The sequence below is a fragment of the Pelecanus crispus genome, chromosome 1 (assembly GCF_030463565.1).
Source record: "Pelecanus crispus isolate bPelCri1 chromosome 1, bPelCri1.pri, whole genome shotgun sequence".
In the NCBI taxonomy this organism is placed as follows: domain Eukaryota; kingdom Metazoa; phylum Chordata; class Aves; order Pelecaniformes; family Pelecanidae; genus Pelecanus; species Pelecanus crispus.
The window spans coordinates 226777824-226843863 of NC_134643.1; the positions used below are offsets into that span (position 1 = coordinate 226777824).

General features: G+C 62.9%; 5 protein-coding genes across 5 annotated transcripts; 3 read left to right on the top strand and 2 right to left on the bottom strand.

Moving 5' to 3' along the window:
* Positions 1-212: 212 nt before the first annotated feature.
* Positions 213-20628, top strand: NUMA1 (nuclear mitotic apparatus protein 1). The gene is given in 27 exon segments (XM_075721845.1): positions 213-343; positions 942-1030; positions 3144-3223; positions 4494-4576; positions 4656-4736; positions 5026-5110; positions 6325-6460; positions 7090-7247; positions 7933-8050; positions 9627-9744; positions 10111-10251; positions 10632-10754; positions 11196-12437; positions 12522-13189; positions 13191-14430; positions 14630-14671; positions 16012-16080; positions 16227-16337; positions 16439-16657; positions 17099-17256; positions 17391-17634; positions 18557-18836; positions 18960-19096; positions 19261-19476; positions 19897-20019; positions 20129-20296; positions 20589-20628. Coding segments are annotated over 27 exon segments (6207 nt in total). The 5' UTR covers positions 213-301; the 3' UTR covers positions 20625-20628.
* A 1135-nt stretch (positions 20629-21763) lies between these two features.
* Positions 21764-26628, bottom strand: XNDC1N (XRCC1 N-terminal domain containing 1, N-terminal like). The gene is made up of 7 exons (XM_075721957.1): positions 26543-26628; positions 25585-25723; positions 25341-25496; positions 24028-24296; positions 23505-23808; positions 22954-23038; positions 21764-22106 (listed from the first exon to the last, which is right to left on the bottom strand). The coding sequence occupies exons 1-7, from the start codon at positions 26585-26587 to the stop codon at positions 21764-21766; spliced, it is 1341 nt and encodes a 446-aa protein (XP_075578072.1). The 5' UTR covers positions 26588-26628.
* Positions 26629-28327: 1699 nt separating this feature from the next.
* On the top strand, positions 28328-47240 carry RNF121 (ring finger protein 121). Its single transcript, XM_075720518.1, has 9 exons — positions 28328-28384; positions 37398-37435; positions 38450-38591; positions 39620-39774; positions 40825-40932; positions 41712-41832; positions 43940-44073; positions 46018-46119; positions 47086-47240. The coding sequence occupies exons 1-9, from the start codon at positions 28328-28330 to the stop codon at positions 47204-47206; spliced, it is 978 nt and encodes a 325-aa protein (XP_075576633.1). The 3' UTR covers positions 47207-47240.
* Positions 47241-52566: 5326 nt separating this feature from the next.
* Positions 52567-53722, top strand: IL18BP (interleukin 18 binding protein). The gene is made up of 4 exons (XM_075722074.1): positions 52567-52669; positions 52880-52945; positions 53257-53386; positions 53545-53722. Exons 1-4 carry the CDS (start codon positions 52567-52569, stop codon positions 53720-53722), a joined length of 477 nt encoding a protein of 158 aa, XP_075578189.1.
* Positions 53723-55081: 1359 nt separating this feature from the next.
* ART1 (ADP-ribosyltransferase 1) lies at positions 55082-57033 on the bottom strand. The gene is made up of 3 exons (XM_075721255.1): positions 56244-57033; positions 55267-55305; positions 55082-55164 (listed from the first exon to the last, which is right to left on the bottom strand). The coding sequence occupies exons 1-3, from the start codon at positions 57031-57033 to the stop codon at positions 55082-55084; spliced, it is 912 nt and encodes a 303-aa protein (XP_075577370.1).
* Positions 57034-66040: the final 9007 nt, after the last annotated feature.

A 66040-nucleotide genomic window follows, 5' to 3' on the forward strand; every position in this document is an offset into this window, starting at 1 on the left:
TCTCCGGGGGTAGATCCCCCGGGATAGGACCCGGCTGCTGCTCCTCGGCAGTGCCGCTCCCCGCTTGGTGCCTGCTGAAAAAGCAGGAGGATGCCGGCTGCTCGCCTCTGCACAGCCTGCAGCTGGCCAGGCGCGGAGCGCAGATCCTCCCTTGACAGACGCGAATGCCTGGCGCTGCGTGTAAGCCGTATATATTCATGTAATTACTACGTTTGGCCTTAATTGCTTTTTTCCTTCCCCCCCCACCCCGCTCTTTGTTGGCATTCCTAGGTCCGGGCAGTGACCTGGCAGCCTCGCGAAGATGCCTCTTCACGGCGCGAGAGCCGCGGCTCTCCTCGCTTGGGTAAAGCCTCCCTTTCCTCCGCCGTAGCTTGCTCCGTGGGTGGGACGTGCTGCCCCGGCTGGGTCCCGGCTGCTGCCGGCACCGCCGGCTCCTCGGCTGCGCGATGCCAGGGCCGGTGAAGGCGAGGGTTGCGGCTGGGGCAGGTCCCGGGGCAGCTGAATCCCTGCTGTTCCCGGCGGGTGGGTGTTGCAGGAGAAGCCTTGCTCACCGTTCCTCTTGAGTAACCAGAAATGCTGGAACAGCTTGGTCCGGCTACAGAAATTACCCAGGAGCCGGAGCCGAGCCTGGAGCAGGCAGCAGGTTTGGGAAGCGAGCAGCAGCCGCACCGTAAAGGGGCTGTTGGATCTGCCTCGCAAAGCGGTGCCGTGTCCGAGCGAAGCATGGCAGCGTGATAAACCAGACCCGTGCCGGCCTGCCTGGCTGCGGAGCTGTGGGGGAAGGCGTTCAGCTTTTGCCTGGGCAGGGCAGGGGTGGTCGGAAGGGCTGGCTTTGCTCTCGCACCCAGACCGGTCCTCGCTGTCCCTGCCCGGACTGGGAGGTGGCGGCTGGCAGAGCACGGCCTGATGTTGCTTTCTGACCTTCTCGCCTCAATTTCTAGGTGAACAGCACAAAAGTCTGTACCGATCCCCTCGATGATCTGTCACAGCTCCAGGACTGTAGCGTCTTCATCAGGATCATCGACAAAATGTGAGTACGGGGAGCCGGGGTGCGCTCTCCAAACTTCCTGGCTGGCTGAAAGGGGCAGCGAGCGGGCGCTGGGCTGCTTCCCGGAGCCACGGCCTCAGCCCTGAGAGTTTTCTCCGGCTGCGAGCATGGTCCCTCTCCAGGCAGGGTGGGAGGGGGGTTCCTGGGCGGCAGAGCTGGTGCTGGATCTCCGGCTCCTCCGTGCGATAGCTCCAGCGAAGCACACAATGAAACGCGGGGCTCATGCCTTCGCGCTGTGGCTCCTTCGCACGTAAACCCGCCGGGCGCGGGACGACGAGCCTTTTGGGCTGCCCCGCTTGGAAGCCTCCATACGTAGATGATGTACCAGGGCTGTGCCGGCGGCTCGGGCTCAAGATAAACCTGCTCGAGGTAGCTGGGAGAGGGTCTGCTGCCCTGCCTGCCCCACGGCCCTGCAGGCAGGGGCTTTGCGTGGCCGGGGTCTGCCTGCGGAGCCGCGGGCAGAGCTGTCGGGCCCCGCGGAGCCACCCAGGTAGGATTTTAGCCAGAGTTTCTGTCGTCTGAGGCTTGCTATCGCATCTGGCAACCGACGTCTGGGCTCGCTCCTGGCGTTGAAGCAAAGAGCCGAGCGCTGATGCCAGCGGCGCGGGGGCTCCCGGAGCTGCATGGGAGATGCTTTGTATCCCTAAATGCTCCCCGGGTGAGGAAGCGGCCCAGCAAATTTCCTGAGCCGCAGCCTCGGGATCCTGAGGAAGCTTTGGATCTGTAAAGCAGCTTAAAGAATGACAGCTCCCGCCCCACGCAGCGCTCCTGTTCTGTGGCTGCTTCCGAGTACGATACGGGCAGGACTGAGCTTGTCTGCTCTGTCCCGGGACCCGAGGTGGCCGGGCAGGGCTGGGAGGAATTCCTCTGTCAGGAGCCGCGTTCGTTGCCTGCGAGCAAGGGCGATTAAGACCTGCAAGCCGTAATGGGCATCGGAGCTAGGACCGAGCACGCTCCGCTCTGGCTGCTCGGCCTTAACCGAGCAAAATCGGGAGGGTGCGAGGCTGCCGCTCAGCGCCAAGCGCGGCGTTGCTTTCAAACCTTTCCGGCGGGAGGCTCTGTGGGAGCTTGTGCGCTCGGAGCCGGGATCTGCCTGCTGTGGGTGGGGAGGAAGGAGCCGCCTGCGCTGGGGATATATTTAGTCAGACCTGGTTAATCTCCTGGCTCTGTGCTCCGGCTCAGATTAACCGGGATCGCTGCCGGCGTGCGCTTGCTAAACAGGCCCGACCGTAGCTTGATAAGTGGGGCGGCAGCGGGGCGCACGCTGCAGCAGCCGGCGGAGCTGCAGGGGAGCTCCCGGGAGCACCGGGGGACGGGCTGGGAAATCCGTGAGGATGAGAAAATCCTTGTGCCGGCCCCTTCCCCGGGCAGAGTCCCTGCTTTCGGTGCCTTGGGAGTAATCGAAGGTAGCGAAGCAGTGCCAGTCAAGCGTGGCTTGCATGGGTTTTAGGCGTGTGGTCTCTGTTTGAACGATGGCTGCTGAGGAAGAGCGTGGTCTTGAATAAGAGCCGCAAGAAGCAGCTTCAGCCCCCCCAAAATCCAGTGTGGGCTGCAGGGCAGCGGGATCCGCACGCCTCCAGAACGCTTTTTTCCCCCCCAAACAGCGACGCTTTGCAATAGCAAGAAAAACACCCAGTTCCACGCGTGACCCCTGGCCCCTGCGGTGCCTCCCCGGCTGGCGGCGACGCTGCCAGCTCCTCTGCCGCGCCGGATGCCGGAGCTGACAGGCAGAGGAGGAAGCGGCGCAGGCCGGCAGCACTCCGGCACACGCATCGAACGAGGAGGAGGGGGCCGGCTGCCCGGCTCCGGCTGCTCGGTGGCTCCAGCTGCTCACCGAACGCAGCCATGGTTGTCGGGGCTGCTGGGAGCGTGGGCGCTTGCTCCTTGGGCACGGCGCGGTTGCTTTTGCTTCGCCACCCGCCTTGGCACGGGTGCGCGGGGGCGGACCGGTGCCGTATTGCCCAAGAGCCGGCCCCTCGCTCAAGCAAGCTCTGTTGCGAAAAAAACCAAACCAAACCAAAACAAAACAAAAAACCAAACCACAATTCGTTTAATCCCTCGGCGAAGCGTTAACGCAACCCGTGTGCTCTTCTAGCCACAGGAACGAGGAGGGCGAGTCTGTGCTGGAGCGGCCGCTGCCGGAGAGGATCTCCTTCGTCTGCGGCTTCCTGCAGAGTAAGAACCTCCGCTGGCTGCCCCTGCTCGGTGCCCCCCACCCCTGCGGGCTCTGGTTTTGTGTCTGCAGGCTCCCCCCTCCCCTAAGCAACCATCCGCTGCATCAGCAGCTTCGCGAGGCACAGGCAGAGCTGCCCGGAGCCCGCGGCAGCGCGCGGGAAGGAAAGCTTCCCGATGGAAATCCTTGCCAGAGCCCGGGCTTGGTGCGAAGGGGGTCCAGGGGGTGAAGGGGAGGGTGCCGGGGTGGGTGTTCCTCGCCCGGTGCCTGGCCTCCAGCTCCTCAAATCCCACTGGAAAACCTTTACCCAAGCAGGAATCTTGGGAGGGGAAATGGGAATTCTCTTGCCCTTTTGCTCAGCCTCTCCAGGAAGGGGAGACACTGTATCCCACCCTCCGTAGACGGGACTCAGTTTACGCGGGTGGCGGAGGAGCAAAAGGTGCAGAGAGATGCTGAGGGCGAGGTGGGGAGGCTGGCACCGAGGGGGAAGTTGCCAGGGGGAAAAAGGGAATAAAAAGGAGGAAAAAGGGGAAAAAGGGGGGGGAAAAGCGGGAGAAAAAGGGGAAAAAAAGGAGGGGAAAAAAGGGGGGAAAAAAGGAGGAGGGGAAAAAAGGGGGGAAAAAAGGAGGAGGGGAAAAAAGGGGGGAAAAAAGGAGGAGGGGAAAAAAAGGGGGGAAAAAGGAGGAGGGGGAAAAAAGGAGGAGGGGGAAAAAAGGAGGAGGGGAAAAAAGGGGGGAAAAAGGAGGAGGGGAAAAAAAGGGGGAAAAAAGGAGGAGGGGAAAAAAAGGGGGAAAAAAGGAGGAGGGGAAAAAAAGGGGGAAAAAAGGAGGAGGGGAAAAGGGGGAAAAAGGAGGAGGGGAAAAGGGGGAAAAAGGAGGAGGGGAAAAGGAAAAAAGGAGGAGGGGAAAAGGGGGAAAAAAGGAGGAGGGGAAAAGGGGGAAAAAAGGAGGAGGGGAAAAGGGGGAAAAAGGAGGAGGGGAAAAGGGGGAAAAAAGGAGGAGGGGAAAAGGGGGAAAAAAGGAGGAGGGGAAAAGGGGGAAAAAAGGAGGGGAAAAAGGGGGAAAAAAGGAGGAAAAAAAAGCCCGTCGGAGCTGAGCTGCGGAGCCCAGCCCGCCCTGTGCCTCCCTGCCTGTGCCCCTTCTCCCGGCGGATGCGTCACGGTGCGCCCCGGCCCCTCGCCTCGGGGGACGGACACGTGCCGCGGGCTGGCAGGCAGCGTGCCCAGCAGCCGGGGGCTCCTGCGGGACTGGGAATTCCCGTTTCACCTTGCAGAGCACTGCAAGCACAAATCGGCCGCGGAAAACCTGGTTTCGGCACAGAAACTCCTGGAGGGCGAGGAGCTGGCGTTGGCCAAGGTAACCGCGGGGCACGCTTTGTTCCTAGCCGGTGCCGATGACCGAGCTGGGTCGGTGATGCTCGCCTTCCTCATTTCAGGTGGCCACGCTGCTCCTCTATCACACTTCCATGAGCTGCAAGAGCCCCGGCGACTGGAATGAGTTTGACTACAAGACCCAGGTAATCCCTTCTGCGTTCCCCCTCCGGGCCGGGGGTGCAGGGGGACGCGGAGATGCCTTTTGGGGAGTGACTTGTTCTGGGTGCCCTCAAAAGGTGGTTTGGGGTGGGTGCTGCGGTGCTCGTCAGTGCACCTGGGCGATCGGAGGCTCGTGGCTGCGAGCGTGGGCGCCTGCCGGTGCAGGCACGGGCAGGCAGGGAGCTGCCCGCTCCCCCGAGCCCGCTGCGGTCTCTGCCTGCACGGCACCGCTCTGCCTGCGAACCTGACCCCGCGCTTCCTCCGACCACACAGGTTGAGCTGGCGTCGATCCTCAAATTTGTGCTGGACAACGAGGAGAGCCTGAATGAGAACCTGGAGATGTTTCTGCAGAGGAAAGGTGAGCGCTGGGCCCTGGCTGCCTCTGCTGCGGCACCAGCCCGCAGTAACGGGCCAAGCCTTTTGCAGGCAGAGCAGGCGTTGGGCGCATTTTTCTCCTGGCTGGCACCAATGCAGCACCCTGGTTAGACCGAGAGGTTAGCAGGTTTGCTGTAGTGACGTCCAAGTTCATTTGTTGGCTGTAGTGACGTCCAAGTTAATTTGCTGGCCGTAGTGACGTCCAAATTAACGTGTTTGCTGTAGTGACGTCCAAGTGCCAGCTCGAAGCGGGACAGAAACAGCCCAAAACCTTGTGGAGAGCAGCAGCGTGGGATATCGCGAGCACTGAGCACTGCTGCCACCTTCCTTCACAGCTCCCATGCCCCCAGCACCTTACCGGCATGGATGACCCTTTTCCAGAGCATAAAAACATTGGGTTTTTTTTCCCCTGTTTCACAGAATCATAGAATCATAGGATTGTTTAGGTTGGAAGAGACCTTTAAGATCATCCAGTCCAACCATTAACCTACACTGCCAAGGCCACCACTAAACCAATTAAGGGGAGAATAGACTAAACCATGTCCCAAAGTGCCACCTCTGCCCGTTTTTTGAACCCCTCCAGGGATGGGGACTCCCCCACCTCTCTGGGCAGCCTGGTCCAACGCTTGACCACTCTTTCCGTGAAGAAATTTTTCCTAATATCCAATCTAAACCTCCCCTGATGCAGTTTGAGCCCATCTCCTCTCATCCTATCGCTGGTTCCTTGGGAGAAGAACCCAACAACCCCCTCCCTGCCCCCTCCTGTTGGGCAGCTGCAGAGAGCGATAAGGTTTGTGCTGCTGTAGCTGCCAAGCCATAAAAGCAGCAACACCACCCAGATCCGCTCGCCCCAGGGCTGAGCCCTACAAAATGCTCCCCTGTAAGCTCTTCGTTAAGAGTAGGGCTGCCTTATACCCGCCGGGCTCTCCCCGCACTTGGCAGCGTCCCAGCTTTTGCTGTGCACGCGGCTGAAATGCGTTTTCCCCGGAGGAGCGAGGCGGGCGGGATGCTCCCAGCTTCGCGGTGGGAGCAGAGTGCCGGGGCGGGATGGGGATCCAAGGCGGGTTTATGGCTTTCTCAGCTGATCCGTCCCCGCTGGAATTTGCGGTTCCTGCACGTCAGGAATTTCAGCTGCTAAACCCTCCCTCTTGGTATTAACGCGAGGATCACAGCCTGCTTCTCCCTCGCGATTTCCAGCGCCGCTGTCCTCATCCAGCGCCTCCAGCAGCAGCTCTGAGGAGCTCTCCCCGCTGCTTTCCCTCCCGCACAAGCGAGAGGTGCGGTTCCTGGAGCTGCAGAAGATTGCCTCCTCTTCCTCCTCCGGCGCCAACAAGTAGGTCCCCAGCCTCTTGGCTGCCGCGGGGGAGCGAGGGGAGAGGGCGAACGGACAGGGCGGCTTCTGGGACCCGGAGACGCAGCCGGGGTGCACGCTGAGTCGGCAGAAATTCTGCTGCGGTTGCTGCCCTGTTGCAAACTCCTCGGGCTTGCCACGGGGCTGTGCGGTGGAAGAGCGAGGGCGGGCTGTAATTAGCAACTTTTAGTGCAGCTCGTTTCAGCCTAATGAACACAGACGCTTCGCAGAGCAGCTTGTGGTCCTCTCCTGCACCCTCCTGGGTGGGTTTCGGGGGAGCCAGGCTCGTGTCGCTGCGGGTGCCGAAGGAGTCTCTCTCTAGCAAGCCGCGTGCTCCGCGGTGGGGCTCCGGCTGCGGTGTGAAGGGCGATGGCTGCTTCGCCCTGGCACCGGAGGTGGTTTTGCATGCGCGTGCCAGAGCCTTGGAGACTGGTGTTAGCGCGATCAGGATGAGGAGGGCAGCCTTGCTGCTCGGGTGACGAGGCGTCAAAATTACTGCTCCGCACCTGCCTCTGAGGTGGGGGAACCGGAGCGGCTCTGGCTGCGCGAGGAGGGACTGCGCCCCGCCGTCGGCTCCGGATAACCGAGTTACGCGGCGTGCCTCTCCGCAGCGTGCTCTCCGGCCCTCCGTCCTCGCCCATGGGGGACGTCATGCAGACCCCCCAGTTTCAGCTGCGACGGCTGAAGAAGCAGCTGGCTGTCGAGAGAGAGAACCGGGATGAGCTGGAGGTGGAGCTGGCGGAGAATCGCAAGCTCATCACAGAGAAGGGTCAGTCGCTAGCGGGACGTCCTGGGGCACGGGGAGGGCTCTCCGGGGCTGAGACCTTGTCTGGTTTCTCTGACTTTGTTATGGCTTTGAGCCCACCACGACCGTGGTCGTGCACAGTCCATCCTGCCAGACCCCCCGTGAGCACGGCTCGCGGCTTTGGGGCTTTTCTGCTTTCCAGAGCAGACGGGGCAGCTTGGGGTTTGCTGTTCCCCGCTCCGTGGTGGGCCCAGGGGACCCTTGCCCGTTAATCTGGACCAAAGCGTGAAGCAGATGGGAGCCAAGAGAGCTCCGACGCTGTTGTCGCAACTCTGAGCAGCTCTTGGAGGTGGCTCTTGGTCCCTCTGCCAAATGGTTTGGAGCAGGCTGGCAGGCGTAGGAGCCTCACCATCCGCATCTAAAACAGTGCCTGCACTGGGGGATTCCCCAGGCGCGTGCGGAGACTGCAGGTTCCTTCTTCCCTCTCCGATTCCCTTATATATCCTTGGCACCAAAAGCCATGAGTGAAGCAACACCCGGTGCCGAGCAGCAGTGCTGGCGGCCCGGCTCTTCCGTGTCCTGCTTCAGACGTGGTTTCCGTGCAGCGGCTCCTCACCAGCTTGGGAGAAGGACAGGACATCCTCCACCGTGCTCTTGGGGGGTTCAGGTGACATAAAAAGATGGTAACGAGCCCTTTCTTGCCGCCCAGAGGCGCAGATCACCATGATGCAGCAGCGGATTGACCGCTTGGCTCTGCTCAACGAGAAGCAAGCCGCAGACCAGCTGGAGCCCAAGGAAATGGAGGAGCTGAGGGAGAAGAACGAGAGGTAATCCTCCAGGGACGTCCGCTCCCTCCTGCTAGGCTGGTCCTTGTCACTCCCGCGTCCCCGGGCTCCGTGTTGTCCGTCTCTTCCCCAGCAATGCACAAAAAAGGGGCGAGGGAAACCCTTCCCGTTTTTCTCTGCCGCCTCCTCTGCAGCTGCACCCCAGGGGGGAGATGGCTTCGGCATTCACAGAATCATGGAAGGGTTTGGGTGGGAAGGGAGCTTTCAAGGCCATCTGGTCCGACCCCCTGCCATGGGCAGGGACATCTTCCACCGGATCCCATTGCTCAGAGCCCCGTCCAACCTGGCCTGGGATGTTTCCAGGGATGGGGCATCGACCACCTCTCTGGGCAACCTGTGCCAGTGCCTCACCACCCTCAGTGTAAAGGATTTCTTCCTTAGATCCAGTCTGGATCTCCCCTCTTTTCATTTAAAGCCATTACCCCTTGTCCTATCGCAACAATTCCTACTAAAATGTCTGTCCCCATCCTTCCTATGGTCCCGCTTTCAGCACTGCAGGGCCGCACCAAGGTCTCCCCGCAGCCTTCTCCTCTCCAGGCTGAACAACCCCAACTCCCCCAGCCTGGCCTCGGAGCAGAGGGGCTCCAGCCCTCGGATCATTTTGGTGGCCTCCTCTGGACCCGCTCCAACAGCTCCGTGTCCTCCTTGTGCCGAGGGCCCCAGAGCTGGGCGCAGGGCTGCAGGTGGGGTCTGCCCAGAGCGGAGCAGAGGGGCAGAATCCCCTCCCTCGCCCCGCTGCCCACGCTGCTGGGGATGCAGCCCAGGGTACGGTTGTGCCAGCCAGCACATTGCGCCTCACGCTTGGGGCAATTACGGCCCGTAGCCCCCATTTTTTTTTTTTTTTTTTTAATTTAATCGCAGCAGGCAGGGAGCCAGTTCCAAACCCCACAGCGCGTTCTGACAGCCCACTCCTTACCCTGAGCCCGGCACGGGATCAGCCGTCCCTGCTGCGGGAGAAGGGCGTGCTCCCCGCCTGGGTCTTGCCTGCCTCTGGAAGAGCCCGTTTGGCCTTCCCAGCTCTGGGACAGGCTCCGTGTCACTGAAAGCTTTCAGCTTTATTGGATCTCCCGGCCCCAGCCCCTTCCCCAGCTGCTAGTTTGATCCGATTTGATCGGTTCCAGACTGGGCCGCGTCATGCGCTTGAATTCTGTCGCCTGCCGCGCCGAGTCCCAGTCTTTGCCCTGTCCCTGTGCAGCAACGTGTTCACTCGGGAAGGACGCCCAGCCTCCGCTGGCAGGTGCCGTGCCTTTTTTTTTGTCCTTTCCTCACTTATTTCAGTTTGCAGAGGCATGGCTGGCGCCCTGCAGCTGCCTCTGCCCTCGGTTTGGAGCGGTCAGGCTCAGGCAAAGCGCAAACATCGTTTTGCTCTGCTTTGCGACTTGTTGGGACCCGCTTTAGAGCTAATTTATGGTCTTTTCTCACCACGGCACAGCACCATGGCACAGAGATGCCTTGGTACCTTAGTTTCCTCAGCAATATCCGGCAGCGTCGGTCCCCGGTGATGCCCTCACCTGCCTGGGGCTTGGCCCCCCTGCTTTAACCACCTCCTCTCCCACAGCCTGATGGTGCGCTTGCACGAGGCCCTCAAGCAGTGCCAGGACCTGAAGACCGAAAAAGGCCAGATGGACCGAAAAATCAACCAGCTCTCCGAGGAGAACGGGGATCTTTCCTTCAAGGTACGGGGTGCTGGGTCCTCTCCGTGTCCCCGCAGCCCGGTCGTTTGTGATGGGACGCAGCGGGGAGGATTTGCTGGCAGCGCCGGATGCTGGGCTGCTTACGGCTCTGCTGCTGGTGTCGCGTGGCCTTGACCCAGGGACCGAGCCCGCTTTGGGCTCCAGATCCTGATCCAAAGGGGAACCGTGGTGGGGGAAATAGGGGCTGGGTGGAGTTGCCTGCGTGTGGTGCTGCGCGCAGCACCCGGGATGCCCGTGGACGCTGCAGCGCTCGGGAGCGGGGAGCTGAGCAGAGCAGCATGGACACTCCCTGACCCTCCTTTGGGACGGCGGGGGGGGGATATTTTTTTTTTTTTTTCCCTTTCGCAGCTGCGGGAGATCGCCAGCCACATGGTCCAGCTGCAGGAAGCCCTGAACGACCTCTCGGAGGAGCACAACGCGGCCCTGGCGCAGTCGCAGGAAAAGCAGGGGCAGCTGGAGAGCGAGCTGCGCACCGCTCTGCAGGAGAAGGTGAGGCGTCCTCGGGGGCCCGCCTGGGCGGTTGGGTGCCCCCCTGCTCTTGCTGCGCCCACAGCCGGCATGCCGCAGTCTCCTGGGGCTGGCTCGTGCCGTGCCGGCTCTGCGGGCAGGGCGGAGTGGGCAGGAGGCTCCTGCCCATCCGCGCCGGCACATGGGGAGAGGCTGTGCAAGAGCCACCTCCTGCGGAGAGCCTCTCGCTGCTCCCGGGGAGGGTTTCCCGTGGCGGGACAGGCTGCTGTCCTTGGAAACCCTGAGCTTGCCGAGGCAACGCTGCTGGAAAGCTCGGTGTTGGTTAAAGCTGGGCGACTGCACCTCTCCTTGTTCGGTTTCCTCGCCTCGCACCGTGCTCAGTCCCATGTCTCTGTCCCCAGAAATGCTCGGAAGAGAAGATCGAGATTCTCCAGGGGAAGATTTCTCTGCTGGAGGACCAGCTGGCCAAGCTGGGGGACGGCAGCGCCCAGGAGAAGGGAGAGGTCATGGGGGACGTTCTGAAGGTACGGCTGCGTCTCGAGAGAGCCCCTAGCTCCCGCGGCAAGGGCAGGCAGCGCTCGGGTGGAAAACTCTCGCTGGGGAAAGCAGCGGGTGCTGGGGTGTGCACGGCAAAGCTGCTCTCTGCTGTTGGATGGGGGTTGTGGGGCTGAGCGCTCTGTGCCGGATTTGGGAATACCCCTCCCGGGTAGCTGCTGGCTCCCCCAGCCTCCCGTAGCACGGGTCGGCTGTGGAGGGAGCGGCTCCTGCACGGTGAGAAAAGGCGTTTGGTCCGAGCGAGCGGAGCGGCAGAAGGCTGAGGGGAAAGCGGGGTGCGCTGGGGGTGCCGGGAGGGAAGGCAGGCACCGGGCTGCAGCACGTGGCTCTCCGGTGCAGGTGTTGTGTGCAGCTGGAGTAACGCCTTGCGGGGTGTGTTTTGTTTCCCCCTCTTCTCTTCTCTCTGGCAGCTGGAAGAGCTGAAGCAGGAGGCGTCCAGCCTCGCTGCTAAAGGGGCCGAGCTCCAGGCCACCGTCCTGCGGCTGGAGGAGGAGAAACAGCTGCGGGAGGCAGCCCTGCAGTCCGAACGCGGCCGCTTCGAGGAGGAGAAACAGCAGCTGGGCAACCTTGTTGCCAGCCTCCAGAGCTCCCTCTCCGAGAGCCACCGGGCCAGGGAGAGGCTGGAGCAGGACCTGCGTGCGCGGGAGGCCAGCGAGCCCCAGGGCACCCCGCTGCGGGGCCGGGAGGCCGAGGCGGAGGCGAGGTGCGAGGGGGAGGCCGGGCGGCTGGCTGCCCTCGACGCCCAGCACGAGAAGACCCTGCGGGAGCGAGACTCTGCCCTGCAGCAGCTCCAGCACCTGCGGGAGGCCAATGCATCCCTGAGCAGCCAGCTGCAGGCCATGGCGCAGGCCCAGGATGCCAGCCAGGCCGCCTCGGCGGAGGAGAAAGCTGAGCTGAGCCGCAAGGTCAGCGAGCTGGAAGCCCGGATCCTCGAGCTCGGCGCCCAGCGGCAGCAGGGAGCGGCGGAGGGGCTGAAAGCTCAGCTGCGGGAGCTGGAGGGCAGGCTGAAGGAGAGCCAGCAGAAGCTGGCCGAGAGGGAGAGGCTGGCCCGGGAGAACACCCGCCTGCAGGAGCGGCTGCTCTTCCTGGAGGAATCCCTGCGGAACACTGAGGGCATCCTGGAGGACGAGAAGAGGCGGGCGGCTGAGAGCCTGGAGGGCAGCCTGGCCAGGATCGCCGAGCTGGAGGCGGAGAAGCAGCAGCTGGCACTGGGGGAGAGCCGGGAGAAGCCAATGGGAGCCTCCCCCTCTGCCCGAGGAGAGGAAGAAGAGCGCGGGCGGCTGGAGGAAGAGGTGCGGGCGCTGAGCCGGGAGCACAGCCGGGCTTGCCAGCGGCTGCAGGCTGAGCAGGAGAAGGCGGCCGCACTGGAGGCCCGGGCAGAGCGCCTCGCCGCCGAGCACCAGGAGAGGCTGGCCACCCTCCAGGCCGACCTGTCCAGCGCCCAGGCGTGGGCGAAGGAGAAGGAGGGCGAGGAGCAGAAGCTGAGGGCCGAGGTCTCCTCCCTGCGGGAGAAGATGGCTGGCGTGGAGCAAGCTGCGGCCCAACGCGTAGCCGGGCTGGAGGCGGATGCCCGGAGAGCCGCCGAAGCGCTGGAGGGGGTCTCCCAGCAGCTTTCCCAGGAGAAGCTCAAATCCAAGGAGCTGGAAGCCGCCGTGGAGCGGCTGCGAAGCACAGAGGCCGAGCTCTCCCGGGCAGCCGCCGCCAGCAGGCAGCGGGAGCTGGAAGTGGAGGTGGAGGTGAAGAAGCTGTCCGGGGAGGTGACCCTGCTGGGTGCCAGGCTGGAGGAGACGCTGCAGGAGCACCGGCGGGACCTGGCGCACCGGGAGGAGGAAGCCGAACGCTTGCGGCAGGAGGTGGAACGGGCCAAGGCGGACTGCACCGCCGAGCGAGCCCGCAAGGCAGAGCTGGAGGTGCAGCTGCAAAACTCCCTCAACGAGCAGAGGGTGGAGCGGTCGGTGCACCGGGAGGAGCTGGCCCGCTCCCGGGAGCTGATGGAGGAGAAGGAGGGGGAGCTGGAGGAGCTCCGCCGGAAAAACGTCTCGCGGGCTGAGGAACTGAGGGACCTGCAGAAGACGGTCAGCAAGCTGAAAGAAGAGCTCGCCTCGGCGGAGGCGGCCAAGGAGCGGGCACCCAAGGTGGACAACGAGCTGCAGGGCTTCTCGGAGGCCGCCCGGAGCAGGGGCACGGAGGGAGACGGCGTCAAGGCCAGCTGCTCAAAGGAGATGTCCCTCAAAAGCTTGGAGGAAAAGACCCGTCAGAGGGAGCAGGAATCCGGCTCGAGCCAAGACCTTTACCAGGAGAAGCTGAAGGAGAGCCAGGCGCTGCGTTTGCAAGTGGAGGAGCTGGAGCAGAAGTGCAGGGAGCAGCAGGAGGCTATGGCCGCCCTTGAGCGAGCGGCCGCCGAGGCGGCGGGTAGCGGAGCTGGAGGCCTCAAGGAGGGAAGCGGCCCAGCAGAAGGAGAAGGCATCGGAGCTGCAGAAGCTGCTGGAGGCCTCGAGGTCGGCACAGGCTCTGCACGACGGCACCGTGGAGACCCTGCGGAAGGAGCTGCAGGAGAAGGGCAGGGAGCTGATCCAGAGCAAAACCGCCGTCGCCGCTGCCGAGAAGGAGCTGGCGTCCCTCCGCTCCGCGGTGCAGGAGAAAGGCCGGTCGGAGGAGAGCTGGAAGGAGCAAGTGTCCCAGTGCGTCCAGGAGATGGAGAGGAAGAACAGCCTGATCGGCAGCCTGGAGCACGAGGTCTCCATCCTCCATCGGCAGGTGACGGAGAAGGAGGGGGAGAGCAAGGAGCTGAAGCGCCTGATCGTCGCCGAGTCGGAGAAGAGCAAGAAGCTGGAGGAGAGGCTGCGGGTGCTGCAGACGGAGATGGCCACCGCCGCCTCCCGGGCAGCCGAGAGGTGCTCGCTGATGAAGGTGGAGGTGCAGCGGTGCCAGGAGGAGATGGAGAAGCAGCGCTTGACCATCGAGGCCCTGAAGAGAGACCGTCACTGCCAGAGCGAGCGGGAGGACGAGCTGCGTCAGGAGGTGAAGGTCTGCCAGGACAAGTGCCTCCAGAAAGAACAGCTCCTTGCCGCCCTGCAGCAGGAGCTCGGCAGCGCCCAGGCGCTCGCCGGCGAGCTGCCGGCGCTGAAGCACCTTTGCCAGCAGCTGCAGGCCGAGCGTGCTTCCCTGGAGAGCCAGCACCGCCAGGACGTGGAGCAGAGGGCGAAAGCCCTGGCCGCTCTGCAAGCGGAGCTGGCGCGGGCCAAGCTGGAAGCGGCCGAGGTGCCCTCCCTGCGGGAGCGGGCGGCGGAGCAGGACCGGGCCGTCCAGCGACTGCAAGCGGAGGCGGCGGAGCAGGTGGCGCGGCTGGCGGGGCTGCAGCAGGCCAACGTTCGGCTGGCCGAGGAGAACCGGGGGCTCGGCGAGAGCCGGAGCCGCGGGCAGCAGCGGCTCGAGGCGGAGCTGGGCCAGGCCAGGGAGCGGCATGCGCGGGAGCTGGAGCGGCTGCGGTCGGCGTCGGAGGAGCTCGTGGCCGGCAGCCGGCAGGAGGCCGAGGAGGCGGCGCGGAAGCTGGAAGCGATGAATAAAGAGTACGAGAGCAGCAAGGCGGCGGCGCTGGAGGAGAGGAGGAAGCTGCTGGAGGAGAGGCAGAGGCTGACGGCTCAGGTAGGGGCTCCTCCGGGAAAAGGGGCGCGTTTGGTCTCCGGCGCACCCCTGAATCCCCGTCCTCCTGCTCGTCCCAGGAGCTGGGGGTCTGGGACGCGCTCCCCGAGCCGTGCTCGGGCGTGAAGGGGACAGGCGCTCCCGGGAAAGGCAGCCCGGTCTGCGTTGGCCGTGTATTCACTTCTGCCTTTTGTGTTCGCAGGTGGAGCAGCTAGAGGTATTTCGGAAAGAACAAGCTAAGCAGGTAACGCGTGCGAAGTGCTGGCTGCTTAAACGGTGACGGTGCACGGCCCTAGCTGCTGCCGCTTCCCACCGGAGCCGCCCTCTCCTCTCGTTGAACTGTTTGCAGTGGGGACCCAGCCGTGGGGCGCTTGGCTCCAGGTCTCTGGGCTCGCGCCTTCACCCCCGGGGAGTAGGAACTGGGGCCCCAAACCTGCCGCCTGCCCGCGGCTCGGCCACGGCTTCTCGCTTTTGCCTTCCCGGTGCGGCCGTGGGGCAGCAACTGGCTGCCGAGAGCATCCAGGGCTCCTCGACACAGGACCGTTGGCTCCTGTGATAGCTCGTCCTCAGAGAGAGGGGATTTGGGGGCAGCTGGGATACCCCATTCCTTCTGTCCATCCCTTTTTCCCACCCTTTTTAACTGAGGTCCAGCTCCTTGCCCTTGCCCAGCTGGCGAGAGGGGGCTGCGCTCCTGGAAAGCGTGGTCCAGATGTGGCCAGAGGTGGGATGCTCTACAGCAGCATCAATTTCGGACGTGGTGGGGGTTAGCACTTGGGAAACGACACTGGAAAAGCCCCGTTTCCCTGCCCAGCTTAGTTTGCCCCCCACGCTCCCAGCCTGAGCTGCCCAGGGACCCCGCAGAGGCCTCGTGGCTCCTGTCTCCCCTTTTGGGTGCCCGGGTGGGGAGCGCGCTCGCTGCCGAAGGATTTCCGAGCTGCCCGCCCGCGCCTGGGGCTGCCGCTGCGGCCGGGGGCCTCGTGGGGTTCCTCAGCCTTCGGCCCTTCTGCGGTGTCGCGTCCCGCGCGTGCGTTGGGCGAGCTGCAAGCGGCCGCCCTCCGCTCTCGAACCACAGAAGCACCTCTTCGGGGTGGGATGCCTCCCCCTCCGAGCACGCACGGGTCCCCCTCGAGCTGCTTGGCTTAGAGATTTGGCACGGCGGACACCCGTGGCGGGCTGGGCCGCCCGCTCGTACCCCGACAGCAAACAGTTGGCAGTGGAGACGCCTGCTCCGGCGACGGGGCACTGCGTAACCGCACTGGCTTCCCTCGCCCTCCCGCCTAAAGGCGTTGCGGCTTCGCTTCTGGTGCGCGGCTGCTCCTTACGCTCGCGTAGCGCAAACCTCGTCCCGGCGAAGAGTAACGCGGGGTTGCTGTGATTGCCTGCCTCGAGTAACCGAAGTGCCGGCTGCGCCGGGAGCTTTCTCGGTGGTGGGCACTGCTGAGCAGCCCCCGCGGGGCAGGAAACCTCCTCATCCTCGTCCTGTCCCCGGAGCTGGCTGGAGGGGAGGGATGCGCTTCTCCGCGGGCGGGTTGTAGACGGGAGCGTTATGCCCGGAGCTGGTCTAACCAAGCCGTATTCTTCCAGGTGGAGGAGCTGAATAAAAAGCTGACCCAGCATGAGAAGGCCACCCGAACCCAGCAGCAGAGGGTTAAGGTAAAACAGGGACCAAAAACCTGGGACCTGAGCTCCTTGGTCAGCGCTGGAGCTGTTGGCGGCCGTCCCCGAGGGGCGCGGGGGGGTTCAGCTGAGCGAGGCGGGGGTGCAGGGTGCCTCTGAGCTGCTCTCTTCCCTGCCTGCAGGCGCTGGAAGGGGAGCTGCAGGCAGAAGCCACGCGCCGGCAGGAGAAGGTGGCAGAGCTGCAGGCGCAGCTCGCTCAGAAGGAGCAGGCGGCCGAGCACTACAAAGGCCAGGTACGCCGGGGGCTGGCATGGCCCCGCCATCCTCGTCCCCATCCCCTTGCGCAGCGCGCCGCGGGGGAGCTTGATGCGTTTTCTTCCCCTTGACGTGCTAGATGGAGAAGGCAAAAACTTACTACGACGCAAAGAAGCAGCAGAACCAGGATCTGGCGGAGAAGCTGAAGGCCATGGAGCAGCTGCAGAAGGAGAATGCGGAGCTCCGGACTGAGTCGGAGAGGTTGGCCAAGGAGCTGCAGCAGAGCGTCCTGCAGGCCAAGGAGTCGGAGCTGAGCTGCAGGAACCTCACCAGCCAGGTCCGCAGCCTGGAAGCTCAGGTGGGCACGGTGCAGTGGGGCTTCACCCTCCTTCTCCTTTTCTTCTTCCTTCTCCTTTTCTTCTTCCTTCCTCCCTCTTCTCTCTTCTCTTTCTTCCTCCCTCTTCTCTCTTCTCTTTCTTCCTCTCTCTTCTCTTTCTTCCTCTCTCTTCTCTTTCTTCCTCCCTCTTCTCTTTCTTCCTCCCTCTTCTCTCTTCTCTTTCTTCCTCTCTCTTCTCCCTTCGTCTCCCTTCGTCTCCCTTCTTCTCCCTTCTTCTCCCTTCGTCTCCCTTCTTCTCCCTTCGTCTCCCTTCTCTCTTCCTCCTTCTTCTCCCTTCTCTCTCCCTCCTTCTCTCTCCCTCCTTCTCTCTCCCTCCTTCTCTCTCCCTCCTTCTCTCTCCCTCCTCCTCACCTCTGCTGCTAGCTCGCTCAGAGCATCCATCCCTCCCTGCTTCCCATCCAGGTGGAGTTTGCCGATCGGCAGCTACGGGAGCTCGGCAAGTTCCAGGTGGCGACGGACACGCTGAAGGGCCGGGAGACTTTCCGCCAGAACCCTGCCGATCTCAGCAGCGACAGCCTCGACCTCAGCCTCGACGAAGCGCAGCCGCTCAACTCCACCAGGTACCGGCACGCCACGGCTCGGCGCGGCCTGTCCTGCCGCCAGCGTGGCAAAAACCTGCTGGCCCCGGTCCTCTCTGTTCCCTGACGGCGCGGTAAGCCCGTCGGCGCTGCCCTCGTGCCCCCCGTCTCTGCAGGAAGGCTGGCCGCTCGCAGTCGGAGGCTTCGGCGGTGCCGCCAAGCAGCGAGGAGTCGCTGGCGTCCCGGCGGCTGCCCCGCAAGGTGGAATCGCTGGAGAGCCTCTACTTCACCCCCATCCCCAGCCGCACGCGGTCCCAGCTGGAGAGCAGCGCCGGCTCCTTGGGTGACCTCTCGCTCGACTCCGGCTGCAAGACCCGCTCGGCCCGGCGCCGCACCACCATCAACATCACCATGATGAAAGTGAGCGGCCGCCGGCTGTGGGGCAGGGAGGGATCCGTGGGGCAGGGAGGGGATCCGTGGGGCAGGATCTCCGTGCTGAGGATGGGGATGTGTGGTTTGCTTAGCCCCGCAGCCCAGGGGCTCCCTGGGGACAGGAGGCAAGGACAGGGATGGTTTGGGGGGGCTCGCTTCCGTTGCTCCCATGGTTGGCTGGGGCTGCAGCCGTCACGCAGCCATCCTGAGGAAGCCCGAGCTGCTGCGGGGCTGTCTGTGCTCCCAAACTCGACATCGAGCTCCCCCACGACACCTTGTCCCGAGGACCCTCTGCCCTTCAGGAATGGTGTGGGCAGCAAGAGCAGGGAGGTGATTGTTCCCCTGTGCTCAGCAATGGGGAGGCTGCACCTGGAATGCTGTGTCCAGTTTTGGGCCCCTCACTCCAGGAAGGACATCGGGGTGCTGGAGCGTGTCCAGAGAAGGGCAGCGGAGCTGGGGAAGGGTCTGGAGCACAAGGCTGGTGGGGAGCGGCTGAGGGAGCTGGGGGTGTTCAGCCTGGAGAAGAGGAGGCTGAGGGGAGACCTTAGTGCAGCCTTGCAGTGCTGAAAGGGAGCCCATAGGAAGGATGGGGAGAATCTTTTTATCAAGGCCTGTTGTGACAGGACAAGGAGTAATGGATTTAAACTAAAGAAGAACAGATTTAGACTGGTTATAAGGAAGAAATGTTTTACACTGAGGGTGGTGAGGCACTGGCACAGGTTGCCCAGAGAGGTGGTCGATGCCCCATCCCTGGAAACATCCCAGGCCAGGTTGGACGGGGCTCTGAGCAATGGGATCCGGTGGAAGATGTCCCTGCCCATGGCAGGGGGTTGGACCAGATGGCCTTGAAAGCTCCCTTCCCACCCAAACCCTTCCGTGATTCTGTGATCTCTGCATTTCCCCCTCCCAGAAACAGGCCAAGACTGAGGAACCGGACAGCGCCGACGTCTCCTTCCGCAGCATCCCAGCGGCTCAGCCCCCCAACGCCGCTCCCGGCAAGGGCCGGCTACGCTCGGCCGCCTCCGCCAGCTCCCTCACCAGCTTCCCCTCCCAGGAGTCCCTCATCAAGCTGGAAACCTCTTCCCCGCAAGAGCCCTCCGGCAATTCGGCGCTGCTGGGCCTCCCCGGCTACCGGCCGGTCACTCGCAGCTCCCTGAGGCGCTTGCAGGGGAGCAGCAGCTCCAGCCTCGGTGCGTGTGGGCAGGGTGGGCGGCCGGGGGGGCTCTGCCCTGGCTTGGGGTGGGGGGAGCCCCACATCTTGCCTGGGTGTCCCCCCCACCATCGCCTTCAACCCCTCCCTGCTTTGGGTTTAGGCCGGAGCAGCATCTACCTGGGCACGTGCCAGGACGAGCCGGAGCAGCTGGACGACTGGAACCGCATCGCCGAGCTGCAGCAGCGTAACCGAGCCTGCCCGCCCCACCTGAAGACCTGCTACCCCCTGGAGAGCAGGGTAAGTGGGGGGAGCAGGGGGGGCAGGCGAGCGGGGCTGCCCCTTCCCAGCGCTGGGACGGGGCGTGGGGGGAGCCCGGCGAGCGGCTCTGGGGGTACACGCGGCGCCGGGGAAGCGTTTGGGTGGCCGCCCCTTCGGCAACGCCTCCCGCCCCGTCTCCCCAGCCTTCCAACTCCCTGGGGACCATCACGGATGAGGAGATGAAGACGGGCGACCCCAAGGAGACGCTGCGGCGTGCCAGCATGCAGCCCTCGCAGATCGCCGCCGGCACGGCCGCTCGGCGCAGCACCCTGGGCGCGGCCTGGGCCGGCGGCATCACCACCCGGCAGCAAAGGAAGCGTCTCTCGGACGAATCCCACCAGGGCCCCGACACCCCCGAGGTGAGCCGAGCCGGTCTTGCCTGCCGCAAGCACCGCGGCTGCTCCCCGGCTTCCCCAGGGGCCAGGCTGGGGACGAGGGGCTACGAGAGCCGCTGCACAGCTGCAGATGTTCTCCAGATGTTGAGGGGGCAGCTGGGGCCCTGGGAATGGCTCCTCCTGGGGCCGCGCCAGCAGCGGGGCCCTTGGGGTCGGTGCCTCCCAGGGGCAGAGCTGGCAGGAGGCAGCTCGAGCGGCAAAAGTCTCGGCCTTCAGCCTCCCCTGTGCAATACCCCTGCCCCGCAGCCCCTCCGTCGCCCCTGCCCCGCAGCCCCTCGCTCCCCGTCCCTGCCCGCAGCCCCTTGGTTCCCCTCCTTTGCAGCCAGCTCCCGGGGTGTGTGCCCCGCCAGGGCTCTGTTCCCCAGCTTGCCCCCTCTCTTCCAGTCCAAGAAGCCGACCAGCTGCTTCCCACGTCCCCAGACCCCCCGGGAGCGCAGCGAGCGGCGCAGCTCCCAGGTCAGCCGGAGGAGCGAGCAGCAGCAGCAGCAGCAGGCCCCCGGCAAGCAGGTGAGCAGCAGGGCCTTGGTGCAGCAAGCTCCGGAGAGCAAAAGAGCGGGGATCCCCCTGCCCTGCCCTGCCCTGCCCCAAGGTCACGGTCCCACGTCCTCTTCCGCAGGCCGAGAGGCGTCAGTCGATGGCGTTCAGCATCCTCAACACCCCGAAAAAGCTGGGGAACAGCCTGCTGCGCCGGGCGGCCGGCCGGAAAACCACCCCCAAGAATTCTCCCCGTGGCAGTGCCCGCCGCTCACCCCGCATCGCCACTGCCAAGTCCCCCAAGGGCAAGGTAGGAACCCCGAGCCCCCCGCGGCACCCACGGCAGGCCCCTGAGCCCCCCACAGCACCCACAGCAGGCCCCCAAGCCCCCCACGGCATGGGAGGGACACGTGAGAGGAAGCACATGCTCACCCCAGCGCCCCAAATCTCGACCCTGGGCTCACAGGGGGCAACGGGGGGGCCCAGGCCCTGCTGTGCCATGGGGGCAGCGGGTGCCAGCGTGGGCGCAGCTGCCTCCAGGGCCGCGGTTGTGGGTCGTTCGCAGTCACGAAACGTCTCCCCCTCTGCTCTGTCCCTTTCAGGCCAGTCGCCGATCGCTCAAGGACACGAAATTCTGAGGTTTCCCCCGCCCGCGCTGCACCCTGCCCGGGGTCGGGGGAGCGTCCCCCTGCGCTGCCGGCTCTCCCCTGGTCCCAGCCTGCACCCCCTCGCCTCTCCCTGCCCCCCTGGTGCCGTGGGGTGGCAGCAGCACCGAGGGGGGGGATCGATGGGGCCCCCTTCCCCGTGTGCTGCTGCCCCACACGTCCCACGGCTCGCGGGGGTCCCCCGAGCGTGGCAGGGCCTCGGCCCCCTCCCTGCCGCAGCCAGCGTCACCCGTGGGAGGGGGTTGTTTCCCCAGGGCTGGAAACACCCGTGGGTGCAGGGACCCAGGACGGTGGTGGCCCCAGGGCCATTGGCCTCCTCCCTGGGTTTAGGAGTCCCTGGGGCCGGGTGAAGGGGGCAGCCAGGGCCATGCCTGCGCCCCCTGAGCTGCGGGCGCAGCCCCCCAGCTCCCTCCCGGGGCGAAGCGGCATTTTTAAAGTGTTTCTACTTGTAAATAAATTGTATTTTTCTCCTGCTCTCGGGGGGGGGGGGGGGGTGTCTTGCTTCTCCCTACACACGCTTTCTGTGCCCACGGGGACCCCATGCCGGCACCGGGGAGCCCGCGTGGGTGCTGAGGTGAGGAAAAGCGCACCCACCTCCTCCTCGCTGTCCTCTCCATGCTGTGCGGGGTGCGCTGGGGCAGGACACTCGCCCCTGCTGCGGCACTGGGTAGCCACAGGGGAGTTTTTCGCTCTCTTTCCTCTTTCTCTCCTTTATTTTATTCTTCTCCAGCAGCAACTCCCCATCGTTACAGCCCTTCCCCACCCGTGGGGTGTCTCCCCCCCCCCCCCCCCCAAGCCCTGTGCTGCTCCCTAGGCCTGGCCGTGGGGATGGAAGCGGCCTCTCCATCCCTGCTCCAGCCTCGCCGTAAAATTTACCGGGGCCGCTGCGCCTCTGCCAGCGCAGCCGGCGCTCCCGCGCAGGCTCATTCCCTGCCCAACTCCTGCCCGAGTGCATTTGCCGCGCCACGACTGGCTCCAGCGGTGCAGGCAGCAGCTCACCCGACGGGACGGGCAGGGCTCTGGTCCAGCGTCGCCAACGGCCGCAGCGATGCGGCTTCAGTCCCCCCGCCGCGACGCGGGGTTCGTCCCCCGGCTCCGCTGCCCTCGCAGCCTTACCCCAGGCGGTGGGACGGGGACGGGGCGCCTGGCGTCGCTGCCTGCTCCCCGCAAGCGCTGGCGTGCCGTTCCACCTCTGCCGCGCTGAAAAGCAGCTCGCAGATGGGGCAGGAGACCCAGGCGTTGGGGGACGCCTCCGCCAGTGGGGAGGAAGGCCAGGCTGCGTCGTCGGGGTCTTCCTCCCCGCAGCTGGAGGCGTGCGCAGGGAGGAGATCCAGGCGGAAGCGGCCTGCGGAAAGGGGAGGCGACGCGGTCGTCCTGGGCTCTCCGGCGTCGGGGTGAGCGCTGCTGGGTTTGGGCTCGCGCCCTCCCCGAAGGTCCCCATGGCAGCCTGGCACCCTGCGACGCGCCGGGACGTCACCCCCCTCTGCCCGCACCCTGCACGAGCGAACGTCCCGGCTACAGAGCCGCTGCTCCCTGAAGAGCCGGGGTTCGACGCGCAAGCAGGGACGGTGGAGCCAGCGGCAGCCGCCACTGTCCCCACCTGCCGGCGTCCCCTCACCCCTCGCAGCCTTTCAAACCCAACTGCCCCTGGTCTGAGCCCCCCTCGACGCCGTGGCAGCTCTGCCACGGCTCGGCCTGGCTCCATGGCTCCGCCGCAGCGCAGGTCAGCCGCGCACCGCACCGGGGACGGGGCCCTGGGCTGACCCCCCACACCTCTCCCACCACCGCTTCACCTCCCAGCTTGCGCGGGGAGCGCCGCCGAGCTGAGGGGACTCGGCCGACGGACAGACAGACGGACAGAGTGCGTCCCAGCCGGCCGTGCGGCCTCTCCGCGTTTACGGGGAGGTCGTTTCAGGGCAGAGGACGCCGCTGCCAAGCCCCCACCTGAGCAGATGGGGCAGATGCCCGTCTCCCTGTGGCCGCCGTCCCCTCCAGCGTCTCCCCTCCGGGCCCGTCGCTCTCGGTGGCCGTGGGCTCTGGCTCTTCCTCCTGACCTGGGCTGCCTCGGGGCGGCTGGCAGAGACCTGCGGAGGCGTTGCAAGAGGAGTTGGAAGCTTAGGGCTCGCTCCGCTGCGTCCTGCCCACCCAAAGGAGCAGCCCCAGCCGGGGACCGGATCCGGCACCGCGCCAAAAAAGAAGGGAGCCGCGCAGTGGGCGCAGGCAAGGAGCTGGCTGGGAAAGACTCGGAGCAGAGCAATCGCCGGGGTGAGGGCAGGAGAAACGTGGTGAGCCAAGGGATTACCTGCCCGCAGGGCTGGAAGCTCTCTGCCCGCTGGCTGGCTGCCTGCGGCCTCTCATGGGGGCTGCGGGGATGTCCTGTGCAGAGCCTGCGGAACAGCGGATGAGGGGTCATCTCCTGCCCTCCACCCAGCAGCGCCACATCTCCCGGCGGAAGGGGCCGTGTGAGAACCGAACCAACGGCGTTCATGGGGTAGGGAAAAACACCCCCGCGACGCAAAACGACGATTGCCACCTCCAGCCGCCCCGCGGCGGACAGCGAACGGATCACGGGAGGCTTCTAGGTGAGCCGTGGGATTTACCGTCGCGCTTCTCTCACGCCTGCAAGGAGGGCGACTTGTCCCCGCCAGCGGGGCAGGGGAAAGGGGGTCTCTCGGGGCACGGGGAGCGCCCCGGCAGCTGCGGATTCGCCCCGGGTGGGATTCTACCAGCCACGGGCAGAGCCCTCAGCAGGACAAGACCCCTTTGGATGGTTTTGGGGGGTGCGTACCAGCTATGCAAAGGCTCTCCACACTGCGACGTGCCCTACGGCGGCCGCAGGCAGCTCTGGCTCACCTGGCACCCCAGAGCCTCCCGGGTCCTCGGTGGGCAGCTCTGGGTCACCCCTCGGGGCGCCTGTGCCGGCTCTGGGCCTCAGTGCCCGGCTCCGTGCCGCCGACAGCACCATCCGGGCCGGGCGGCTGAGGCGCTCTGGGCTCCAGGAGCCTGGTTCCAGCTGCTGTAGACGGCTCTTCAGCCGCTCCTCCTCCCTCGAGCTCCTGGAGGCAGAAATTGGCGGCCCCCCGGGGAGGTGAGCGCCGGGGGGGGTCCAGGTGCCCGCGGGCTCGGAGGCAACGCCTCGGGGTGGCTCCGGACCTGGCTACGCAGGGAGAGGATGGAGACAGATCAAGATCAGGCTACTTACGAGCGCGGTTCTGCAAAGAAAGTCCGGCAAAAAGCAGGGCTGGAGCGCCAAGGGCCGTCCGCAGGCTCGGCATCCTCCTGCGGGACAAGGGAATGCCTCGGGGAATGGGGACCAGCGCTCCGTGCCCCCCACCCTGGGCGCACACCCCCGGTTTGGCCAGGCGAGCACCCTCACCGACTCTCCGTGGGGCACGAGCAGCGGCAGCGGAGGAAAAAGCGCCGTCGCCGCTACCTCCCGGCGGGTTCCCCCGGTGAGGAGCACGCGGAGGCGGCGAGAGGCACCTACCAGGCCTTGCTGGGAGGGCGGCGGGGGGTGCTCGGGCTCCTGCGGCGTGCGCACGCGGATGAAGGACAGCCCGAACTGGCTGCGCTTGCTGAAGGGCTGGCTGCAGGTGAGCCGCAGGCGGTCCCACTTCTGCCCCACCGCCAGCGCCGGGAAGTCTGCTGCAACGGGGGGGGAAGCAGTTGGGGTTGGAGGGGGCAAGCCCGCACCGCTCCCGCCTCCGCTCGTCAGCCTGTGCCGCTGTTCCCCCCACCCAGGACCAGGACGCGGCGACAACCGGGGGATTACGGGCACGGGAGAAGCCAGGGCAGGGGAGCGGAGCCGGTACGACCCTCCCGGCGCTGCAGAGCAAACAGGATGGCCATGAGCCCTGGTGTCCAGCACTACTTAGAATCATGGGATCGTTGAGGTGGGAAAAGCCCTTTAAGATCACCCAGTCCAACCAGTAACCCAACACTGCCAAGGCCACCACTGAACCAGTTCAGGGCAGAGTCATCATTTCATGTTGCCTGCCTTGGGGGCTGGATTATTTTTAATGACATTAAAAACTAGGAATCACTAAGGTTGGAAAGGATCTCTATGATCATCAGTCCAACCATCAACCCAACACCACCATGCCCACTAAACCATGTCCCAAAGTGCCACCTCTGCCTGTTTTTTGAACCCCTCCAGGGATGGGGACTCTGCCACCTCTCTGGGCAGCCTGGTCCAATGCTTGACCACTCTTTCCGTGAAGAAATTTCTCCTAATATCCAATCTAAACCTCCCCTGATGCAGCTTGAGCCCATTTCTTCTCATCCTATCACTTGGTACCTGGGAGAAGAGCCCAACACCCCCTCCCTGCCCCCTCCTGTCAGGAGCTGCAGAGCGATCAGGTCTCCCCTCAGCCTCCTCTTCTCCAGGCTGAACACCCCCAGCTCCCTCAGCTGCTCCCCACCAGCCCTGTGCTCCAGACCCTGCCCCAGCTCCGTTGCCCTTCTCTGGACACGCTCCAGCACCCCAATGTCCTTCCTGTACTGAGGGGCCCAAAACTGGACACAGCATTCCAGGTGCGGCCTCCCCAGTGCCGAGTACAGGGGGACGATCCCTGCCCTGCTCCCTGCCATTCCCCGCTCTCCCTGTCCCCCTCCACCCACCCCAGCCAGCCCCCCCAGCCTCTCCGCTCTGCCCTGGGCCTCCTTCCCTCCGGATCAGGCAATCTTTACCTTCCTTAAACATCCGGACCCCGCAGCGGTTCTGGTCCAGCTTCGAGTCAGCCGGCGTCATCAGCGCAACGCTGGGCAGCAGGGTGAGGTAGGGCCGGTCGAGCGGCCACGAGGAACGTCCCACCTCGATCTGGAGAAAGGCGCAGCCGCAGTTGCCTGCGTTCAGGCAGGAGGGAGGTGAGGCTCAGCGCTGCCGATCCCGTCCAGGGCACAGCCCTGCCCGAGCCGGCGGCGGGGGACGTACCGACGTCCACGTAGCTGATGGGACTGGCTCTCTCCAGCTGCAGCTCTACTCTCAGCTGCCTGCTGCGGTCCTGGGGGCAGCCGAGCCAGGGCCGAAGGCCGTCCTCAAGCAGCAAATTCTCCACCGGGTACTTGGGGTCCTGCAGACGACGGCAGAGACGTCACGTCACGCGCCAGCTCCCTCCCCGGCCACCTTCCCCTTCACCTCCGTCTCACTCCAGGCACTTGGGAGAAGCGGAGGAGTTTCTGGCAACCCAGAGAAATAGGACTCCGCTTTTTGAGAGCGGGAGAAACACGTGTAATTCGTGCCCTTCAGCCGGTGCCTAACAAGGAGCGCTGTGCCCCGTCATGTCTCACGCCGAGACCCCCGCTCTTCAGAGCCCTCAGCAGATCAGAGGGAAACCCGGGCTTTGCAAACCTCATCGACTCATGGAATTGTTCAGGTTGGAAAAGCCCTTTAAGATCACCCAGTCCAACCAGTAACCCAACACTAGCAAGGCCACCACTCAACCAATTCAGGGCAGAGTCATCATTTCATCTTTCCTGCCTTGGCGGCTGGATTATTTTTGAATGACAGTAAAACCAGGAATCACTAAGATTGGAAAGGCCCTCTAAGATCATCAGTCCAACCATCAACCCAACACCACCATGCCCACTAAACCATGTCCCCAAGTGCCACTTCTACATGGTTTTTGAACCCCTCCAGGGATGGGGACTCCCCCACCTCTCTGGGCAGCCTGGTCCAATGCTTGACCACTCTTTCCATGAAGAAATTTCTCCCAATATCCAATCTAAACCTCCCCTGGCGCAGCTTGAGCCCATTTCCTCTCGTCCTATCTCTTGTTCCTTGGGAGAAGAGACCAACCCCACCTCAGATCACCAGTCCAACCACCAACCCAACACCACCGTGCCCACTAAACCACGTCCCGCAGCCCCTCTGGAGGAAACCCCCCGGCGACCTGTGAGGAGAAGGACACGACGTAGCTGATTTTAACCGGAGCCATGCGGGATCCCCTGGAGACAGCGCTCTGCCGGGACCGAGCTTCCTTTTGGATCCCTCCAGTGCCTGGCGGGGAGCGAGGGCAGCTCCGCGACTGCACCGAGCATTTCCCGGCGGGGCAGAGCCGGCGTTCTGGCTCCGGCCAAACCTCTGCCCCCGCTGCCTGCCACGGCACAGCTCACCCCGATTCTGAACAGAGTGAAGCGGGGGGCACCGGGGCAGCCGCTCCGTTAGTCCCCGTTGACTCCAACCTCACCCCCCCGGCCCACCACCCCCGTGCCCCCCAGCCCTGCCCCGCCGCCCCTCAGCCCTGTTTTGCCACAGCAGGGCCCCCCACAACTGACTCAGCCCCCCCAGTTCTGCCCCCCCATATCCCCAGCCCCACGCACAGACCCCCCAGATCCATTCTGCTGTCCCAGTACAGCCCAGGCCCGCCCCACAACCTCCCCCCCCCCAGCCCCACTCACCCCCTAGCCCTGCCCCCCAGCCCCCCCCCAGACTCCCTATTCACCCCATGGTACCCCCCAACCCTGCCCCACAGCCCCCCCAGTCCTCCCATTCACCCCACAGTGTCCCCCAGTCCTGCCCCCCAGCCCCTCCATTCACCCCCCCAGTGTCCTTATAGCCCCCCCAGCCCCCCCCCACCCCATTCACCCCCCAACCCTGCTGCACAGCCACCCCCATTCACCCCACAGCCCCCCCTCAGTATCCCCCACCCCATTCAGGCCCCAGTGCCCCCCAGCCCAGCCCCACAGCCCCCCTGGTGCCCCCCGGCCCAGCCCCACAGCCCCCCATTCACCCCCAGTGCCCCCCAACCCTGCTCCACAGCCCTCCAGTGCCCCCCGGCCCGGCCCCACAGCCCCCCCAGTCACCCCCAGGGCCCTCCCAGTACCCCCCACACTATTCACCACCAGTGCCCCCCAACCCTGCCCCACAGCCGCCCCAGTGCCCCCCGGCCCGGCCCCACAGCCCCCCCACTCACCCCATCCCTGCCCCAAATCCCCCCCCAGTGTCCCCATAGCCCCCACAGCCCCCCACCCCATTCACCCCCCCAGCCCCCCCCCCATCCTTACCCCACAGCCCCCCCCGGCCCCCCTACCCCCGCCGCACCGATCCCGAAACCGCCGCCTGAATCTCCCGCCCAACCCGCCTGACCCCTGACCCTTGACCCCTGACCCCGCTCACCGCTCCCCGCCGCTCCCTCCTCGCTTCAGGCCCCGCTCCCGGCCCAGACCCGGTTCAGGCCCCGCTCCCGGCCCGGCTCAGCCCCGGCCCGGCCCGGTTCAGGCCCCGCTCCCGGTTCGGGCCCGGGCCGGGCCCCGCCGCGGTGCCTGACGGGACACGCAGTCCCCCGGCTAAGGCACCGTCTGCCATGTGCGCTCCCTCCGAAACAGCGTGCGGGGACATCGGGAAGGGGCGGAGCGGAGCGGGCCGGCGGCAGCCCGGTAGCGTTGACAGCGGCGGCCACGCCGTGCGAGGCGGCTGGTGACACCGGGCCCGCCGGTAAGGGACCGTGCGTCCCGCTCCGGCACCGCACATGGCAGATGATCCCTGGCCGTGACAGCTCGCCCCTTCCTCCTGCCCGACGCGGCGCCGCTGACGGCTGTCCCACCCCTCCTCTCTTCTGATTGGTCGTCGCAGCACGGCCGCGCCCAACCATTGGCCGGAGGTGCGGTGGCGTGGCCGGTGATTGGTGGACGATGGCGGAAGGAGCTGGCCGCTGGGGCTGGGGGGGGGGGGCAAGATGGCGGCGGTGCTGGAGGTGGAGGTTGGCGGCCCCGTCGAGCGCGATGTGGAGGAGGTAGCGGGGGCCGGCGGCCCCGGGGAGGGAAGGGGCGGGGGGCTGTGGGGGGCTCGCAGCGGGGCGGGGGCTCGGGGGGCGCTGGGGGGGCGGAGGAGGGGTGTGCGCTGAGGGGCTCTGAGGCTGCGGGGGGGCCCTGGGGCGGGGAGGGGGGGGCTGGGAGCTTGCGGGGCTTTGGGGCAAGTGGGTGTGGGGAGCGTTAGGGCTGGGGGGCCCTGGGGCAGGGGGATATTGGGGGGCCCTGGGGCAGGAGGGTGCTGGGAGCTTCTGAAGGTCCCTGGGGCAGGGGGACATTGGGGGGGGCCCTGGGGCAAGGGAACATTGGGGGGTCCTGGGGTAGGAGGGTGCTGGGAGCTTCTGAAGGTCTCTGGGGCAGGGGGACACTGGGGGGGGCCCTGGGGCAGGGGGACATTGCGGGGGGCCCTGGGGCAAGGGGACATTGGGGGGGTCCTGGGGTAGGAGGGTGCTGGGAGCTTCTGAAGGTCCCTGGGGCAGGGGGACGCTGGGGGGGGGCCCTGGGGCAGGGGGACATTGGGGGACCCTGGGGTAAGGGGACACTGGGGGGGTTCCCTGGGGCAGGGGGACATTGGGGGGGGGCCCTGGGGCAGGGGGACATTGGGGGGCCCTGGGGCAGGGGGACATTGGGGGGCCCTGGCGTAGGAGGTGCTGGGAGCTTCTGAAGGTCCCTGGGGTAGGGGGACATTGGGGGGGGGCCCTGGGGTAGGGGGACATTGGGGGGGGCCCTGGGGTAGGGGGACATTGGGGGTCTCTGAGCTGGGGGGACACTGGGAGCTTCTGAAGGTCCCTGGGGCCAGGGGACGTTGGGGAGGCTCTGGGTCAGGGGGACACTGGGGGGCTTTGGGGCAAGGAGACATTGGGGGTCCCTGGGTTAGGGGGATGCTGGGAGCTTCTGAAGGTCCCTGAGGCAGGGGGACATTGGGGGGGTCCCTGGGGTAGGGGGAAACTGGGGGGCTGTGGGTTAGGGGGACACTGGGGGGCCCTGGGGCAGGGGGACGCTGGGAGCTTCTGAAGCATCCTGGGGCAGGAGGACATTGCAGGGGGGTCTGGGGCAGGGGGACATTGCGGGGGTCTTTGGGTTAGGGGGACATTGGGGGTCCCTGGGGCAGGGGGACATTGGGGGTGTCTCTGAGTTGGGGGGGACATTGGGGGGGTCCCTGGGGCAGGGGGACGCTGGGTGTCCCTGCGTTAGGGCACCTTTGGGCTCTTGCTGGTGAGCCGCAGCGGGTCTGCGGGGCCCTGGGAGAAGGGGCCTTGGGGGCTGTGGGGTCCCCGTGGGTCTCGGAGCCACCGGGGAAGGGGGAGAGCGGGAAGAACGGGTGGCGGCGGAGGGGGGGAGGCTCGGGGATGGCCTTTGAGCTGCGGGAGGAAATGGCGGTTTGGGACGTGGCAGGGAATCGCGCACCGAGGTGCTTCGGGGACGAGCCCCGCCAAAGGACTTTGCATCCCTGAAGCGGGCAAAAGCGCCCGTTCGTTCATTCCCTGCCTGTAAAGCTCGCTGCTGGAAAAAGCCGCACGGGACCGGGGTGGGATTTGCGTTTTCGGAGAATAGGGGAGCAGGTGGGGGCTGCTCGGGGTGCCCTCGGACACCGGCAGCGCGGGTGACGTTCCCTCCTGGCAGCGACTTCTGCCCGTCACCTTGGTGCTGCGCCGCGCCGACTTCCACGCCGAGATAATTAGTCGCCCTTGTCGCTTTTGGGGAATTGAAGCCGTGCGAGGTAGAGGGCTTTAATCGAAGTTCCCGTGCTGGCGTTCAAGCATTCCTGGAGATGAAAAATTACAAAGCTTTTTTAAAAAAAAAAAAGTCTGCTTGGAAAGCTGGAATTGGGAGCAGGGGCTCGCCTGCTTCTGCGCAACCGGAGCGCGGCGTGTGCGTCTGCCGCGGCGTGTGTACCGCGGCGCCGTTAACGGCACCGCTTTGCCGCGGCTTTTCGCCGGCACCTGCGCTTCGCGCTCCCGAGCTTTCCTTCCGCTCGTAGAGTGGTTCTGCGTGCGCGCAGCTGGCAGCGCTGCCCGCGCTGTGGGAGCAGCGGTGCGGAGCCGGGGGACGCGAGACGGTCGGCCGGTGCAGTCGGGGAGGGGGTTTTGGTGCTTTTCCTCGAGTACAGGTGGTTTGGCTTAAACGTTCTCAGGTGCTGAAGGTTGTATTTGGGAAGTTTCCTGGCAGGGGCAAGCTGCGGAGCTTCCCTCGCGTACGGCTGAGCTGTGCGAGCGAGGCAAGGCCGTCTGCCCGGAGCGCGGTGGGAGCTCGTGCGTCCTCCCTGCACCGTGCGCTGCTGCCGGAGAGCGGGTACGGGGCGGTGACAGGAGGATTCAGCCTCAAACCCAGCGGGCCGAACGTCTTAAATGACAAATTGTTCGCTCTTGACTTGCTGCTCGTTATATTTCAAGATGCTCACTGGTGGCTTTTTATGCCAGAGCGGTGTTTTTTCCAGCCAGGCTTTGAAGAACGCCAGGGTGTACGTGTGCGTGCTGGAACCAGGCTGTCCGAGCCCCTCTCTGAACAAGCGAGCCCGGCATCCTCCTGCCAATCTCTTCCGTCGTGATAAGCGAGACTTAAAGCGAGCTCGTAAGCAAAGAGTAAACTGTTGCACTCGTGAGCGCCTTAGTTCAGTGCTAGCAGCAGGTGGGAAACCTCCTTCCTGTAAAAAGGTGGAAGATCTGAGATCTCTGACCCTCAAAAGTGAAATTCCGGATTTTCAGTCCAGCAGGAAACAGCTTTTGGGGCTGGCTGAGAGGGGCAGAGAGGGCGTCACGAGGAGGCGGCTGATAAGGAGGCGCAGGCAGGGCTGTGCTCATCCCTGTGCTGTGATTCCATAAAATCATCGAATCATGGAATCATAGGATGGTTTGGGTGGGAAGGGACCTTCAGGGATCACCCAGCCCAACCCCTGCAGTGAGCAGGGACAGCTTTAACCAGAGCAGGGTGCTCAGAGCCCCGTCCAACCTGGCCTGGGATGTTTCCGGGGATGGGGCCTCCACTGCCTCTCTGGGCAACCTGTGCCAGTGCCTCACCACCCTCACTGTAAAACATTTCTTCCTTAGATCCAGTCTGAATCTGTTCTTCTTTAGTTTAAATCCATCAGTCCTTGTCCTGTCACAACAGGCCTTGCTATAAAGATTCTCCCCATCCTTCCTGTAGGCCCCCTTTCAGCACTGCAGGGCCGCACCAAGGTCTCCCCGCAGCCTTCTCCTCTCCAGGCTGAACAACCCCAACTCCCCCAGCCTGGCCTCGGAGCAGAGGGGCTCCAGCCCTCGGATCATTTTGGTGGCCTCCTCTGGACCCGCTCCAACAGCTCCGTGTCCTCCTTGTGCCGAGGGCCCCAGAGCTGGACGCAGGGCTGCAGGTGGGGTCTGCCCAGAGCGGAGCAGAGGGGCAGAATCCCCTCCCTCGCCCCGCTGCCCACGCTGCTGGGGATGCAGCCCAGGATGGGGTTGGCTTTCTGGGCTGCCAGCGCACATTGCCGGCTCATGTCCAGCTTTTCATCCCCCAGTCCCTCGGACAAAATCCGTACACTTGTGTTGTCCTGAGATCTTGGCAGCTCTTTGGGCTGAGTACCTCACTGCCAAACCGTTAACGGTGGGGCTGGTGCCTGGCCAAGGTCTGAAAGCGGTGGCCAAGGTCTGAAAGCGGTGGCCGAGGTCTGAAAGCGGTTTAACGTTTCGCTTGGTGCTGCCCGCGCGGGGATAAACGCTGAGTGTGGTGTGGCTTTGGCTCTGCCTGCTTGTAACTCGGGCTGTCCTCAAAGGTTTCATTTCCAATTATCGAAGCGTTTGATCAGTCGGGGCCTTCCTGCTCCCCACCGGTTGCTACTGCGCTGTTTTATGAGCAGAAAAAACGAGGAATTGAGATTCCAGAATTTCCTCAGACTAAAGAGCCTGCCTCTTCAAAATCTGCCTCGGGGGAGCGGCCAGACTCTCAGCGCTCTTGGGATTGATCTTCCAGTTATTTCAGGTTGTTCCTAGTGGGTGATGTGAAACAAATACCGAGGTTTGGGCTTGTGGGAAAGGGGAGATCGGGTCCCGGGCATCCCGATCCTCAGCTCTTGTGCCTCTGCCCGGTGCTGTGCGCAGCGGGTGCCGGATGCCGTTGGTTTTGACGGCCAAAATCCTGCGGAGCCGCACAACGCGAGCTGTAGGCTGGCCTGCAGCGCGGAACTGAAATCAGCAGCTGCTTAATTCTCCATCCTCGAGATGTTCTCCTGACCTCCTTCCCAGATTTAGAGGGTAAGGAGATTACAGCCGGCTGGCGGCGGGGCGGTCGCTACGCGTGCCTGGAGATCCTCCCGTCTCCCCGCTTCAGGACTGTGAGAAGCGGGCAGTTCGGGTTTTTGTGTTACCGGTAGCCTCAAGCTTTGCGTTTTCCTAGAGGGAGGTAATTCTCCTGACCATCCCGGCAATGGGGATCGCGGGTTTGGGGCGGCTTTGGGGCATTAGCCCCTGCTGAAAACCGAGGAGCGGCGTGAGTTTCTTCCAAAGGCTGCGATGCCGCGTCCGAGGAGAGAATTAGACTTTAGTCAGAGATATCCAATTTCTCCCGGTCATCACCCAGAAGGGGGTTGGGCTTTTTGAGCGGTTCGTGAGTTACGGAGGAGACAGAGGGCAGAATATATCATTCTTAATTCCGTATTTTTTTTAAAAAGAAGTTGTTCTAAGGGCTCTAGCTGGTCGCACACGGCGGGTCCTGCGCTGGTATCGGCAGCCGGAGGAGGGAGCGGGTTGGTGCTCGAGGCTCGGCGGAGCGTCTCCTCAGATACTTCAGTCGTCCTCGTCGTTCTTGCCTAACCGCGCTCCTCTCTGCTCTGGTAGAGGGGGGTTTGAGAGCTCCCCAGCCTTGCTGATGGGGATGGGAAAGGACCCAAAACCTGGCTGTTAAAATGAGACAAACCCAAACTTAGAAACAGCGAGCGCTTAACGGCGAGGGCGGGCGCGTCTCGGCGCCGCCTCTCGCGCTTGGATTCGCCGGCGCCGTTCGTTTTTAGAAGCAGAACGAGATTTCTTCGCGAAGAGAGCCTGCGGATCAAGAAGGGGTTAACTGGAAGGTCCCGCTTGGGATGGCTGCGCTGCCAAGTCGTCTCTGACAGTCACCAGATCGCTCCCTCTCTGCCTGAACCTCCCTTCTGTCACGTCCCCGCCTCCCCCTTAAAAGTTATTTCAGGAGCTTTAAGCTCTGGGGAATCTGGTGACGCTCGGTCCTGGTAATTGAGGGGAAATTGTGTCCGGCGCTGTGGATTCTCGCACCTGCGAGGCCAGCTTACGTGGCGCCTGCTGTTGGCTTTGGAGGACAGCTAGGTAGGAAGCCCTCTTTGCGAAATGCCAGCAAGATTTCCTTAGGGTTCGGGGCCCAGAAGGCTTTCGCTCGTTTGCTGGAAGAATTTGGGGAAGATGCTGAAGGGAAGAGGCCGAGAAGCGTTCCCTAAGTGTGGGGCAGAGCGGGGCGGACGGAGCGGCTGCTGGCGCGGCGCCGAGGAGGAGCGACCGGCAGCCGCTGTACGGGGAGAAAAATAATCGATGTGTTTTGAAGACGCCGGACTGCCTGCGCTTGTAAAATGTCCTCATCCAGCGAGGAGTGGGGTAGAGCCTGGGGGGAGCGGGGATCTCCCGGGGGGGTGGCAGCGGGAGCCCCTGCGTGACTTCCCAAAGCTTGCAGCGGGATTGACCTACGCCGGAGCTGAGCCGGGGTTTCTCAGCTTCTCCTGCCTGCAGTGACTTGAGAACATTTTAAACATAATATTTTTTTTTTTTTTTACTGTTTGTCAGCGCAGTTGTTCTAACGACGAATTGCGTAGCCGACTTTTTGAAGGGAAAGCGGCGACTGCACTGATTCATCTGTGAATGCCATGTCCAGTTTTGGGCCCCTCACTCCAGGAAGGACATCGGGGTGCTGGAGCGTGTCCAGAGAAGGGCAGCGGAGCTGGGGAAGGGTCCGGAGCACAGGGCTGGTGGGGAGCGGCTGAGGGAGCTGGGGGTGTTCAGCCTGGAGAAGAGGAGGCTGAGGGGAGACCTGATCGCTCTGCAGCTCCTGGCAGGAGGGGGCAGGGAGGGGGTGTTGGTCTCTTCTCCCAGGTACCAAGTGATAGGACGAGAGGAAGTGGGCTCAAGCTGCATCAGGGGAGGTTTAGGTTGGATATTAGGAAAAATTTCTTCATGGAAAGAGTGGTCAAGCATTGGACCAGGCTGCCCAGAGAGGTGGGGGAGTCCCCATCCCTGGAGGGGTTCAAAAAACAGGCAGAGGTGGCACTTGGGGACATGGTTTAGTCTACTCTCCCCTTAATTGGTTTAGTGTGGACTTGGTAGCGTAGGTTAATGGTTGGACTGGATGATCTTAAAGGTCTTTTCCAAGCCAAACGATTCTATGATTCTATCTGGACATGGATGCTTTCGGAACAGAAGAGCTGGGGCTATTTGGATACGAGCACGCTTCTCGGAGCCGGTGTCAGATCGTCACCACCTACGCGCTGTTTCCTACGCGAGCCGGCGAGCTCGAACAGGGACTTCCACAGGTCTGTATTTTGCATCTGTCGGAGTGCTGAAGTGCTTCTCGAAGGCCTCGGGGACCGAATCTCTCGCAGGTGTTGCTCTAGGGGGAAGCAGAGCAGATGTGTAACGGCGCGCAGCCGGGTTGCTGCTGCGCGTGCGTTTCCTTGCCTCCTCGCCCCGGGGGATAATTAGGCGCTGCAGAAGCAGCGAGGCGGCCGTGCGTGTCCTCAGCCGTGCCCGATCGGAGGTGCTGGCTGCAAGGCGCCTATTTGGGGAACAGCCCCCAGGGATCTGCGTGGCACCTGCGAGCCCTGGGGTAAAGGTTGAAGCCGAGCCGGCAGCTCCGTACCCGGTGATCAGAGCCTGGGGTGAGGTGGAGCCCATTCCTGTGTACACGTCTCCAGTGTGTGCAGGAAAACGTGATAACAGAGTCCTTGCCGTGACTTGTTTTTGATCTCTCTTCTTACGGCTCCGTGCCTGCTTGCTGGCAAACATCGAGCGCGGGTCATTCGGGGCTGGCCCCACAGCGCGCTCGGCTGCGGCTGTGCCGGGGAGAGAGCCGGCAGCCGGGGCGAGTGCCGGCCCCTCGGCCGTGCTGGGGGGGGTCTCCAGCCAGACGGGGTTTTGTGCCTCGCCAAGGAAAGGCGACGTGAAGTCAGAGCTGCGAGATTTCGTTTGCCGCGTCCCCGGCGCCACGTGTCAGGGTTCGCGCTGGCGTGGGATGAGCGCTGCCCGGCCAGCGAGCCCCTGCAGGGACGTGACCGGTGCTGGAAGCTTCTTCAGCTCTTTTGTGGAGGTACAAAGCTCCAAGAAAAAGCTGAAATGCGATGTCGAAGGTTCCCCCACCCATCCCCAGTCCAAATGCCCTGTGGTGAGAGCGTTCCCACCGAATCTCGCTGGGGGAAATAGGGGATTCTGTGAGAGTCGGCCTTTGTCCCCCGTACTCGGCACTGGGGGGGGCCCCACCTGGAATACTGTGTCCAGTTTTGGGCCCCTCACTCCAGGAAGGACATTGGGGTGCTGGAGCGTGTCCAGAGAAGGGCAACGGAGCTGGGGAAGGGTCTGGAGCACAGGGCTGGTGGGGAGCGGCTGAGGGAGCTGGGGGTGTTCAGCCTGGAGAAGAGGAGGCTGAGGGGAGACCTTATCGCTCTCTACACCTACCCTGAAAGGAGGTTGTAGTGAGGTGGGTGTTGGTCTCTTCTCCCAAGGAACAAGCGATAGGATGAGAGGGAATGGGCTCAAGCTGTGCCAGGGGAGGTTTAGGTTGGATATTGGGAGAAATTTCTTCATGGAAAGAGTGGTCAAGCATTGGACCAGGCTGCCCAGAGAGGTGGTGGAGTCCCCATCCCTGGAGGGGTTCAAAAAACGGGCAGAGGTGGCACTTGGGGACATGGTTTAGTCTGGTCTACCCTTAACTGGTTTAGTGTGGACTTGGTAGTGTAGGTTACTGGTTGGACTGGATGATCTTAAAGGTCTTTTCCAAGCTAAATGATTCTATGATTCTGTTCTGTGATTTGGGTGCTGCTAGCTTGCAAGCTGCGAAGGTTAGCACAGAGTCGCGGTTCTGCAACCGGGGATTTTAAATCGCTTCGTCTGGTTCCTTCTGTCCCCCAAACCTGTCACTCTTCAGCCTGGCCGTTTCAGCTTGCGTTAAGCACGGATTACGCCAGCCCATCATTTCTCATCACTAACAACAGCAACTCCCGTCGCTCTCGGTCGCTCCTGTCGGGCAAAGACTTTGCTGCCCGTAACGCTTGGGAGAAAATTCCAGCCGTGTCAGCAATAAGTCCTAAATCATTCTTTTTTCCTCAGTTCTTTCTGAAAATTCTGGCGATGGCTCGTTGCTGGTGCACAGATGCCACTCCCTGTCCCTCAGACTGGTGGGGTTTTGCGCTCCCTTCTCTGCCCCGTCTCTGACGTGCGCTGGGATCGCTGCTCCGCGCCCAGGGCCGCCTGGCTGGGTGGCGAACGTGGGACTTAAACCGATTCCTCCGGCGCACGTAGCGCGGGGTGGCGGGCAGAGCCTTGGCTGCTGTAAAACATGGGAGGGTGAGGGGAAAGGTGCTTGCAGGCGACGGAGGAGCAGGGGGGCTCTCCCCGTGCTGCTTGCGGGGGTCGAAGGACAGCGCCGGGCCGTGGCGTCACGATGGGCGCGTCGAGGGTTTGTTGTTTAAAGCTTCTGAATCCAGGCTTTGCCGCCTTAAAGCTTTCCGAGAGCAATCCCGGGGGTCTCGCGGGATGGCTTTGCAGCTGACTCTGCCGCTGCTGCCAGCGCCGATCGGGTCTCACCGGGGAGGCAAAGGAGCCGGGCGCCGTGTCGGTGCTGCTCGCGGCGAGCAGGCAGTGCAGGCGCAGCGCAGCCTGGCTCGTGTGGGGCACAAAGCAGCATCTGCGCTTGTTTGGGGGCACGAAATAAAGAAATTATCCCTTCTAGGCTGGTATTGCTGCTCCCAAACTGCAGCAGCTGATTTCTTTGGTGGTTTTTTTTTTTTTTTTTTCTCTTTCTTCCCCCCAGGTCGACGTTTCGCACTTGTCCCCAGAGGAGAGATGGAGGTGAGTCTGTGTTGCGAGGCGAACCGATGCTTGCGGCTTGAGCGAGCTCCTGACCAGAGCTACCAGCACCACAGCCCGTATTCACGGCGGGAGGGGACGGGGTCAGCCTTCCCTGCGCAGTGTTATTTGTTAGGGGGAAGCATGAACTGTCTTAAAAGGCAATACTAATGTTTTTCTTTTAAACTGCTTGCTAGCTCTTCCTCCTTTTCCCTTAGCCAAACCAATTTCAGTCAGACACTTGTTGAAAAGCACAGTAAGAGACGGGTCTTCGCTCAGTATTAATTTACAGAGGACGACTGAAGATCGGGGAATTTGGCATATTTGTTGGGTTTGGATTTTTCTTTCCCCCCCTTACTTGAACTATCTTGTCAGCTTGAGACCGAGGTGTGAAGATGTTACAGGTATTAATTCTGCCTTGGTTTTTGGTCAAGCAGCACAAGCTGCCGAGAAACCCCAGGTGTCTGTAGAGTGTCACGCTGGAAATCGCTTGCACCAGGACACACATGGGGTTGCCCAGAGCAGGGAGAAGCGATTTGCTGGGGTTTGTGGCTTTTGCCAGCTGTAGCCCGTGCCCCCCGCTGCCCATCCAGCCTTCCCTTTGTTGGGCGAGAGGGAGAATGGTGCTGGCGGCTCTGCAACAGGGCTGAGGGTTTGGTATCGAGAGTTAGCGCAGGCTCATGGTGTCAAACAGCCGCTCGGGCGATGCCGTTGCAGCCGTGAGCCGAGTTAACGTGAAACGTGCGCTCCACGTTCGTTAGCTCGGGTGTGTCGGCGTGAGTTCTCTCTGCCTCGCTGGCACCAGGACGGGCTGGGCGGCAGTCTTGGCTTTCACGGTTTAAAAATGAGCCGGTCTCAGAGAAGCCTTTTGTCCTTTCTCCTCTGGATTGCAACGCCGCACACGTTTCAACGCTCCTTCTCTCGGTCCGGTCTTCCCAGCTCCCCCGTACCGAGGTGTTTGTCAGCCCCGCCGCGCTGTTAGCGTGCTCTTCAGCTGCCTTTTCCCTGTTGTTGCAGGGTGGAGCACGCACGGATGCATGCCAAGCACCGTGGTCACGAGGCGATGCATGCCGAAATGGTCCTCATCCTTATCGCCACGCTCGTGGTGGCACAGCTCCTGCTGGTTCAGTGGAAGCAGAGGCACCCTCGCTCCTACAACGTAAGTGTCTCCCACGCAGCCGTTTTGTCTCTGAGGCTGGACGCGAGTGCTGAGCGATGCCGTCCTTCAGCTGATGAGAAGTGCGTTCCTGCTTTTCTCCTCTTGTCTGGTGTTGAGATACCCTCATCTTGCCAGCAGCGTGGGGGGATACCAGCTAGGGATGAGGATGGACGCGCCCGGAGGCCTCAAGTTTCGGTTATAAGTGATGCCGTAACTTGGTTTTCCATAGCGCTTTGACACCAGGTGATGGGACAGGCAGCTCTCGGGTATTGTCCCGAGGGTAACGCAAAGGGAAGCCGCGTTTTGTGGGTGCTTCCTCAGAAGCGATGGGGTTTTCTTGCTGCCGGGACCCCGGGTTTGATGGATCCTGCAGCACGGCTGGGCTTGACGAGAGCAGACCTGCCGCTTGCCGATGCCACCGGCTGTCAGGGGCTGTTATTTTACCTGAACTAACCTCACCGTGACTTCCTTATCGTAATTAATGTTTCCAGGCAACACCGGTAATCCTCTATGAACTTTAAACCTGACCCTGTTTGCCTCTTCCCCTCCGGCAGCACCGCAGGAGCTCGGCTGCACGGCCATAGATCCCTCTTGGGAACAGACTGCAGGGCAGAGGCGATTCTGAGACCCTCCGCCGTGCCCGTCTCCTGGTTTAATACTTGCCTGCGGTGTCTGGGGTTGTGGTGTTCGGGACCCTGGGTAGGCGAAGGTTTATATAGCCGCCTTACGACAACTAGTTAGGTGGATCATCTCCTGTACCTTCCTGCGGAGACGTTTCCTCTGCGTTCTCGCTCCAGCTCGAGTCCTTTGCTAGCAAAGATCGCCTGGCTGCTGCCTCTGACTCCCTCAGTCAGGCTCAGAGCCTGTTCTCTGGGTGCCGGCTACCAAAGACCAAACCTCCCGAGTTCCCTGGTGCTGTTCAGGGCCCTTTGATGCAGGCAGGAGAACGGCTGCCAGGGCTGGCAGGGTGTTTCTGACGTCTGATGAGCAGAGAACCAGCTCAAAATGCCTTTCCTCTGTTCCTGCAGATGGTGACCCTCTTCCAGATGTGGGTAGTGCCTCTGTATTTCACGATCAAGCTGTACTGGTGGCGGTTCCTGGTAATCTGGGTGCTTTTTTCAGCGATTACAGCTTTTGTCACCTTCAGGGCAACTCGAAAACCTCTGGTACAGACAACGCCCAGGTTAGTACACGTGTTCCTGGGAAAACTCCTCAGCCCCAGGGTAACCGTTACAAGGAGCTCTTTCCAGTTTTGCTGCTACAAGTCATAGAATCATAGAATCACGGAATCGTTTTGGTTGGAAAAGCCCTTTAAGATCATCCAGTCCAACCAGTAACCCAACACTGCCAAGGCCACCACTCAACCAGTTCAGGGCAGAGTCATCATTTCATGTTGCCTGCCTTGGGGGCTGGGTTATTTTTTAATGAAAGTAAAACTAGAATAGAATCATTAAGGTTGGAAAAGACCTCTAAGACCATCAGTCCAACCATCAACCCAACACCACCGTGCCCACTAAACCATGTCCCAAAGTGCCACCTCTGCCCGTTTTTTGAACTCCTCCAGGGATGGGGACTCCCCCACCTCTCTGGGCAGCCTGGTCCAACGCTTGACCACTCTTTCCATGAAGAAATTTCTCCCAATATCCAATCTAAACCTCCCCTGATGCAGCTTGAGCCCATTCCCTCTCATCCTATCGCTTGTTCCTTGGGAGCAGAGCCCAACACCCCCCTCCCTGCCCCCTCCTGTCAGGAGCTGCAGAGCGATCAGGTCTCCCCTCAGCCTCCTCTTCTCCAGGCTGAACACCCCCAGACAGTGACCCAATCCTGGTGGCACCCCGCGGGTGTGCAGCCCCTGCCCGCGCCGGTCGGTGCGAAGCGCTAACTGCTGGCAGCCCGCCCGATGCACGCGGTACCCGAGCGGGTGCTGGAGAGGCAGATGCCGCGTGGGGCTGGTAGCCTCACCGAGGGCATTCCCGGCCTGAAGCACGCTTGCTTATGGCCTTTGGAGATCCTGAGGTTTCCAGTTTGGAAGTCAAGACCCGCGAGCGGCCCGTGGCGGCGGCGGATCTGTAGCTTGCGTTAGAAACTTTAAAACCATTGCCCATGTGTGTGGGTAGGTGAAGCGTCTGCAAACAACACCCGGCAGGTTGGAAAAGTAAAACTCTTTAGGTGCTTGGTGCAGCTTCGTTCAGGAAGAATGAAATAGTTAAATTCTTGTTTTCATTCTTTACAGGCTGGTTTATAAATGGTTTCTACTAATATACAAGATCAGCTATGCCACTGGAATCGTAGGGTACATGGCTGTGATGTTCACACTTTTTGGTCTTAACTTATTATTCAGGTGAGTGAATCTTTCGTGTCCCGCTCCTGGGGCGGGGGACGTAACACGCTGTGTGGAATAAGGCCTTGGCTGCGACTCTGGAAAAAGAGTTCTCTTGGCAACCTGATTAACGGGGCCAAAGAGGCTTTTGGGGTGTCCTCTCCCTGCTGGGAGGATCACGGGTGAGATGCTGGTACCCGAACTGGTCAAGGTCGCTGGTACCTGAGCTGGTCAAGGTCACTGGCGAGCCCTGCTGCCAGCTCAGCTGTGTCAGCAGCTCCTCCAGCTCTGCGCGTGTCCGGCCTGGGGCCAGCGGTGGGATTTTCTTTCCTACACTGATAAAGCGGTACCTGCGACAAAGCAGCCAGCCCAGGTGCGGTAGCGGAGGACCTTAGCTCGAGCCATCTTCGTGTTTAGAGAGGTTGATTCCTTCTCTGGAATATGAGCAGACCTGGCGACTGCCTGCAGAGGGGTGGAAGGGTTTACTGGGAGCTGTTCTGGTGCACGAGCGAGTTGCAACTGCGGTTGCTCATGCCAGGGGCTGGGGAGGGCGATGGGCACCGGGTATTAGCCAGCCGGGGCGTTACACCCACGTCTCCGTTCCAGTTGTGCTTGTTGGCAGACACCTAGAAGACCTTGGCGGGCGACGCTTGCCGGTGACGTGTGTCCGCTGCCTTGGCGGACCGCTCTTGCGACGGAGTTAGTGCTGCGGGCTCTGTCAGCAGGCTGGCTTTGCACCCCTGCAGCCTCCCTAAAAAAGAAAAAAAGCTCTTGATATCATTTGGGCTCCTCTGTTGCAGAATCAAACCAGAAGACGCGATGGACTTTGGCATCTCCCTCCTCTTCTACGGACTTTACTACGGGGTGCTGGAGCGGGACTTTGCTGAGATGTGTGCGGATTACATGGCCTCGACGATCGGGGTGAGTTAACGCCGTGCTGTCCCCACGGCGAGAGTCCTGCCCCGTTACGGAGGGGCCTGGAGCGTGGCGGTCGCAGCAGGAGCTTTTGCTTCCCCCAGATGGGAAAAGGCATCGAACTCCCCCCGCCCCGTGAGGAAGGGCTCCCTGAGGCTGCTGCTTTTCTCGCTGCGCTATCTCTGGGCCCAGCACCGTGGTGTCTGGGAAGTTTCTGATGTAACAGACTTGCTCCGAGATCCTTAAGAGCAGAGCCTCTGCGGGTGCCCCCTCATCCCCAGAAGCGCAAAAATTGAGGAGTGGAAGGATGTGCTCAGCCCCCCACTAAACTCCTGACAAATATTTCTCTACTTGGGCCTTTAAAATCTCCAGCGCTCCCGTTTCTGGGACTGTGCTGCGGGTGCGTTAACCCGTGACCGGCAGCCACTGGCGAAGGATTCACCCCACGGGCTTCCCTCTGCTGCTCGTACCCACCGCAGCCTGCGCTGTCCCTGGGGACGGGGCACCTGCAGTGGGGGCCTGAAATCTGTAGCCCACTCGCCCGGTACCCAAAAAAGCCCAAGCCACCAAAAAATATGCGACCCAGGACAGCGGTGGAGCGGGTCACGTTGCTTCTTTGCAGCAGCTCCTTAGGGTCTTGGACTTTGTGTTTCCCCCTGCTTTTCTCCCCCTGCTTTTCTCCCCCTGCTTTTCTCCCCCTGCTTTTCTCCCCCTGCTTTTCTCCCCCTGCTCCTTGGAGGTGCTGCCTGGCAGGACTGGGGAGCCCCAGCCCCTCGGCAGCTGCCCTCCACTCGCACTGGGACACCTCGGCAGAGCTCGGGTCTCCCCCCACGTAGGCGGTGGGCACCCAGGACAGGCCTGCAGCAGCCCAGGCGCTCCCCGGGGGTCTGGCCTGGCTGCAGGGGCTGCCGGCAGCCTGAGGGCTCCATCGGGTGCTCGGAGCGGAGATGTGCCAGGTCTCTGCCTGAGACGTGTTTTGCTGATGGTGCTAAACTAGGAGGAGCTGTGGTCATCCTCGAGGGTAGAGGGGCCTTACAGAGAGATCTGGATAGATGAGAGAGCTGGGCAATCACCAACCGTATGAAATTTAACAGGAGCAAGTGCCGGATTCCCCACCTGGGACGGGGTAATCCTGGTTATACGTACAAACTGGGGGACGAGAGGCTGGAGAGCAGCTGATCTCCTCTCTCCGGTGACCAGTGAGAGGACACGAGGAAATGGGGTGAAGCTGCGTCAGGCGAAGCTCCGGCTGGGCGTTAGGAAAAGGTTCTTCACCGAGAGGGTGGTCGGTCCCTGGAACGGGCTCCCCAGGGAAGCGGTCACGGCCCCAAGCCTGTCAGAGTTCAAGGAGCGTCTGGATGTGGTTTAGTGTTAGGCAGTCCTGCGAGGAGCAGGGAGTTGGACTCGATGATCCTTATGGGTCCCTTCCGCCTTGAAATATCCTACGATTCTACGTCTCCCGGCGTGGCCGTGGGAGCCGGGACGCAGCATGGGTGACCCGGGGCTCGCGGCCGTCCCTGGAGCGCGTGGGACCAGAGCTGCGTGCGGGGAGACCCGGTTGCGTGCCTGCACCCTCCCGCGCGCTGCGTCAGGCCGGCGCTGAGCCAACGGGCTGGGAAACGGCGCTGGGTGGCCGCTCTGCGCTTTGCTCTTCGGCCGTCCGAGCTTTGGGGCGAAGGCTCAGGCTGTATTCCACGGCTCGGGCCGTATTTGCCAACCCGAGGTTGTCATCTTGGGTCAAAGCGGTGACCTCCAGCTTTTGTCCTGCCCCCAGCCTCGCCCGGCATGCGTGCGCCGGCCCCGGCAGCTGGTGACGGCTCGCCCGGCCGTGGTGGAGCGAAGCGGGGTGGTCCCCGGCACGGGGAGGGGGCGCGTGGGGCTGGCGGAGGGACTGGGGTGCCGTGGGCCGCCGCGTCACTGAGCAGCTCCCTGTCCTGTTGTAGTTGTTTCCCGCAGCCGGACCTGTAACAAAGGTTTTTAAGCCCAAAAAGGCCGAGGCTGGACTCCTCGGGCGCTGACCCCAGCCCTCCTTAAAGCTTAGCCGCTCCGACGCGGGCATGGGACGCGTGCCCTCCCGCTGTCACCGCTCTCCCTCTGCTCTGCCCTCGCTCAGTTCTACAGCGCCTCGGGGATGCCCACCAAGCACCTCTCCGACAGCGTCTGCGCCGTCTGCGGCCAGCAGATCTTTGTGGACGTCAACGAGGAAGGGATCATCGAGAACACCTACCGCCTCTCCTGCAACCATGTGTATCCTTCTCCTCCGCAGCCAGCCCCTCGCCTCGCTGGTTCCCTGCCGGGGCTGGCAGCAGAGAGCTCCTGCCCTGCGGCTTCCCCCACCTGGGGTGAAGAAACGCCTGTCCCGGGACTCAGGGCCGTTCTGTTGATTTTTTTTTTTTTTTTTTTCCAGTTGATCCTTGCCTGTCTCATAGCTGACTTGGCACGGGAAGAGGCGCGGTCCTGCGTGTCCCTGAAATCACTTCCTTGCCGCCTCCGCGTGCGTTACAAGTGGTTGTTTCCTCTTCCTTCTCCTCCCCAGCTCCCCCGGCGCTGCCGTGGAGCTGCACCTCTCTTTCCAGCTGCTTTTGCCAAATCTGCTGGCACCTGTCTGCCCGGCGCTCGCCGCCGTGCCAGCTCCAGCGGTGTGAGGTAGGGGTGTGGAGCGTCCCCATTCCAGCCGAGCTGGGCTGCCTGCGTCGTGCCGGCTCCTCCTCGGAGAGCCAGCGCTGCGGGTCCCGGCTGAAAGGGACGAGTCGGGGTGTGGGGGGGAAACGCCGCCCTCGGCGTCCCCCAGCACGCAGCCCCCCTCAGTCTAGTGCCACCGGTTGATTCCAACCACAGCCCGGCTCCAGCCGCAACCCGGCAGCTTCCTCCTTCCCCAGAACCCCTCCGGCGACTCTGACTCTGCGCCCGGAATTGCTCAGCCCTCCCCGTCAGCTGACCGATGCGCAGTCGGTTTTGAAACTGGAAATCCTGCTCATTGCAGCCGGGGACGGGTCAGGGGGTTTTCTGGCAGTGACTCAGCGGTGGAGGTGGGATGTCCTCTGGCACCGCCTGCGTTACCGCCTGTGAGGTGGTTTCCAAACCGGGCCCTGAGCAAAGGTCACGCTGGCAAAAACTCAGGGCCTAAATTTAAAAGCGCTATAAACTGTTTGGCGAGGTTTACCCCAGCCCGGCCCTGGCAACCGACCCCACGCGCGCAGGGTCTGCGGCGTCGCCCAGCCCGCAGCAGCTCGGGGCCGGGGGAGCGGTTTGTGGCTGCCGCAGCAGCCGGTGCTCGTGGTGGTCGCCGAGGCCGAGGGCTGGCTGGCGGCCCTGGATCGTGGCTGCCGGCGGCACCGCGGCGGCCCTCCGCTCCGGGGCCAAGGAGAGAGCGGCTCCCGCTGCTGCTCTCTGCAGTTAACCCTTGCTTTGAGCAGCAGAGGCGTTACCCGGGGGAGTTTCTGTTTGCACGGTGACGGCCTCGTGTGCGGCAGAGTCCCCCGTCACGGCGAGCGGCCTCGCCGCGCCGCGGGGCCCTGGCTGCGGCCGCCTCATCTTTCCCCGTGACTTCTCTGGGCTGTGCTCAGGTTGGGCAAATCCTCGTTACCCGTCTGCCGTGACGGAGCTTAGCTGGCACCTGGAAGTCAGTCCCAGGGAGAAATTCCTTAAATAGGTCGTTAATCCCCGAGAAGCCTTTGCGGGAGCTGCGTGTAACGCACGCAGTCGAGCTTGCAGAGCTCTCCGTGGCCGTGCAAACCTTCCCGGTGCTCGAAGCGCCGGTGTTTCGCAGCCGGCTGCGTCCCTGCTGCTCCGGCTCTCGTATCGAGGAGCTTCCCTGCAGCCTCTGCCCTGGCTGCCCGCCGTCGGCCTAACCCGGCCCTGGCGCCAACGTGCGCCGGGCTGTGCGCGCAGCGGGCACCGTCGGTGTAGGGTTTGCGTCTCGGCGGTGCCCGGTGCCTTGGTTGTAGCCCTTGTGATGCCTCCCCAGCGCACCGTCCCGTGAGCCCTTTCCTCTGTACCTGGAAGGCGCTGCGCCTTCTAGGGAAGGAGCGCCGTTGTGCAACGCGGCCGTCCATCGCGCGGGGTGGACGTTTCCTGTCCCGCCTGCGGGTGACGACTTTCAGCTCGAGGGTTTCCACCGCGCTCGGTCATATCCCCCCGCCCCCAACTCCTCCAGCTTGAGGCAGTTCCCCTTAACCTGCTGCTCCCCAGGTTTCACGAGTTCTGCATCCGTGGCTGGTGCATCGTTGGGAAGAAGCAGACGTGTCCGTACTGCAAAGAGAAGGTGGATCTCAAGAGGATGTTCAGTAACCCGTATCCTTTCTCCGCGGGGCACCCGGTGCCTTGCGGGTAGAGCGCTCGAGGGGCTCGGGGCCGTGCCCGGGAGCTGCTTGGCTGCTCCTTTGGGTCTGCCTGGCACCCCGGGCAGCCGCCAACAGCCCCCAGCAGCGGCGGAGACCCTGCAAAATCCGGCCCCGAGGTGGGCGCATCGCCTGGCACGGAGCGATGGGCACGCCGGCGGGGCTGCGTGGCCCCGGGCTCCACCTCGGCCGCTGCTCCCTTCGGCGAGAAACAAAAATGTTCACGAAGCCCTTCAGGGCTGACCCCCGTGCCCCAGCCTTCCCCGCACCGTCGCAGGGCACGACTCGAGCCCCAATTTTTGTTTTTCCACCTCTGGATGTTCCCGTGGGGAGCGCGAGTCCCTGCGCGGAGCCGGGGCGCCGGGTTTGCTGCCTGCGCGGCCCGTGGGCCCGTCCATCCCCGCCGGAGGAGATGGTGAAGCCGGGGCACCCCGCATCCCGTGGGATACTTGGCTGCGCCCCAGGCCCTCCGTGGCGAGGGGAGGCTGGCCGGAACCAGCCCTCCCCGAGGCACCCATCGCTGCAGAGGCTCGGGGCTGCGTCCCCGTGGCGTGGCGGCGTTGGGGGGTCCATAGCAGCGTTGAGTGGCCCATAGCGGTACTGGGTGGCCTGTGGCGGCGTTGGGTAGCCCATAGTAGCAGCGTTGGGTGGCCCGTGGCAGCGTTGGGTGGCCCATAGGAGTGTTCAGTGGCCCATCGTGGCAGCATTGGGTGGCCCATCGCGGCTTTGCGTGGCCCATAGCAGCTTTGGGTGGTCTGTGGTGGCTTTAGGGGGCCCATAGCAGCATTGGGTGGCTCGTGGCAGCGTTTGGTGGCCCATGGCAGCTTTGGTGGCCTGTGCCAGCTTTGGGGGGCTCCTCGGTGGACCCCGCTCCTCTCCCCCCTGTCTCCCCATGGCTCTTTAACTCCTTCCCGCCCAGCTGGGAGAGGCCTCACGTCATGTACGGGCAGCTGCTGGACTGGCTACGCTACTTGGTGGCTTGGCAGCCGGTGATCATCGGACTGGTCCAGGGCATCAACTACATCCTGGGGCTGGAGTAAGAAGGGCAGGCGGTGGGGAGCCGCGGAGCCACGAGAGGACGCGTGCCCGGGGCGGGGGACGGCAGCCGGCCGGGGACGCCGGCTTTTCTCCGTCGCCTCACAGGACCTCGGCTGTCCCCGAGGATCGCGGCGCCGGGGAGGGGACTGAGGGAGGACGCTACCCTGGGGTCCCTCCTGCTAGGGCTGGGGGAGTCTTTTTTTTTTTTTTTTTTTTTTTTTTTTTAAAAAAAAAGCAATTGTTTTAATGAGCGTATTTAAAACTTTCTATTGCAGACGGAAAGAGACGCTTGTCCCCTTTCCCTCCCCCAGCCCCTCTCCGGCCCTTCGCACGGTGCCAAGGTTTTTTTTGGCTGTTCTCCCTCGCCTTCCCCGGGGAGGTGATGGGGAGAGGGACGAGGCTGTGCTGGCGTCGGTTCCCCGGAGCAGCCCCGCCGGCGGCGAGGAAGGGACGCGGGGAAGCGGGGTCAGATTTGGGCCCCGTGTGCCGCGGAGGAGAGGCGGCTGCAGCCCAGCGCCCTGGCAGAGGGGACGGAGGGGACATTTCGGCTGCCCGAGCCCCGCGGGCCGGACTTTTTGGCTGCCAGCTCCCCCTCCTTGGCGCCGTGGGCGTACGGGGAGGAACCGAACCGCTCTCCTGCGCCGCGACGGTGGGCTCTGCCCGCATCCCTGCCGCGGGCAACCATTTTGTACGCTCCCGTCTTTTCTACGTTCCTTCCCTGGGGAGCGCCCGGCTGCCGTGGCTAGGCAGGCCGGCCAGGGCACCCAGCGGCCCCGCGCCATCTCCCCGCACCCCTTTTTGCGACGCTGGCCGGTACGTCGAGAGCGGGTTACCCCTGCCCCAGGGCTCGGGGCTGGGGGGACGCCTCGCTGGCCATCGCTCTTTTTGGCACTGTAATAAGAAAAGGGACGGAGCCAAGGGCACGGGCTGGGCCAGTGCCGGCGTTTTTCCCTGCTCCGCACCTCGGAGCCTTGCCTCCGTCCCTCTTGGGCAAAGGGCCTCGAGCTCATTTTTTTGGCAGCGTGCGGGGGAGCGACGTCCCCAACCCCGGGGCCAGCCGGGGCGTTTTGGGGGTGGCAGGCAATCGGCTCTCCCAGCGGTACCGGGGAGGCTCGAGCCGCGTCCCCCGAAGGTGCCCGGGCTTTGGCAGGGGGACGTGGCGAGGGGACACCAGGCAACGTCACCCCGCTCCCGCTGCGGGGGATTTGGGAAGCAGCCGCAGCGGCGGGTGCGGCGCGCGCTGCGTCACCCGGGGGAGACCCGGCGTGGCTGCGCCACGTGCCTCGCCCGGACCTTTTGGTTTTCTTTTCGGGTGAAACCGCGACGCAATGTTGTGCCAAACACAGAAATAGAATCCTGGAAACGGAGACGTGGCCCAGGGGGTTTTTCTTGATCGTGGCGCAGGGGTTTTTTCCTCCACCGGCTTCCCTGCCCCGGGGTGAGGCCGCGGTTTCGGGGGGGGGGGATGGCACATGCGGCTGGGGACGCAGCACCCCCTCCACCGCCCCTTGCCCACAAATTTTGCCTCCTGGCACCCCCGGCTCAGCTGGGTTGGGCTTTCATGGGGAGCAGGCTCGCGGTGGAGGAGCGGAGGGTGCCGGGCCGGCTCCCCATGGTAGCTGCCTCCAGCCCCTCGCTGCCCACCGGACCCCCCGGGCCAGCGCTGCCGCAGCTCCAGCGCTGGTGCCCGCGGGCAGGATGCGGCCGCCGTCCTCGTCCCGGCCGGAGGAAGGGGACGTGCCGCGCTTGGCAGGCTTGGAGAGCTCCCCGAGATAACTCCTCTTCCAGCCACGGTCACGCTCTTCTGGGAACTGTCGGTAACGCCTGCCAGGAAACTCACCGGGATTTTAGGGGCTTTTTTTTTTTTTTTTTTTTTTTTTCCCCCTGCGTTGGTCCCGTGCCCGCGGGAGCTGCTGGGGCACGAGGGCTCCGGCAGCCGCTCCTGCCCCGTGCCTGCGCTGCTTCCCTGCCGTGGCCGTGCTGGGGACGCAGGAGGCCCAGGGGCTTCTTCTCCCCAAAGTTTGCGGCCCGAGCTCGGCGGCTTTACCGAAACCCGGGTGCCTGCTGCTCTCCCGGGGGGCTCTGCCGTGGGCAGGGGCAGAGGGGCTGGGTCTTGGCCCCTGGGGTCCTACTGCTCCCACTGCTCCCGCTGCTCCCACTGCTCCTGCTCCTCTCCGGGCTGGCTCAACGCCGGAGCGAAGGCCTGTGTGGCTCCTTGGGGGGTTTCTCTCCTCCATCCCCAAAGCTGGGGACGTGGTCCTGCCCCCCAGCTTGGGACACCCCGGGGCTGCCCCCGAGCACCCAGTTCCCCCCCCAGTGTGGGTGCTCGGTCCCCCCGCCCCTGAGCACCCAGGGCTCCCCCCCCTGCCCAATGTGGGTGCTCAGTCCCCCGGGGGGGGCTTCGCCCACCTGCCTCTCGCCCTGCCCAATGTGGGTGCTCAGTCCCCCGGGGGGGGCTTCGCCCACCTGCCTCTCGCCCTGCCCAGACCCTGCCTTGCCCCCTGGGTTCCCCCCCGAAGCCCCAACGCTGTGACCGGCCCCTGGCTCAGCACCCCACGGCTGGGCCCCACGGCCGCTCATCCGGGGGGACGTGGGGCGGGGGGACATGGGGTGCAGCGAGGGTGGTCATGGAGTGTCTGGAGGGACGTGGGGCACGGGGGGGACGTGGGGCAAGGGGCAGAGGGATGTAGGGTGCGGGGGGATGTGGGGCAAGGGATGGGGACGTGGGGCACGGAGGGATGTGGGGCAAAGGACGGAGGGATGTGGGCACAGGACAGAGGGACACAGGGCACAGGGGGCAATGGGGCACAGGACAGAGGGATGTGGGGCACAGGACAGAGGGACAGAGGGCACAGGGTGACATGGGGCACAGGACAGAGGGACACGGGGCACAGGGAGCCATGGGGCACAGGACAGAGGGATGTGGGGCACAGGACAGAGGGACACAGGGCACAGGGGGCAATGGGGCACAGGACAGAGGGATGTGGGGCACAGGACAGAGGGACACAGGGCACAGGGGGCAATGGGGCACAGGACAGAGGGATGTGGGGCACAGGACAGAGGGACAGAGGGCACAGGGGGCCATGGGGCACAGGGGGGCATGGAGGCCGTGGGGCACAGAGGGCTGTGGGGCCCAGCCCGGTGTCCCGGGGGCCATGGGACGGAGCACGGTGGGGGGGACACAGCAGGGAGATGGGGGGTGCTGCACCGGGGGCCCCGGGGGACGCTGGGCACGGCCTGGGGGCAGGCCGGGGTGGGGGGTTTGGGGAAAGGCTGGAGGTGGGGCTGTGGGGCCCCGGGGGGGGTCCCGGTGCTGGCCCAGGGGGGTCCCGGGGGGGGACCCGGGGACACGGGGCCCAGGGAAGTCCCGGTGCGGGCCTGGGAGGGGTCCCGGGGGGGGTCCCGGTGCTGGCCCGGGGGGGGTCCCGGTGAGGTCCCGGTGCTGGTCCGGGGGGTCCCAGGGGGTCCCGGTGTGGGCCCGGGAGGGGTCCCAAGGGGGTCCTGCTGTGGGCCCGGTGCGGGTCCCGGGGGGGGTCCCGGTGCGGGCCCGGGAGGGGTCCCGGGGGGGGTCCTGGTGTGGGCCCGGTGCGGTCCCGGGGGGTCCCAGGGGGTCCCGGTGCAGTCCCGGGGGGTCCCGGTGAGGTCCCGGTGCTGGCCCGGGGGGATCCCGGGGGGTCCCGGTGCAGTCCCGGGGGTCCCCGTGCGGTCCCGGGGGGGTCCCGGTGTGGGCCCGGGAGGGGTCCCGGGGGGGTCCTGGTGTGGGCCCGATGCGGGCCCCAGGGGGTCCCGGGGGGGGGTCCCGGTGCGGGCCTGGGAGGTGTCCCGGGGGGTCCCGGTGCGGTGCCGGGGGGTCCCACGGGGTCCCGGTGCGGTCCCGGTGCTGTGCCGGGGGGTCCCGGTACGGTCCCGGGGGGTCCCGGTGCGGTCCCGGGGGGTCCCGGTGCTGTGCCGGGGGGTCCCGGTACGGTCCCACGGGGTCCCGGTGCAGTCCCGGGGGGTCCCGGGGCGGTCCCGGGGTGTCCCACGGGGTCCCGGTGCAGTCCCGGGGGATCCCCGTGCGGTCCCGGGGGGTCCCGGTGCGGCGGCGGTCGCTGCCCGGCGGCGGGGCCGGGCCCGAGGGCGGCTCCCGGTGAGTCACGGCGCTGCCGCCCCCCCGGCCGCCCCATAAAGCTCCGCCGCCCCGAGCTCCGCCGCACCATGGCTGCGCCGCGCCCCGCCCGTACGGCCGCCGCGGGAGCCGGGGCGGGGGGAGCGGGGCGCCCTTGGGGGGCACCCGGGGACCCCCGGGGGGGGGAAACAGCCCCGTGCCCGCGGGGGGGGGCACAGCGGTGCGGGGCTCGGGGGGTGCCGGGGGGTGCTGGGGGGGAACTGTTGCAGGGTGCGGGGGTGCTGGGGGGATCCTGGGGGGATGCTGGGGGGGATCCGTCCCGGATCCGGGGGTGCTGGGGGGATCCGTCCCGGATCCGGGGGTGCTGGGGGGATCCTGGGGGGATGCTGGGGGGGATCCGTCCCGGATCCGGGGGTGCTGGGGGGACCCTGGGGGGATGCTGGGGGGATCCATCCTGGATCCGGGGGTGCTGGGGGGATGCTGGGGGGATGCATCCCGGATTCGGGGGTGCTGGGGGGATCCGTCCCGGATCCGGGGGTGCTGGGGGATCCTGGGGGGGATGCTGGGGGGATCCATCCCGGATCCGGGGGTGCTGGGGGGATGCTGGGGGGATCCATCCCGGATCTGGGGGTGCTGGGGGATGCTGGGGGGATGCTGGGGGGATCCATCCCGGATCCGGGGGTGCTGGGGGGATGCTGGGGGGATGCTGGGGGGATCTGTCCCGGATCCGGGGGTGCTGGGGGGATCCTGGGGGGAAGCTGGGGGGATCCATCCCAGATCCGGGGGTGCTGGGGGGATCCTGGGGGGATGCTGGGGGGATCCATCCCGGATCCGGGGGTGCTTGGGGGATGCTGGGGGGATCCTGGGGGGATCCATCCTGGATCCGGGGGTGCTGGGGGGATCCATCCTGGATCTGGGGATGCTGGGGGGATGCTGGGGGGATCCATCCTGGATCCAGGGATGCTGAGGGGCATGCTGGGCAGGGGGACCATGCCCAACTCTGGGGGATGCTGGGGGGGGGGGACACCAATCCAGGCTCCAGGCATGTTGGGGGGACGCTGGGGGGCTCCATCCCAGGCTCAGGAGGTGCTGGGGGGCTCCATTCTGGACTTGGGGGATGCTGGGGGGCTCCATCCCAGGCTCTGGGGGATGCTGGGGGGCTCCATCCCGGGCCCGGGGGATGCTGGGGGGCTCCATCCCAGGTTCTGGGGGATGCTGGGGGGCTCCATCCCAGCTCCGGGGGAGCATCCCGGCATGCCCAGCGCTGAGCCCCATCTCTGCCCCACAGGGACCCCGGGCCCCCCTGCCCGGCTGCTCCTGCCCCTGCTCTGCTGGGCCCTGGCCTTGCGCTGCACGGGTAAGTGGGGGCTTCCTGGGGGGGGGGGGGGGGGGGGGGACACAAGGTGGCGGAGGCCAAATCCTGGCTCTGCGCCCCCCCTGGGGGGCTGGGGGTGAGCCGAGCCCCCTCTGCGGGACCCTGCCCTCCCACCCACCCCGGAGATGTGGGGTCTCGGGGGCAGCTCTTGTCCCCCCCCGCCTCACCCTGCTCTGCTCCCCCCCCCCCCAGGTGCCATGGCCCTGCAGCCCCCCCACATCACCCTCCTGCAGATGCCGAAAGAGCCCCCCCGCCCCGGTGAGTGACCCCCGGCGCCGTTGCGGGGTGGCCTGGGCATGGGGGGGGGGGGGGAGGGCACAGCGAGACCCCCAGCCAGGGGGAGGCACGGGGTGGGGGGGGGTGGCTCCTGCCCCTGCCCCAGCAGACACGCGGGGTGCATCCTCCACCCGCAGCCGAGATTTTTTGGGTGCTGGGGAAGTAGTGGGGGGGGACCGTTCCCTTCTGCCGCTGGGGGGGGGCTGCGCCTGTGGGCAGGGCCAGCCTGGCTCTGGGGGGCACCGGGGACCCCCGCAAGCCCCTCTGACCCCCGGCGTCGCCGCCGGCTCCAGGCGAGAGCGTGACGCTCTCGTGCGAGGCGGTGAGCGGCCTCCCCGAATTCACGCTGCTCTACTGGCTGGGGAACGGCTCCTTCGTCGAGACGCTGCACCCGGACGGGGCCGTGCACGAGGGGACGGTGATGTGAGTACGGGGGTCTCGGGGGGGGGGGGGGGGGGGCACGCTCTGGGGCTGGCAGGGAGGGGAAGGGACAGGGACCCTCAGGCTCCCCCCAACCCCGGGGGGGTGTCGTGGAGCTGGGGGGGGGGGTGGGCGCTGAGGGGTCCCTGCTGGGTCCGCAGAGAGGAGCCGCGGGGTTCGGGGGTGGCCCTGCGCCGCGACCTGCGCTTCAACTCCTTCGGCGCCCAGCACCTTCACACCAACTTCACCTGCGTGGTGCTCAGCCCCCTCGGCGTCAACACCAGGGAGGTGCGGTGGCTGCCCCCGCCGCCGGCCCCGGCCCCTGCCAAAAGCGGGTGACTGGGCTGAGACCGGGGAGCAACTCGTGACGGGTGAGCGCCCTTGCGCTGAGGGTCCCCGCTCCCGCGGCCCCGCACCTCTGCGTGGAGACGCGACACCTCCGTGGAGGCCCGACTCCGTGCCCCGCCGTGGGGTCCCTACGGCCCCGCGTCTGCCGGCCCCGCTGCGCGCGGGGGACCCCCCTGCCTCGCCGCCCCCTCCCCGAAATGGGAGCGTGGCCTGGGCTGGCCCCGGGGGGTCTGCCCGCAGCTGGCTGTGGGACCCCCGGGGTTTATTAAAACACGTCAAGGCTGCGTGGCGTCACCCGTGTTCTGGGGACGGGGCCGCCTGTGGGTGCGGAGGGGTGAGGGGAGTGGGAGGGGAGGTGGTCCTGGTGCTCGTGGGGGGCAGGGGCCATCCCTGACCCCCTCCCTGCCCGTCAAGGGGCTGGAGGGGCACGGACGGCCCCGGTCCTGCCCCGGGGACGCCTGGCCCCACGCTGTGCCCTGCCCTGGAGCAGGAGGAGGAGGAGGGTGGGCTGCCCTGTGGCGCAGGGGTCCCGGGGGGGATAGCGGGGGGGGGAGCTGGGCCCATCGCGCCCCCTCTGCACCCGGGGAAGGGGTCAGGGCTGTGTCCTGGCATGGCGCTGCGGAGCCGCAGCACCCCCCGACCTGTCCTGTCCTGGCAGGGCCCTGCTCCGGGGGAAGTGGGGCTGGGGTGGCCGATGCCAGCCCCCTCCCTGCTCCCTCAGGCCCTGGGGGGGCCGTGAACCCCTCCGCTTCGGGCTGCGGGCAGCCACTGCACAGGCCAGGGAACAGACCCCCTCCCTGGACCCCCTCGGGCAGGACCCGGGGCACAGGCATGGCTCGGCGGGATGCTCGGGATGCGGGAGGGCTGGGGAGGTGGCGGGGCTGGAGAAGACCCCCGGCGCAGCCCCCCCCGAGCTGCCCCCAGCCCAGGGAGCTGCAGGAAACCGCCGGAGACGCCCCGGTCCCCCAGCTCGTCTTTATTCCTGCAGGAGCTGGGGAAAGGCGAGCAGCCGGCTGGGCAGGGACACCCCCAAAAGCAACCCCAAAAGCCCCCCCCCCCCCATCAGCACCCATCCTTGGGGCAGCCCCTTGCAGCCCCCACGCTCAGCTGCATCCGAAAGCCCTGGCTCTGCGAAAAGCCTCATCCGGAATCCGCTGCCGCTGCGTCCCGGGGCCCGTGGCACCATGGCAGGGCTGAGCTGGGCCGTGCGGGACCCTGCAGCGGGGCTGTCCCCGTGCCCCCAGCCCCTCCTGCCGCCCCATCCCGTCCCGTTGTCTCTGTGAAGCCGGGGGCTCCCATTCCCGACCCCTCTTCCTCGCTGGGGTGCAGCGGCAGCGGTGGCATCGTGGCTCAGGGGCTCCCGACGGCTGCCAGGGCCGTGGCTGCCAGGAGGAGCACCCAGAGGTGCGGGGGGTCCCCGGGGATGCTCCTGCCTGCGGGTGCCAGAGAAGGGGGGTCAGGGGCAGCCGGGGAGGGGGCAGGGGGTCCCAGTTGGGGGCCGCCCTCCCCGGCTGCAGCGGGGGGTCTCGGCTCACCTGCGCTGAAGACGCATGGCCGGTTCTTGCATCTCCTCTCTGCCAAAGAAACCAACCCTGTCTGCACGGCTGAGGCACGCTCCGCACCGCGCCGCTCCTCGCCCCGACCCAGCCGTGTCGTGCTGTGCCGCGCTGCATGGTGCCACACTGTGCCATGCCATGCTGTGCTGCGCCGTGCTGCACGGTGCCACACTGTGCCATGCTATGCTGTGCCATGCCGTGCTGTGCCGTGCCATGCTATGCCATGCCATGCTGTGCTGCACCACGCTGCACGGTGCCACACCGTGCTTTGCCGTGCTGTGCCATGCTGTGCTGTGCAGCGCCGCACTGCATGGTGCCACGCCGTGCCATGCCGTGCTGCACCGTCCTGTGCCATGCCATGCTGTGCTGCACAGTGCCATGCCGTGCCATGCCATGCTTTGCCATGCTGTGCCATGGGACATGGTTTAGTGGGCACGGTGGTGTTGGCTTGATGGTTGGACTGATGATCTTGGAGATCCTTTCCAACCTTAGTGATTCCCAGTTTTTACTTTCATTCAAAAATAATCCAGCCCCCGAGGCAGGAAACATGAAATGATGACTCTGCCCTGAATTGGTTCAGTGGTGGCCTTGGCAGTGTTGGGTTACTGGTTGGACTGGATGATCTTAAAGCTCTTTTCCAACCCAAATGATTCCATGATTCTACGCCATGCTGTGCTGCACCATGCTGTGCCATGCTGCACAGTGCCACACCATGCCATGCCATGCTTTGCTGTGCTGCGCCGTGCCATGCCATGCTGCGCCGTGCTGCCAAGGGCCCCCATTGCAAACCCCAGGGGAGAGCAGCTGGGAGACAAGCAAGGGTGCTCACCCAAAGGCAAGCTCCCCCCATCGCCCTCCCCACGATCGAGCCCCCCTTTCCCAGCAGAGCTGGTGGGACGGGGCCACCCCCCATCCCTGGCCCCAGCATGCCGGCACCCCGACCACAGGGACGTCACCTTTCACGAACTCGCAGTTGTAGGTGCTGAGCGTGTCCTGGGCGCGGAGCTGGATGACGGTGCTGTCCCTTTTGCGGGTGACGTTGGTGACCTCGAACACCTCGAAGGGTGGGATGAGGACCTCCTCCTCCCCGGGGAAGAAGGAGAAGCGCCCGATGGGGACACCATAGCAAGTCTGCACCGAGAAGATGGTGTCCTGGCCAAAGCGCTCCATGGTATTGATCTCGAGGGAGGTGGAGGTGAACTGGCCGAAGCGGATGGATTGGTGGTGCTGGGTGGCGAAGCGGATGCCCTGGACCCCCCGGTAGACGTCGTGGCAGCGGTGGGGCTGGGCGTCCCGCAGGGCACGCAGAGCCTCGCTCAGGAGGAAATGCAGCACCTTGAAGTGGAAGTTGTGCAGGTATTCCTTGTGGGAGCGCCCGGCCTCGCGCACGGCCGCGTTGAATGCCTGGTACAGGGGGTCCTGCATGGTGTACGCCAGGAGGGCGATCGCCTGGTTCGGCGGCAGCAGCACTGGCGGCTGCGGGACGCGGCTCTGCTGGCTCCGCCATGTGTCAGAGGCGAGGGTCCAGGCCGTAGCGTAGACCTTGTTGTTGTTGAACTCGGTGCGGTTGAGCTCCTCCAGTTCCTCCTCCATCATGCGGCGGCAGCCCTGGTACCGGTCGTCGAAGGAGTTGCGGGCCATGTCCAGCACCACCTCCGTGACGTGGTTGGGGTCTCGTCGGCGCAGAGGGCTGCCGGCGGCCAGGGTCCCGGCCAGCAGCACCAAGCCCAGTGCCAGATGCGCCATGGCGGGCAGAGCCGCCCCGAGGGAAGCCCCTGTCTGCTGCGGTGCCGCAGGCAGGGAAGCAGCCGGTTCCTCTGCAAGCAGCTGGGGAGGTGGGGGAACAAGGGCAGGCCCAGCTCAGGGAGGGCGGCAGGGCCCAGGAGGGGCTGCGGAGAGAAGCAGAGCAGGCGGGGGGAAAGCACCCACGGTTGCATCCCCGGCCAGGGGCACCTCGCTTGGCACGCCTCCCGGCACCGGCCGAGACCCCGACCCCAGCACCGGCCGAGACCCCGAGCCCGGCACCGGCCGAGACCCCGAGCCCGGCACCGGCGGAGACCCCGAGCCCAGCACTGGCCGAGACCCCGACCCCGGCACTGGCCGAGACCCCGACCCCGACACCGGCCGAGACCCCGAGCCCGCTACTTGTGCTAAACCCTGCCAACAGGCGGGTGTCCCCGGCGCCCAGCAGCACGGCCGTGCCAGCCCGCAGCTCTGCGGTGTCACCCGCCGGGAGCAAACCCCCCGGGGAGCGGTACCTGCGCCCCACGGCGGGCGTGAGGTCGGGGTGCTGTTCCCCGGCTCCCGCGGCACCCAGCCCCTCGGCGCCCGCCCGCTGCCGGCTGGAGAGGTGAGAAGCGGCCCCTCGCTCGCTCTTTTTATAGCAGCCCTGGCCGGGACCGCTTGGGCGCTAATCCAGCCCCCAGCTGCCTCCTCCCGGCTTTCCTGCCCGGCTTCGCCAGCGCCCAGAGCAGCCGCTGCTCCCTCCTGCCTTGCAGCGCGGCTGCGGGGTCCGGTCGGGAAACCCCCGGGGGATAAATTGCCTTTGCTTTCACCCGGGGGCAGGCGCCATCCCGCCTTTTCCCGCAGGAGCTGCTGCCGGAGCCGGCCCCGCTGACCCCCCGGTTGTTGTGGAAGTCAATTCCTAGCCCAGACAAGGATCCGATGCAGAGCATTAGTAGCAAGGCTTGCTAAAGCCTTAGGCTGCAAGCTGTGAACTTTCACCTAGATATGCTGACCATATACTGAACTTTTACTTAGCTACATGAAGGAAAGCCCCCGGGACTGCAAACCAGAAATATAAGGTAGCCACAACCGTTAGCAGAAGCTCTGTCCATTAAGAGAAGAGAAGGAATGTCATAGGGTCATGGAATCGTTGAGGTTGGAAAAGACCTTTAAGATCACCCAGTCCAACCAGTAACCCAACACTGCCAAGGCCACCGCTGAACCAATTAAGGGGAAAGTAATAATTAAGTTCATGTTTCCTGCCTTGGTGGCTGGATTATTTTTGAATGAAAGCAAAAACTCGGAATCGCTAAGGTTGGAAAGGATCTCTAAGATCATCAGTCCAACCATCAACCCAACACCCCCGTGCCCGCTAAACCATGCCCCTTTTTTTTTGTTGCTTTTTTTTAAGAAAGCAACATTTAATGAGCTATACTTTGAAGTCTCCTAGGCCAGTTTGCAACAAAAGCTGTAATTTTAACTTATTTCCACAGTGTTTTTTAGCTATTTGTTTGTAGGCTAATTATTTTTTTATGCTAAAGAACAGTGACAAAATTGATGATCCTTTTCATCTATACTCTCTCTTTGCTTTTATCTTTCTTTTTTTAATCTTTTGATGTCACCCAGTTGATGTCCCGCCTGGAGACAAAGGATCCCAAAAAGAACAAGAAGACCCCAGACCCAGATATTGCTATCACAGCAAACCGTTACGTGAGGGGAGGGGAACTTAAATGGTCAGGGTGCCATTGCCTGGGGATTTCTTTGTTCAGGGTCCCTCTCCGGAGGCACCCAGCTCGAGCTGCCATTTCCCGCTGTACCACTCAATAAATCTGCCTGGCGTGCGTCGTGTCGAAGGTGCTGCTTCGGGGAAACCGAGGGTTGAGCCTGAGGGGAGAGAACGTGCCCGAGAGAGAGCAAGCGAGTGGTGGGGGGTGGAAAGGGGCACCCGTCAGCTCAGCGGAGCTGCCGCTGCGAAGGGACTCCGGTCCGAGCAGTTCAAGTCTCGTGGTGTGCGTGTGACTGCCCAAATGGTGCGTGAATGCTCGGGCAGCGGTCGCTCCTTTAACAGTTTGGGGACCCAGGTGGGACCCTCGGCCAGCACCCTCAGATCTTCCTGCCTCCAAACACAGAATCATAGAATCATTGAATCGTTGAGGTTAGAAAAGACCTTTAAGATCACCCAGTCCAACCAGTAACCCAACACTGCCAAGGCCACCACTGAACCAATTCAGGGCAGAGTCATCATTTCATGTTTTCTGCCTTAGGGGCTGGATTATTTTTGAATGAAAGTAAAAACCGGGAATCACTAAGGTTGGAAAGGATCTCCAAGATCATCAGTCCAACCATCAAGCCAACACCACCATGCCCACTAAACCATGTCCCCAGGTGCCACCTCTGCCCATTTTTTGAACCCCTCCAGGGATGGGGACTCCGCCACCTCTCTGGGCAGCCTGGTCCAATGCTTGATCACTCTTTCCATGAAGGAATTTCTCCCAATATCCAATCTAAACCTCCCCTGGCGCAGCTTGAGCCCATTTCTTCTCATCCTATCGCTTGGTACCTGGGAGAAGAGACCAACACCCCCCTCACTGCACCCTCCTTTCAGGTACATCTGACTGCCGGCAGCGGGTGCATTCACCTGGGACCTTTGGAGCGGGAGACTCCAAAAGGTGAGTGTTAAAATTCCCTGAGCAGACTCGAGATGACCAATTTGGGAGGTGCGTGGCCTGACCAGCATAAAGCATACGTAGGTAAGACCCTGATACTAGGAAAAGAAATGAGAAATGCACCCGGCATAGAAAAGGGGACGCCCGTGGCCGAGGTCTTACAGAACTGGGAGAAGATTGATGGTACAGCGGAATTACCTAAGAAGCGTGCAATCGAATTATGCCAAGATGAATGGCCTTTTATTCACACAGACGCATGTATTTGAGACATCATAGAAACATAGCATGCTTTGGGTTGGAAGGGACGTCGACTGGAGGATAGGTACCCCTACCAAATGGATTACTGGTATGTGTGGCATGCGTGACCTGGTGTCGCGAACGCAGCACGGTGAATCCTGCTGACTATGTCAATTTGTCGCGAATGGGTGACTTTACACAGTTTGATTTAGTAGCAGTTTAGGATTTACTTGTGGCAAATCGCAGGGTCTGATTGTGATATTTTAACAGCACTCAGTCATCAGTGATTAACAAAGCGATTAGACAAAATTAACCAAAACAGCAGCTTAGTTACAGATTTGAAGATGGCAAGGTTCACTCTATTACTACATGGAAGTGCGTAAAGGAAAACTAAGTTACACTGAGTTGGAATGATTCACAGAGAGATCGTGGATGCAGGGGGTCCCTCCCATGGAGTCACGAGGTTCCGAACAGACCCCCTGGCTTTCTAAAGTCCTTTCCAGAGAGGAGTCTGGGTGCAGCTGGGTCTGATCTCAGGCTCAGACTCGGTCAGCAGTTCACGTGAATAAGGATAATATATATTTATATGTCTAGCAGCAACATAAGACTCACTTTGTAATTAAATCATACATCTACAGACTGGTTAAATTGATTTACACATGCATACACGCACACATTAAAATATATATATATGTATTTATATACATATATATAAAAAGGTATACCTGTTAAAAATCCCCCTTGAGTTCAGTGAAATATCCATGTTGAATGCCTTGGCATTTCTCAGCGGGCCAGGGTTGAGCCTCAAGGAGTGACGGGTTTCAGCCCAGGCTCCACCGTCGGTCTGCGGCGTCGGACCTCCGATTTTGGCAAACTTTGAGAGTTTGCTAGCTTTGCTGGCTCTGAGAGGTTTCCTACTCGGAGGGAGATGCTGGTGCAGCCCGCGGCAGTCCAGGAGAGCTCAAAGGGCCTCACTTAGGACCGCTGTTCATAGGATCGTGAGATGATTGGCTTTAATCATCAGTAAATTTCCATCCGAGCCACATTCTGGGGCAATAATTACTGGAATTCCAGTAACGATGATACCGCTCCACTCGGTTATGGCTGGCAGGGGTAACTGATTGTTCTTGCTCCCCTCGTTAACCGCGTTGGAGTTTCTGATAAGGACAGGGCCGCTCTCCGCATCAACCATGTAGAAGTTTCTGGTACAATTATGGGGCACCTAACTGAACCAACTCACTTCACAAGGCTGCGGTCTGGCAGGAATTCCTGAATTTGTAAAGTGGTCAAAGAGAGAGAAGGTGGTGTGTTGGGGGGGGAATGTACCACCACACCTGGGGAGAGAAAACTTCCAGGACAAAGGTTGACTAAGAAAAAGGGAGTAATTGTAGCAGTAGCAGAAGCTACTGCACCAAAAATTCCTACGAGTAGTTCAACCCTGCCTCATCTGTCGTCTCCGCCTTCTTCTGATTCTCCTCCTGTTTACCCTCCGGCTGCCGGGCTCTTCCCTATGATGATCACCCATGTTCCTAATCCTGCGGCTATGCGACCTGGGCCCCGGCGGAGACTGAGCCAGTGTTCACCTTCTGAGGGGAGACCTGATCGCTCTCTACAACTACCTGACAGGAGGGGTGGGGGGGGGGGGGGGTTGGGCTCTTCTCCCAAGGAACAAGCAATAGGACGAGAGGAAATGGGCTCAAGCTGCACCAGGGGAGGTTTAGATTGGATATCAGGAGAAATTTCTTCACAGAAAGAGTGGTCAAGCGTTGGACCAGGCTGCCCAGAGAGGTGGGGGAGTCCCCAGCCCTGGAAGTGTTCAAAAAACAGGCAGACGTGGCACTTTGGGACATGGTTTAGTGGGCATGGTGGTGTTGGGTTGATGGTTGGACTGATGATCTTAGAAGTCCTTTCCAACCTTAGTGATACCTAGTTTTCACTTTCATTAAAAAATAATGCAGCCCCCAAGGCAGGAAACAAGAAATTATGACTCTGCCCTGAACTGGTTCAGTGGTGGCCTTGGCAGTGTTGGGTCACTGGTTGGACTGGGTGATCTTACAGGTCTTCTCCAACCTAAACGATTCTATGATTCTATGATTCTATAGGGGCCAGCCTTGGAAACCTGCTGACTCAGCGGTGTGGGGAAGAAAGATGCCGTGCCTAAGGGAAGATGCCGAGAGATGTGCCCAGCTATTCTCAAATGTAGGTACAGGGTATAAGCCCAACTGGACTGACACTTAAATGCTATTAAGGGAACTCTCTCACCCTGATGAAAGAGAGAAAATTAATAAGGACGCTGAATTGGCTCAAGAGGCAGGAGGAAACAGAAACCCCTGGTCAGCAAATGATCCAACAGGGACTATAATTGTGCAAGGGATCGAGCCGTTTGTCAGACAAGGCTCCAGAATTTAATAGATGCCATTGGAGCACGTGGGGAACTGGGGGTCAACTGGACTAAAGTACAAGAATGCAGGCAGAGCCCTGGCGAGCATCCGAGTGATTTCTGGGGACAACTCTGACAAGCTCTGCTGAAATACGGAGGAATGACGCCGCAGAACTTTAATGATGCACTCACGATTAGTGTCTTTGTGGACCAGGCGGCTCCCAATGTATGGAATTATTTGAAAGAACACATGCCCGGGTGGCAGGGAGAGACTTTGCAAAGGATTTAAGTATTGCTGTGTTTGTATATGATGGGCACGAGGAAAGGCAAAAATCTGAGCGGGTTAAAGAAAGGGAAAAACCAAAAGAACAGGAGGCCAATTTACTGGCCGCAGCTTTAGCAAGGAATTTGCAAGTGACAAACAGGGGCTAAGACCAGGAAAAGAAGAAAGGGGAACAGGGAGGAATGCTGGACGGGAGCGTTATTATTGTGGAACTTAGGGCATATATAGCGGGAATGTGCACTCCGGCCGCAGGAAAGGACGAGAGAAGGGGATTATCACCGGGGAAAATTGCCCTGGGAAGATTCGCAATTGCAATGGCTGGAGGAAAGAGACCCTGTGGATCTTGCAGGGGAAGCAGAAAGATTGGAAATTTTTAATATGTGGGTAACCCAATTGGATCAGCAGGGACATATTATAGGTAAAGTCGAAGGTCGTGAAGTTGAATTCTTGGGTAGATACAGGAGCCACATTATCCCTCCTGAATTCTACCCCGAGACAGTCTCGGATGACAGACAGAATTTTAATACATGGAGTCACAGGACAAAGAGCAGAATTTGAGTAAGCTCCTATTGGTAACCATAGGAAACAAGAGTATATGGGGGTGATTTGTATTGGTGGAGGACTCTCCAGCGTGCCTGTTAGGGAGAGATCTCTTGTAGGCTTTAGACGTAGAATTACAGTTGTCACTTGAAGGAATAGATTTAATAATGTTGGGAATGACTGTAGTCACTGGAAGCCCAAAGAATGAGCTAAAAATACTGGGAATGTTGAAATCTGTACCAACAAAGCTGTAGAGTAAGGCTAGCAGGGATGTAGGATTACTAGAATCATAGAATCATGGAATCGTTTAGGTTGGAAAAGACCTTTGAGATCATCCAGTCCAACCAGTAACCTACACTACCAAGTCCACACTAAACCAATTCAGGGTAGAGTAGCAATTCCATGTTTCCTGCCTTGGCGGTTGGATTATTTATAATGAAAGTAAAACCAGTATATTATTATTACTGTTATCATTACTGTATTGTTATTATTATCATTACCATTTTACTTTATTTCAATTATTAAACTGTTCTTATCTCACCCCAGGAGTGTTTCTCGCTCTTACTCCTCCGATTCTCTCTCCCATCCCACCGGGGTAGGGGGAGTGAGCGAGCGGCTGCGTGGTGCTGAGTTGCTGGCTGGGGTTAAACCACGACAGTCCTTTTTGGTGCCCAATGTGGGGCTCGAAGGGTTTGAGATAATAACAGATTAGCCAGCGTGTATGAAGCAGTCTGTTAACAGTTGCCGGTCACGACATCAGTTCATCTGATCTGCGCCGTGTTCTTTTTTTGCAGTACATGTTGAAGCTTGGTGTTGATTTGTGCAGTGTGCTGTGCTCCGCAGTGATTCATGATCTTTTGCTTGGGAGGTTCCTTATCAACACCCTGACCTTGAGCATTCTTTGGTATTTGGGTTTCATACACAAGTCATGACTGTACTTTGGGTACCACCTCATGGAGAGAGTTAGCAATTATACCTCTTCCTCTTGAGAGGTTTGTTGTGGAGAAATACAGAACGGCACCTTCACTGCCGCCTTCTATGATGTTTCCTCCTTCATTACCATAACTTTTCAGTATCTTGAACACCCCTGGGCAGTTAAGATGCTTCTATAGAAACTTCTTGGGAATATTGTTTTGGTTTTGATGAAGGCCAGTAAGCAATTTAAGAACGTCATCCAGAGACCTGCCCCAAGGCTGGAGAGTTATGAGTGGCAGGGCTGTGTGGGATAGTATGGACAAGTACCTGGGACAGTGGGCACCTGCAGTGTTTTGGAACTTCACCCCTGAACAAGTGCAGAATCCTGAAGAATGAGTAAAGTATTTGGAAAAAGCATGTTGTCCCCCTGGCAACTCCAGAGAGACACAAATGATTGCAACATGCTGGGGGCTGGCCCATGCCTATCGAGCGGTGCTCAACACTGTTCAGTACCCTCAAAAGAAAGAGAAGGTGTCTGGATCTGGTGACAAAACAACAAGCACGTGGCTACTCCAACCACAGCCATGGGTTGTGGCTACTCCAACCCCAGTGACAGGCACTGCAGCTACTCAAACCCCATCCATAGGCACTGCGGCCACACCAACCCCCACCACAGGCACTGCAGCCACTCCAACCCTGGTGACAGGCACCGTGCCTAAACCAGAGAACCAACCCTTGCCCGTATTAGTTGCCCCTATAGACATGAAAAAAATACACAAGAAAATCAGCTCGTGTAATAAGGGATGAAGATGAACCAGGGCCATCACAAGAACCAGAGGAGGAAGAATGGATTACGACTGCCCCTGTTAAGAAAAAAAGGAGGGTAATTGTGGTGGGTGATTCCCTCCTGCGGGGAACTGAGGGCCCGATCTGCCGCCCGGACCCATCCCACAGGGAAGTCTGCTGCCTCCCTGGGGCCCGGGTTAGGGACGTTACTAGGAAACTCCCCGACCTCGTGAGGCCCTCCGGTTATCACCCGTTGCCGGTTGTACAGGTGGGCAGTGATGAGATTGCACATAGAAGTCCTAAAGCAATGAAGAGGGACTTCAGGGCACTGGGGTGATTGGTCGCAGGATCGGGAGCGCAGGGAGTGTTTTCCTCAATCCCGTCAGTGGCAGCTAGGAGTGCTGAAAGCAACGGGAAAACTCACCTGATTAACAGGTGGCTCAGAGGCTGGTGCCATCGGTGGAATTTTGGGTTTCTCGATCATGGGGAGGTTTACACGGCACCAGGCCTGCTGGCGGCTGATGGAGATCGGCTGTCTCCAAAGGGGAAAAAGATCCTCGCCCATGAGTTGGCGGGACTCATTGAGAGGGCTTTAAACTAGGTTTGAAGGGGGGGAAGGGGATATAAACGGGCCCGCTAGTGAGGAGCCCAGGGGCGGCATGGCAACACTGGGGGCGAAATGGATAGCCTGGCTCAAGTGCATCTACACCAATGCACGTAGCATGGGCAACAAACAGGAGGAGCTGGAAGCCCTTGTGCAGCAGGATGGCTATGACACAGTCGCCACCACAGAAACGTGGTGGGACGACTCTCATGACTGGAGTGCTGCACTGGATGGCTATCAGCTCTTCAGAAGGGATAGGCAGGGAAGGAGAGGCGGTGGGTGGCTCTGTATGTTCGGGAGTGTTTTGACTGCATAGAGCTCGACAGTGGTGATGACAAGGTCGAGTGCTTATGGGTAAGGATGAGGGGAAAGGCCAGCAAGGCGGATGCCCTGTTGCGAGTGTGCTATAGACCACCCAACCAGGATGTAGAGGTAGATGAGGCGTTCTATAAGCGGCTGGCAGAAGTCTCGCAATCGCTAGCCCTTGTTCTCGTGGGCGACTTCAACTTGCCGGACATGTGCTGGAAATACCACACAGCAGAGAGGCAACAGTCTTGGAAGTTCCTAGAGTGTGTGGAGGATAACTTTGTGACGCAGCTGGTAAGCGAGCCTCCCAG

Coding starts and splice junctions, on each gene's coding strand:
- XNDC1N (XM_075721957.1), bottom strand. CDS start 26,587: ATGGCTCCGGTTAAAATCAGCTACGTCGTGTCCTTCTCCTCACAG. Junction 25,724..26,542: donor TCGTGTCCTTCTCCTCACAG/GTCGCCGGGGGG, acceptor CGTCGTCTGCAG/GACCCCAAGTACCCGGTGGA. Junction 25,497..25,584: donor CATCAGCTACGTGGACGTCG/GTACGTCCCCCG, acceptor GCCTGAACGCAG/GCAACTGCGGCTGCGCCTTT.
- RNF121 (XM_075720518.1), top strand. CDS start 28,328: ATGGCGGCGGTGCTGGAGGTGGAGGTTGGCGGCCCCGTCGAGCGCGAT. Junction 28,385..37,397: donor TCGAGCGCGATGTGGAGGAG/GTAGCGGGGGCC, acceptor TCTTCCCCCCAG/GTCGACGTTTCGCACTTGTC. Junction 39,775..40,824: donor CTGGTACAGACAACGCCCAG/GTTAGTACACGT, acceptor CATTCTTTACAG/GCTGGTTTATAAATGGTTTC.
- IL18BP (XM_075722074.1), top strand. CDS start 52,567: ATGCCCAGCGCTGAGCCCCATCTCTGCCCCACAGGGACCCCGGGCCCC. Junction 52,670..52,879: donor CCTGGCCTTGCGCTGCACGG/GTAAGTGGGGGC, acceptor CCCCCCCCCCAG/GTGCCATGGCCCTGCAGCCC. Junction 52,946..53,256: donor GAAAGAGCCCCCCCGCCCCG/GTGAGTGACCCC, acceptor CGCCGGCTCCAG/GCGAGAGCGTGACGCTCTCG.
- ART1 (XM_075721255.1), bottom strand. CDS start 57,033: ATGGCGCATCTGGCACTGGGCTTGGTGCTGCTGGCCGGGACCCTGGCC. Junction 55,306..56,243: donor CAACTGCGAGTTCGTGAAAG/GTGACGTCCCTG, acceptor TTTCTTTGGCAG/AGAGGAGATGCAAGAACCGG. Junction 55,165..55,266: donor GCCATGCGTCTTCAGCGCAG/GTGAGCCGAGAC, acceptor TGGCACCCGCAG/GCAGGAGCATCCCCGGGGAC.